The sequence below is a fragment of the Watersipora subatra genome, chromosome 3 (assembly GCF_963576615.1).
Source record: "Watersipora subatra chromosome 3, tzWatSuba1.1, whole genome shotgun sequence".
Taxonomy (NCBI): Eukaryota; Metazoa; Bryozoa; class Gymnolaemata; order Cheilostomatida; family Watersiporidae; genus Watersipora; species Watersipora subatra.
In genome coordinates, this window is record NC_088710.1 from 29476418 (window position 1) to 29548506 (window position 72089).

The 72089-nt window shown below is 36.1% G+C and overlaps 1 protein-coding gene across 1 annotated transcript; it reads right to left on the bottom strand.

Annotated features, from left to right (window-relative positions):
* Positions 1-26192: 26192 nt before the first annotated feature.
* Positions 26193-39734, bottom strand: LOC137390492 (uncharacterized). The gene is made up of 4 exons (XM_068076821.1): positions 39572-39734; positions 38592-39374; positions 26682-26831; positions 26193-26344 (listed from the first exon to the last, which is right to left on the bottom strand). Exons 1-4 carry the CDS (start codon positions 39732-39734, stop codon positions 26193-26195), a joined length of 1248 nt encoding a protein of 415 aa, XP_067932922.1.
* Positions 39735-72089: the final 32355 nt, after the last annotated feature.

The window sequence follows — 72089 nt, forward strand, 5'->3', positions numbered from 1 at the left end:
GGGGTGGTCCTTGGTGTCTTGGGTAGAAGGGGGATTTAGTAGTAAACGTCTTACGTTTCTGGTTACGTCCTTGCCGTTCACTCAGAGGGGCGTAAACGGCATCTGGAGTCGCCTCACTCAAGGACTGATAATAATTTCGTGTCTCCACAGGCTCTTTGTGTGCATGAGGTTTTCTCGGTTTAGTCCTTGCTGGTTAAGACCATCTGTCAGTGTTGACCAAATCCTGTGCGGCTTAGGTGCGTCTCCGTGGTTGTTTGGCCTTGGCACAGTCAGTAGCCAGAGCTACTGTTGTGGCCTCCCCTCGTTTCCCGAAGCCGGTTTTTAGTAGCAGAGTTCATTCTTCAAACGTGCCCTGGCTGGCCACAGCCCCAGCAAAGGGTAGCTGACTGGCTTCTTCTCTCAGCCTGTGTGTGAACTTTCATGGAGTCATTCCACTTTCTCCGTGAGAGATTGGACTAGCTGGGCTAATCAACCAATGACATCGGTTCCAGCCGAATACATTCCGGCCCATACAGCATCAGCTAGTGTGGGTGTGTGTACGACCAACAAATGTCTTTGCAGGGCAGAGTCTCTTAGTGAGCTACAGAACGTTTCCATGGCTATGTTATTCCGGTGACGGTTCGGCAGGTTTCCATACGGAATACGTACCAGTCTTTCGACCTCCATAAGCATGCTCCTGAAGTGACGTTCCTTCCTCTCGTCTGAGGGTATTCAGCTGGCTTAGTGCCGGTCTGGCGGATAGCCCGAATCTTGCCCGGAGGGCATTAAAGATGGCCTCCTGGACCTCAGCCCATCAACAGTCCTCAGCCTGTTTGCCCAGTGCTTTTCGGAGGTGCAAACGTGTTGCTCCTTCCATTCACTGGTTGGCGTTGGCTACCTTCAGAAAGCAGGCAATGATATATTCTACATAACACTTTTATGTGTACTGGGAGTACTGAAGTGTAGTGCCGGTTCCTGAGCCCTTGGCATCAATAGCACCCATTTTAATGATGCCACTGCCATGTTTAGGTCTTTCAGTAGGTTTGTGCTCCTTTCCAAGAGCAGTATATCTACTGATTTTGAGGCCGTTGGCTCTTTTTTGGGTTTTTTTCTGTTGCCAGGAAGATCTCCCAGTAGGAGCACTGTTGCCTTCTCATGGAAGTCCTGTCTGGAACCTTCAGTAGGTTTCTGCTCCTTTCCTAGAGCGGGGCATCTACTGAGTCCGCTCCTGTCTATAGGGTTTTACACAGCTCACTCTGGGTTTCTTCCTGTTGTCAAGAAGTTCCTCCAGTAGGGCAGCGCTGCCGTTTTTTAGGCAGGCCCTTGACCCGTGTATTTTGGGTTTCTTCCTGCAGCCGCTTTTAAGGCAGTAGAAAGTTCATGCAGAAATTCAACGATCCAGTACGAGTCTCGTAGTGGAGTATTTTTTAAAATCATAGTTATCCCACTGCTGCCACCAGTGTAAAGGTTTTGTGCCACCCTTACTTTCCTCCACTAGTACAAGACTCGGTGCATAAGTTTATACATATACGCTTGCTTAGTTCATAAGAGTACAAGAATAATCAAGCACAGGCATTGAACAGGCCAAGAACAGCTCTGCTCTATAGCGCAAATGTACAGGCTTATATAGCGGGTAGGCTCAGCTCTCAATGGATCACATTGTACAACAATATATATATATATATATATATATATATATATATATATATATATATATATATATATATATACATGTATACCCTTACCAAGATAAGTACTTAAAATATGTAAATATGTATATATATTGTACACATATTTATATATATCATATGTATGTATTTACCTATACATGTATATATCTTTGTATATATATCATTCTGAACAAAGTTCTATATATTCAGCTAAGTATACGTAATATATTTATGAATTAATAATGCACGTGAATATAATACAAAATATATTTGGTTCAAAAATAGATACTGAATAATATATACACAAAATACATTTTATATATTAGCCTAGCTTAGCCTAGGGCTGAGCTAAGCCAAGCCAGGCTGTGCTCAGTCAGGCAGAATGACAAAGTCTGAGTTTAGCCAAGCCAAGCCAAAGCCGAGCCAAGCCAAGCCAATTCAAGACCGAGCCGAGCCGTGCCGTGCCGGGTCCAGCCAAGTAGAACGGAGGCGGAGCTGACTAGCTACATAAGCTCGATCATTTGTGTAGAAGAGCAGAGCTGTTCTAGGCCTGTTCATTGCCTGTTATTTGAGCATTATTGTACAGATTACGAACTAAGCAGAAAATATATGTATAAACTCATGCACCGAGTCTTGTACTAGTGGAGGAAAGTGAAGGTCGCACAAAACCCTTACACTGGTAGCAGCAGTGGGATCACTGACGATCCCAAGAACTCCACCACAGGACTCACATCAGGATCACTGGACACTAGGAGAATTACTGAACTCTGGATGAACTGGTCTGCCTGAAAAATGGCGACACTGCTCCTACTGGAAGAACTTCCTGACAACAGGAAGAAGCCCAGAGAGAGCTGTGGAAAGCCCTGCAGTATCCGACCCAGTAGATGCACTGCTCCGGGAGCACAACCCTGCTAAAGGCTCCGAAAGGAATTACCTGAAGAGGCAGCGTGCTCCTTCGAAGAGAACCTCCTACAAGAAGAAACCCAGAGAGAGCTGTGGAAAGCCCTGCGGTATCGGACCCAGTGGATGTACTGCTCTGGGAACAGAAACCTACTAAGGGCTCTGTCAGGACTTGCCTGAGGAGACAGCGAGCTCCTACCGAAAGAACTTCCTACAGAAAGAAACTCGGAAAGGAGCCGACAGCCATGGAAACATCAGAGGCACTGCTCTTGGGAAAGGGCAGAAAGCTACTAAAAGACGGATATGGCCAATAGGGAAGCAATAAATGCTGACCCGGGACCTGATCGACTAGTCGAAGCACTAGAACGGGTACTACTGCTGCCAAGGGCTTAGGAACCGGCACCACATTGTAGGACTCTCCAGTACACTGGAAAGGAAGATGTGGAGTACATCATTGCTCGCTTTACAGAGGTAGCCGACACCAACCAGTGGACAGAAAGAACAACCCTCTTCGACCTTTGGGAAGCACTGGGCGAACAGGCTGAAAACTGCGGATGGGCCGAGGACCAGGAGGCTATTTTAATTGCTCTCTGAGCCAGATTCGGGCTATCCTCCAGGCAGGTGCTAAGCCAGCTCAATGCCCTTAGGCTACAGAAAAAGACGACACTTCAAGAGCATGCTATCGAGGTCGAAAGATCAGTACACATTGCATATGGGGACCTGCTGAATCGACACCAAAATAGTATGGCAATGGAGACCTTCTGCAGCTCACTAGGGACCTTGCCCTGCAGCGACGTCTGTTGGCTGTACATATGCCTACGCTGGCAGACGTTGTACGGACTGAGAACGACTACCTCCAGATCCAAGGAGGCGAGTGTAAATCAACCAGATATTCGGTACGAACCCTGGAGGGAGAAACCTCCGACCAGGTGAACTCGGCCAAAAACGATGTTATAGGCACCTCTCACAGACAAGGTGGAATGACTCCAGGAGCAAGTTCACAATCCAACTGAGAGGAGGAGCCAGCCAGTTACCCTTTGCTGAAGATGTGGGCAACCGAGGCACATACGGAAGAATTGCCTTTGCTACACCAAACTGGCTCTGGTAAACGAAGAGCTGCGACAGCAGTAGCTTATACCACTGGCTGTACCAAAGCCAAACAATCTTGGAAACACAATAGTAATACACAGGATACAGTGACAGCCGCCAGTTGGTCTCAACTAGCAAGGACTGGGCTGAGGAGAATTCGTGCACAGGAAAGGCCTGTGGAGACACGAAACTACTACTAGTCTTTGAATGAGGCAACTCTGGACATTCCCACTGTTCCGGATACCGCTTACGCCCCTCCGTGCAAACAACAGGGCTGTAGCCCAAAACGAAGGAGGGTGACCCACAAGTCCCCTCCACCCCAGACACCGAGAACCACCCCAACTGGACCGGATGGTCAGAAGCCTGCCTTACAGGCGGCAGGGCATACCCCTTCTCCCCCTTGAGGATGGCAATCACAGGAGCTGCGGGTCTACCCTAGATGTGGGTTGGCCCAAAGGACTGACCCCGCCCCACCGCAGAAAGGAAGGCTCTCAGGCCTCCCGAAAGATGTATTGGAAGACACCACTAAGATGCAAGCCCTCAGCTGACCTCACTCCACCAGCTATTTCCTCCCAGGAAAAGTGCAGCGGTGGCCCATCCAGTTTCTTTTAGACACAGGATGCACCACAAACCTGATCAATAAGCAGGTCTTTGACCAATTGCCTGGAGCCGCACGAAACCAACTCAAGGAGAGTGACAGCCATGGACTATTGGCTGACGGAACACAGCTCCCTTTCTATGGGATAATCCGTCTGGCCATCCGCCTGAGGGATGTAAGGGCAGAAGAATTCTTTGTGGTTAGCCGCCTGAGCGAGGATGCCATACTCAAAATTACATTCTTCATGGCCCATAAGTGCTCTCTCAAATTTGAGCAATCGGTGGTCTGAGTGGATGGCGGACAGCTAGTCTGCACAGATCGACATGGGCGGCTGCTACAGAGCAAGTTACAGGTGATAAGGGGGGTAGTGGTTGCCACCCGGACAGAGATGGCAATACACTGTCGCATCACCACGTGAAATTACTGCGCCATGGGACTGATCAAAGGATTTCCCGACGGACTTCCGGTAACAAGTAGCCTGAATCAGCTGGGACCCAAGTGACAGGTCATCACCTGCTGCATAAATGCTACAGAGCAGCCATTGACTTTCCGGTCTGAAGCCGCTATCGGCACTTACACGAAAGTAGAGACCCTGCAGGTAGAAGAGGACGATCCCTTACTGTGTGACGCCGGTCCGACTTCAATCAATGGAGTGCTGGCTCACCTTGAGGAATTGTTTCAGGTGGCCCGGCTGAACTGTAAGGGGATGGGTCAGACGGCGAGGATGGCTTCCTTGATGAGTCGATATGCCACCGTGTTCAGTATGGGTGACGACGACGTAGGAAGGACCACTGAGGGAAACATTTCATTCTACTTAAGAAGGGAAACCGGCCAATGCGGCGAGCCCCCACAGACTCGGACCAGAGAAGAAGGCCGAGGCTGAAAGGCAGGTCCAAAATCCGCTCAACCGGGAGCTTATCGAGCCAGCCGGAGGAGCTTGGAGCTTCCCCGTGGTGTTGGTCCAAAGGAAGGACAAAAAGTGACGCTTCTGCATTGACTACCGGCGTCTAAACGCTGTCATCAATCAGGACGCCTGCCCTCTACCCAGGATCGACGACAGCCTAGATGCCCTGTCCGGCAGCCGCTATTTCAGCACGCTCGACCTGGTGAGCGGGTACTGGCAGGTACCCCTGGATGCAGAGGCGCAGGAGAAGTTGGCCTTCTCGACACGGTCCAGATTTTGGAAATAGAAAGTGTTGCCTTTCAGGCTGATGTCCATCCTGCCACCTTCCAAAAACTTATGGAATGTGTGCCACACGGCCTCCACTGAAGAACGCTGCTACTATATCTGGATGATATTATAGTCATCGCCCCGAACTTTGATACGCACCTGCATCAGCTTGAGGAGGTTTTCCAGAGAATCTACAAAGCATGACTGAAGTCAAAGTCATCCAAGTTCAAACTATTGCAACCCCAGGTCCGCTACCTAGGCCACATGGTAAGCCAGAACGGAGTCTCTACAGACCCCCACAAAGTGAAGGCTGTCACGGAATGGCCAAGCCCGCGCAGAGTGAAAGAACTCCAAGGATCCCTCAGGACGGTCGGCTACTACCGACAATATGCCGGAGTTTGCCACTATAGCGCATCCCTTGCACCGACTGACTGCGAAACAGAGCCCTGGAAATGGACAGAAGGGGAACAGATCGCCTTCAACGCACTGAAAGATAGTATCAGCACCGCCCCAATCTTGGGCTACCCAGATCCCCAGGGGCAGTACATCCTGGACACAGGTGCCAGTGGATGTGGAGTGGGGTCGTACAGTCCCAAGTACAGGAGGGCTGTGAGAGAGTCATTGCCTACTACAGCAAGACCCTCACCCCTTCGGAACGCAATTACTGCATCACTCGACGGGAGCTTCTTGCGGTAGTAAAGGCAGTGAAGCAATTTTGGCCGTATTTGCATAGCCAGGAGTTCCTCCTACGGACGGACCACTCGTCACTCCGGTGGCTATGCAGGAAAAGACAACCCTCGAACCAGGTAGCATCGGTCAGGGACTTGCCATGGAAACGCAGATGGGTTGAGCAGGCAAACCTGTGAGGACTGCCAGCAATGCGCGAGCATTGAACGGAGGAAGGGGCCCCTCACAGAAGGAGTTGGCAAGGAACAAGGGCCGTTAGCCATGTGGGTACTGACCAGTTGCCTGGATGGCACTCCCGCTCTTGACAGGGCGGGATTGACCCTGGACAATGTTGCATACCTTGGAGGGCCGGCCGGCAACTCGCATGGGACTCCCGCCCCAACAATGGCGGGGTTGAACCAGGGTGCCTGAGGTTCTTCCGAGGAGCTACTGGCCACACCAGGGATGGCAGTTCCAAAGGGCGAGCTGGCAAAAACACAGGCCACTGGACAGGGACCTGTGGCCATCATGTATTGTGCCATCGCCACAGGGGAAGAAGTGCCAGCGAAACACCTGGAAGTCGGGTGCAGAGAGCTGAATACCCTGCATCATATTCGAGGCTCTCTGCGCATACGACAGGACGGCGTGCTGAAAACACGCGTGGCCTCGCAAGGCCACACCAGATGGTGCACCATCTGTCCCCCGGCCATGTGGGAGACCATGGTGTGGCAAACGCACGCCCTAGCTCACTTTGGGGTGGGAAGAATGATAAGCTGCCTCTAGCTGACTTGGTACTGGGTTGTGAGGTGTGCCAGGCTGCAAAGCACGAGAGACAAAGGTGGCCAGAAGAAAAATAAGACTTAACGCCAGATGACTCTGGCAGAAAGTGGCCGTGGACCAGGTGGGGCCATTTCTGGTCACGCCTAGGGGGAACAAGTAGGTGCTGGTTCTCACCGACCACTTCACCCGATGGCAGGACGCACTGGCACTACCTGAGGCCATGCCCCGGTGGTCGCAAATGCACTCAATGAGCGGGTATTCTGCTACATGGTGTACCCGAGCAGATCCACACGGATCAGGGAGCGCAGTTTAAGAGTCAACGGATGGCCAAACTGTGCCAACTTTGGAACGTGGGGAAAACCTACACGACTCCTTATCACCCACAGGCCAACGGAATCGTTGAACGGAACACTCGGGGACTCGGAGACTCCTTGAGGGCGCTACTCCTGGCCCGGGGACAGGACGAGTGGGACCTGGTGCTTCCCCAGCTGATGAGAGGATACCAAGGCACCCCCCACTCTGCAACCGGAGAGCCAGCCAACATGTTGATGTTGGGATGAGAGTTAAGGTTGCCGGACCAGCTGGAAAACCTTCCACCACCAACCAAGTTCTTCCCTGCCTATGAGCACGCCCTTAAGGTGCATCAGAGGCTGCAGACGGCGCAAGAGGCACTATGACAGAGTCAGATGGGGAGACAGGAGAACTGGGAGGAGCCACCGCTGTACGCCCCAGACGACCGGGTATGGCTCACGACTAAACGCCGGAAACAGGGACAAAATCCCAAGCTACAAGCAAAGTTTGTGAGACCATACCAGGTCCTAAAGGCTTAGAAGAACCACACATATCTGGTGGAACGACAGGGCCAGTCTTCCATTCAGAGCAAAGGAAGGCTGAAACATTATCATGCTTGCCCAGAAAGGTTGGGGCAAGCCGCAGCCACCCTGGAGCCAAGGAGAGGTCCTAACATGAGAGGAGCTCGACCCAGCAGGCCGGAAAGGAAGCAGGAGGAGGTCGGAATAAACCCTGTACCAATAATGCCGCCCCCAGCTGAGAAAAGTTGCTGCTAAAGGCTGCAGAAAAAACGAGGACAGGAGATAACTCTGAGAGAAAATCCGGCAGGACCAGAAGAAGGAGAAAGCCTAAGATGCCCTTCGAGTTTCGAGGGATTCAATCCGGCCACATGGGAAAAAAGTTATGGGAGAACCCTAAGCAAACCCGGTGGAGACCGAAAAAATCACAACACCAGATCCTATCAACACCACAATCCAATCAATTCCGGTCCGGCACAATCTGTGGTCGGCCCAGACCACCAGGAAGCTGGAACAGTACAGAGATAGGGTACCCTACTCCATGGAATTGTCAGAAAACGGCTCGGAGGTCGAAGAGGAAGGCAGCAAAACGGTCCTCACAGATGCAACCAAAGCTTTCCTTTTAAAACACTCGTTTTCTCTTGACGACCTTAGAGCACTTGAGAAGATGGACTTTGAAAGGTAACACTTCGCCGCAGGATTTATTGACTTTTTCACAACTAGCTTGATGAAGCTGAAAAAGCACTGGGTGCACCGAAGACGGTAGGTGTGGCAGCACCGAAGGGAAATCAGAAGTGGGAGGAGGTGACTGCCGAGGCCAGCACAAGCTGCCCCAGAGAAGCGGTCTCCGAAGCAGATGACGAGGACCTGGACAGAACCCTGACCAGAGAGGCGGAGGTCTGCTGAGTGGCTACTGTAAGCTCTCTCCCAAGGTCTAGATTGGAGACCGTGGTCACCAATGGAGAGGAGAGTGTTGTGGAATGTGATCCACAGAGAGCTGAGCCTAGGGCTGAGCTAAGCCCAGCTGGGCTGTGCTCAGTCATGCAGAATAACGAGGTCAGAGTTTAGCCAAGCAAGCCAAAGCCGAGCCAAGCCAAGACTGAGCCAAGCTGGGCCAAGCCGTGCCGGGTCCAGCCAAGTAGAACGACGGCGGAGCTTACTAACTATATAAGCTCGAACATTTATGAAGAAGAGCATAGCTGTTCTGGGCCTGTTTATTGCCTGTTGCATGAGCATTCTTGCACAACTTATGAACTAAGCAGAAAATATATGTATAAACTCATGCACCGAGTGTTGTACTAGTGGAGGAATGTGAAGGTCACACCAAAACTTTACAGTATATAAACTAAATATATACATCATTGTTGCAATGCCTGAAATTGCATGGTACTAAAAATGAGCTTATAAGAACGAGGTGATATAGTTGTTGGCCACTTTTGTCATGAGCCTAGCACATTGCCAATTGCCAATTTGAGTAAGATCACTAACAAAAGCTAACTACTTGCTCTCATAGGAGAGCAAACATATTCCGTTGCACTAAATCAGAGAGCGGTAGAGTATTTTCACCCACATAGTGACATAGCCTATATCGTCCAATAAAACAATAGATCTCACGTAGCTAAATTGCTTAGGCATTTACCTGGTGAATGGGAAGTTCTGCTATCTAATCTTCTGTAGTACGAATTCCTCATTCTAATTTTTTGTCAGTTATAGCTAGAACAACTGAACTACACACATACTTTGAGAAATATATATATCTATATATATATGAATAAATATATGGGAATAAATATATATATCTATATATATATGAATAAATATATGGGAATAAATATATATATATATATATGTATATATATATATATACCCATATTTCCGAGTTAGGAGTTGAATAAATATATACCAGTTAGGAGGTTGCGGAATATAAGGGATTAGGAGTTAACGCAAATATATATGGGTAAGCCTCCTATATGGTCTAATTTATCTACATTGTAGATATATATATATATTTATTCACCTCCTAATTATTATATATTTTTATGGAAATTTTAGGAGAATATGGTATCATACAATATATATTCATCGCCTTATCATACTTTGTATATATGCATACTAGAAAAACTGTCAAAACTTGGAGAATGTCTAGATGGTTGTTGTAAATTACATATCAATTTGAAGGTAAAATAATTCATACCTCAATGAGTAAGCAAAAATAATGATTACCAGTTAGCAGATTGCTACAAATTACACATAAATTAGAATGTTACCATTGTAACTTATGTAATAGTTACAATGGAAACATTACATAGCATGGCATAGCTTACATACCCTTTAGTAAGATGCCGTAACTTATATCATTTAGGAGTTTGCTATAACTTGTTTCTTTTAGAAGCTGCTCTGATTTACATATAATAAAGTATGTTGCTATAACTTATAGATCATTTGAGAAATTGATATAATTTGAATTTCACATAGTTGGTAGCAATTATCTATATATCAGTTAGGAGGCTGCTATGGATTATATATTAATTAGGAGGCAGCTGATATTTATATATCATTTAGGAGGTTGCTATAACTTACATATCATTGCAGAGGCTGCTATGAGTTACATATAATTTAGGATGTTGCTATCACTTATAGATCACCTAAGACCTTGCTATAATTTGAATTTTCCATAGTTGATAGCTATTATTTATATATCAGTTAGGAGGCTGCTATGGATTATATATTAATTAGGAGGCTGCTGATATTTATATATCATTTAGGAGGTTGCTATAACTTACATATCATTGCAGAGGCTGCTATAAGTTACATATAATTTAGGATGATGCTATCACTTATAGATCACCTAAGACCTTGCTATATTTTGAATTTTCCATAGTTGATAGCTATTATTTATATATCAGTTAGGAGGCTGCTATGGATTATATATTAATTAGGAGGCTGCTGATATTTATATATCATTTAGGAGGTTGCTATAACTTACATATCATTGCAGAGGCTGCGATGAGTTACATATAATTTAGGATGATGCTATCACTTATAGATCACCTAAGACCTTGCTATAATTTGAATTTTCCACAGTTGATAGCTATTATTTATATATCAGTTAGGAGGGTGCAATGGATTATATATTAATTAGGAGGCTGCTGATATTTATATATCATTTAGGAGGTTGCTATAACTTACATATCATTGCAGAGGCTGCTATGAGTTTCATATAATTTAGGATTATGCTATCACTTATAGATCACCTAAGACCTTGCTATATTTTGAATTTTCCATCGTTGATAGCTATTATTTCTATATCAGTTAGGAGACTGCTATGAATTACATATTAATTAGGAGGCTGCTGATATTTATATATCATTTAGGAGGTTGCTATAACTTACATATCATTGCAGAGGCTGCTATAAGTTACATATAATTTAGGATGATGCTATCACTTATAGATCACATAAGACCTTGCTATAATTTGAATTTTCATAGTTTATAGCTATTATTTATATATCAGTTAGGAGGCTGCTATGAATTATATATTAATTAGGAGGCTGCTGATATTTATATATTGTTTAGGAGGTTGCTAGAACTTACATATCATTGCAGATGCTGCTATGAGTTACATATAATTTAGGATGTTGCTATCACTTATAGATCACCTAAGACCTTGCTATAATTTGAATTTTCCATAGTTGATAGCAATTATTTATATATCAGTTAGTAGGCTGCTATGAATTATATATTAATTAGGAGGCTGCTGCTATTTATATATCATTTAGGAGGTTGCTATAACTTACATATCATTGCAGAGGCTGGTATGAGTTACATATGATTTAGGATGATGCTGTCACTTATAGATCACCTAAGACCTTGCTATAATTTGAATTTTCCATAGTTGATAGCTATTATTTATATATCAGTTAGGAGGCTGCTATGGATTATATATTAATTAGGAGGCTGCTGATATTTATATATCATTTAGGAGGTTGCTATATCTTACATATCATTGCAGAGGTTGCTATGAGTTACATAGAATTTAGGATGTTGCTATGACTTATAGATCACATAAGAGTTTACTACAATTTGAATTTCATATAGTTGGTAGCTACTATTTATATATCAGTTAGGAGGCTGCAATGAATTATATATTACTTAGAAAGCTGGTGCTATTTGTATATCATTTAAGAGGTTGCTATAACTCACATATCATTGCAGAGGTGCCATGTGTTACACATAATTTGGGATGTTGCTATCACTTATAGATCAACTAAGAGTCTGCTATAATTTGAATTTCATATAGTTGGTAGCTACAGTACTATTTATATATCAGTTAAGAGGCTGCTATGAATTATATATTAATTAGGAGGCTGCTGATATTTATATATCATTTAGGAGGTTGCTATAACTTACATATCATTGCAGTGGTTGCTATGGGTTACATAGAATTTAGGATGTTGCTATGACTTATAGATCACAAAAGAGTTTACCATAATTTGAATTTTATATAGTTGGTAGCTACTATTTATATATCAGTTAGGAGGCTGCAATGAATTATATAGTAATTAGGAAGCTGCTGTTATTTATATATAATTTAGGAGGTTGCTATAACTTACATATCAATGCAGAGGTGCCATGGCTTACATATAATTTGGGATGTTGCTATCACTTATAGATCAACTAAGAGTCTGCTATAATCTGTACAATAAAACAACAATCTGTATAAAACAACAATAATTGTTGTTAGAACCTACATATTGTATAGTATGTTAAACTTTAACGTAGGAATCAATAAATTTGTATTTAAAACAACAACAGCCACCATGCTTGATACTAAAAAATTCAACTAGTCAAGTACCATAGAATGGTCGTTGCTTAGTCACCAAACGGAGTAAATTTATTCAGACGTCAAGTTTAATGCGATATTACAAAAGCCTCATCAACAAGAAGACCCTGCTGCCAGTTTAATTTTGCAGCTTCTTGAGTAAGTTGTGGGCTCGGGCATAAGTCATCATTATAATTTTCAAACACCAATTTCTTTTAACAGTATACAGCTCTGGCATTTTTGGTAGTTTGCCTCAATCTTCCGATCATGGCTTTTTGAACTCTCAATTTTCTTTTAGGCTGCATAACTTTCTGCTCACTAATATAAACGAATAATGTAACTCAATATTTGTAAATATGGTCTATGTTATAGTTTCTTATTCAGTCACATATCGCTGCTGCACTGCATACAAAAACTTAAAAAAAATTAGTTGGTAACAATGCATGGACGCAACTCAGTTACTGTGATTGCTAAAATGAAACACACACATTTTTGCTTGCTGTGCATATTATCTACAGTAATAATATGAATTACTTGCACAACATACTTAGTTACTCAATCTAACATACAATAACAGCAATGTCTTTCTATTCATCTTAAGCCACTCTTAGAACGTTAAGTAAAAACATTTCCCCACTCGGGAATGGAGTGTCCGGTTGCAAAACCTGCGCAATACCACAGCACCATAAATTGGGTAGATTCCAAACAAGCCCATTGTGCCTATGTAGAACCCAGGGAAAAACTTAATGTCACATAGAGAGCCAATAAAAATACAATAACATTCTATCTTGAGGGCATTTTCGCTTTTCAAAACTTCTTTCTTACTGCAATTTATTGTTAGCAATGATCAGTCGGGCTGGACCCAGCACAGTACCAAATTTTTTCTAACTTTAGATCTCTTGACTTTGGGTGGTTTTATTGATCAATAGTAATACTGAGTGCTATTATTCACATTTTACTAGTAATAATAATGCCCTGAACTGTCAAGAAATTGATAGAACATTCTACTCAGACACATTCACTTAAATTTGGAAAATGACCCAAAAAGATATATTTCTCATTGTGTAGTGAATTTCTGATTGTTTTTAGTCAAGCACAGCGTTCTAAGTAATTTTTTGGGCTTGTCGGTTTGACAGTAAGTTGTCAGTAGACTGGCTGCTGCGGCATATTTCCTTATATTTAGTTTTTCTTTAAAAGAATTATTATAATTTATCTTAGAGCTTGTTTCTTGAATAATACATCATAGTGTACAGTGCAGTACAACAGATAATATCTATTGTCGGTATTGTATTATCTATCATAGTCATTGTTTATGCACATTTTCTGTACATAAAATAATAGCTAAGACTGCTTGATACAAAATAACTATACAAGTGCATTACTGCGGAGTTGGTCTCTTTTAGTCTTCAAAAAGAGCACATTTATTGACAAATACAACGCAATGATAATAAGAAGGTTCAACAACATAAAAAATTCAGCTGGCATTTTTTCTCGCAGCCTTCTTTAGCAAGTTGTTGGCTCGAGCCCGAATCACTGTAACACTTCTGTTAGGCAGCGTTGAGTGTTTAGCATCCAACACTGATCTTGTTGGCAGTTTGCCTGATTTTTCAGTCCAGTACTTGTCAAATTCTGTTATTTCCTCTGCACTTTACCGTTTTCTGCTGACTGAAATAGTAAATAATGTGAATTATCATTTATAAAAATCTGATAAGCTATGGCTTTGATGAATCACATATCATTGCTCAGCTCCATTCAAAAGTTAAATAAGCTGGTTTACGTGCTGCAAGTCAAAACAGAATTGATGGTTTCTAAGATACAAGTGAACAATAAGGACATTAATGCTCGTTAGTGTCATTTCTCATTTAGTAATATAATACTTAACCAATGTATTGTTATTCAAAACACACATATACTGTAGAAGGTACTTTGATGACCACTTCTATATACTACTTTAGCAGCTAATTATGAAACTAAATGGTGTGCCACTTGCATGCATGCGATAGAGCAGTTTGGATTTCTATTTGCTTCAAATTATTAGAGAAATGATCAGGATTAACATTTATTGAGCAGTCTCAATGGCCAGTGTTCAGAACGATTGCTGCTAAGCTTAGTGTGACCTGACTGGGTAGCTATTTATTGAGTCATTAATTAGGCTAATACTTGACCTATGGGGTCAAGCAATGTGGTTAAACACCATTGTTCAGGTGTTCATTGAAACCACTAATGCCTAGATTGCTCTAGATACCTAAATGCCTCTGACTAGGAGAGCTATGTTTTGTAACCTGACAGCAGCAGAACACAAAGACTAGTGTCAGCATTTATGTAGGCAACGAATTTGACTGAAATACTTGAAAAGTTAGACACCTTTATTTTTTCTACTGCATTTGAGCTACAGCAAAATAATCACGCTTGGTTCCCTAGTACATTGTGTTAGTTTAAAGCCACTTATCATAGCATCACCCACATTTAATCTGATGTCTGAAAATCACTCTTCGGTGTTGATAATCCATGTATGTCACTCTGCACTTATTTAAAATCAATGCATTTTTGATTAGATGCTACTACACAAAGAGAAATATACCCTTGGGTTCTTTTTTTAAATTCATGCATTAGTGATTTGCAAATATATGAAAGCAGAGCCTTATTTAAAACTAAAATCTTGTTGCGTCAATATTTGCAAAGTTATGCTTGCTATTTTAACCTTGACCCAAAACTCCAATATTATAACATTCTGAAATACAGCTAAATTGACATAAGGTAGAATCTTAATTTGAAGGCCATGTTCATTCGAGTGCTATTCTAGAAGTGTTGAAAACTAGAGTGTCACCCTTTAATTGACAACCACATCCAGCTGACTGCGACTTCAACATTCTTTGATCTTTGGATCCGATTTTGGACAGGATGGATAGAAAAATGTTGACAAATTTTTTCTAACAATGACTCAGTTACAACAATAGCAATTAATACTTTTGTCAATGCATATTGAAGCGAGTTTTCTAACTTCTAAGCTTTACAGTGTTTTCGTTAAAGCTTTGAAAGCAGCACCGTGGAAATAATTAATAACTCTATCAGGCTGATAATAATTTTATTGTTTAAGCGGCCTTGATAGTTCGGCATATATGAAAAAACGGTTTAGCAAATATGATGAAATCTGTACTACTATTTGAGGCTAAAATTTCTTGCACATGCTACAGCATTAGAATAAGCAGTTAACGATGGCATTTTGCAAGCTCAACGCCCAGTGTATATGTTATCACTGAATCACAGCTTAGTTTGTGTGTTATATAGTTTTTATGTGTTTTTTTCAAAAGAAGTAACGTTCACTTGAACGGCGGCGTTCTATCTTTAACCGTCATCTATTATAGTACAGGTCTAGTAGAGGGGCGTTTAAATGAATGGGGATTCAATTAGAGATTACATAATATTTTATTAACCCTTTCACCGCTGCATGCGCATTTAGGCGAAATCAATGGACGACCGGCAAATGTGCATGTTGCGAATTTCCTGGCAATTGCGTAGTAACTTAATTTTATTATTCGTTGACAACTTAACTAACAGTCTTTAAGACTTTTTATGGTATTGACAGTGTTGTCCAAAAGTTTCCCTGTAAAATTACCCTAAACTCACGAAGCAATTTTAAATTTTTGTTTAGGACTTTTCAACATAAAAAGAAACATTTGTTCTTTCTGATTTTCGAAATATTTAGTGCTATTATAGCTTTCGCAAGTACATCCAGAATTGAAAACAGATAATTACTTATGTTGATAACATTATTGATGATTGTTGATGACTGACGGATTAAGATTTTAGTGATTACACATATAATTAAAGTAGCAGCTCCAATAGTGACTCCAATGGTGGTCAAAGTAATAGTTTTTGTAAGAGTAAGGAACATGGTAGAGCATTGTTTTTTGAGATTCGAAGGGATCGTAGCTTCACATAGCATTAGCAATGCACAAAGTAGGAATGCATTAAGTTTTTTGAATAGTACTATTTTTTAACGTGTTGGAAAAATAAAATCTATAACAAAAAGGTTTCAGATAGAGTTGAAGCTAATAAAGATTGAACATATATTATGAAGCACAATCGACAATTTTTGCCACTATAATTGGAAGGGTTAAAAAATGCAGTGCCATGGCATTCAAACATAGATTTTATAGTAATATTATTTCTTATAAATTTTTTGAAATAAAACTTTTATTAATGTGGCACGCTCTTGTGGAAACTAACCGTTAATCAGCAACATACCCCCTTCAAGAAAGCGTCCAGCTGTGCTTCGTACCATTTTCCATCTGGTGGATATAGTGCTTGGATGCGGTGACCAGGTTTCTACCAAAATAAGCAAAACAATTTTAATAGCCCAAACAGATGTTATGCAGATTAAAAAGTGATGCAAAAGATGCCTGTTGTTTTTAGGTTTTTCAGCAAACCCTTGTCCCTACCTCCCATTACTAAAATTCTACGAAGCTGTAATATTTTATCTCATGCGATATTCTTCTACAAAATTGAAACATAGGTTTTAAAGCTTCAACAATTTAAAGGATTTCATTTACTCCAGTCACTTACTTATGACTCAGCCTCTAGTTTAAATCCGTATCAAATTACGACTAAAATGCATCAACTTGTTAATTACAATGAAAATAATACATTATCATAACTTTATACTGCCCTAAGCAAGCAAAACGCCCTATCTGAAAAGTTTTTCAAAATTCACTTTTTTGTGCTTATATGTAATTTAGGTTGAGATCTAACATGTCTCGAAATTTCATATATCTGAGACCACCAGAAATAGCACTTTTCACAATGTGCAAAACGCCCTATCCACATTTACCACACATAAAGTGGCAATCAAAGCGCTCTATCTGCAGATACAGCGTTTTGATTGGCCTGAACATACACAAAGTTGGACATTACGAGCAGCATTATGTAATCAAAGAGTATATAAACAAAGGGAAGCGAAACTGAGGCATATATATTTGGTTGTTTCAAGGCAGCTCATACAAGCTAGTGCACTTCTAAGTGCTCAATCTTATTGCTATATTTTTTATCATAATATATTTATTATGACAAGACGATATCTAAGTGACAAAAGTCTCGATTTAAAGATCCGACTCATTTGATTGAAAAATTTGTTTTAATTACATGTCCATTGGAAGGTTTTGCTTTTTTAAAATACTGACATTATTGCACTCAGTTGTTTGCTTTAAATTATTTTTAATAAAAGCGTTTGATCTTTTTTAAACTACTATTTTACTTATTCCTTTCATTTCATGACATCTGGTTTGAAGGATACCTAGATCTTTGATCATCTCTTAACTTTTGAGCTAAATATGGCTATTACAGGGTTTTAATCCATGTGTTGACTGGATGAGTAATAGGAATTGCAACATATATCATTTTGTTGACTAATTGCGGGTTAATATCAGAATTTAAACTTGTAATCCTTTGATAATCCAGTCATGGCAAATGGTCTTGTGGCAAACTAACAATGAGAAACCGGTCCAATTAAGCAATCAAAAGGCCCTATCTGCAGTGATAGGGCGTTTTGATTGCCTAGTGCCAGCTTAGTAAATTGTCAATTTAAGCAAACAAAATGCCCTAAGTGAAATAACTCCTTTGATTTTAAAGTTTCACGAAAAAAAAATTCAGTAAAGATTGTTGGATATCTCACCATAATAAATAAAAAAAAAACTAAAATACTGCTAATACTGATGCCAGGCTTGACCAAAACGCGTTTGTGCTTGTGCTGAACAATTTACAAATATCAAGATACAGCGTTTTGCTTGCTCAGGGCAGTATAGTATAGGCTACTAATAATTCTGCCTGTTTGGTGCTATCAATCAGCTAACACTACTAATCAGAATAAAAAGCATCCATAATTATTTTAATGCTTTTTAAAAAGTTACAAAAGTTAGGAGCATCGACAGAGTCACAGATATTCATCAATTGCTGGCTACTGTGCTATATGTTACCATAACTATTTTAATGTGTGTCGGTTAATCTCACAAAGCTACCCTTGTGTATAATTACAAAGTTATCATTTTATGAAAATTAGTAATCATTTCATTCTTTTAGCATTATAAAGTTGGGGTTTCTTGACCTTTTTAACTTGACAATATTACGATCTTGCAATTAAGGCAGTAAAATCCAAATCCAAATTAGCTGCGAAAACCTATGCATTGTTGTTTGCCGTCGCAATTTGATGACATGAGTAAGTTGCTTAGATATAGTATTTAAAGTGGCTCGCCCTAAAGGTCAAAAATGGCCACTACCGGTCTAACCTTTTGCATTGGTATTGAGGCGAAGTAAAATACTTTTTCATGATGCCTTTTCACCATAATATGGTACAATTAATTCAATGACAAAATTGGCAAAAGTAATATAAAACAATTGTGACAAACAAATATACCAATTGTGACATGATTAGTCTGTTCTTCTGCTGCTGCAAAACCCTAAATGGCTAGACGCGTGAAAAAAGCAAAATGTTTAGCGGCTACAATCTCGCTAGAAGGTTGAACTTATGTGATAAGTCTTTAGGTTGTGTAGGAATGAGAGGTTGGCTTGTTTCTTACAATCTATTTAATCAATTGACTAGCATGCAAGAAGATAGCAAGCCATGCCACATTAGGAGAATGAGTCACTTTAAGCACAAACCACAATTGCATAAGTACATAGGTCATTTCTGCTAGTGAGAAGACCTTGGAGAATAAGACCACATTATGCAATTCTGTGAAGATTTTCTTACTGCAGTTATACTTGTGCTGCAATATTTCTAATAGAGTGAAAAGCAAATGAGCTGCCCAACCACAACCTCCTTCATTATAAAGTTACAAAGAATAGGAATAACAACAATAGCTTTCATTCGGAGGCTGAGGCTATTGAGAAGTAGAAAGTGAATTAGCTAAGCAGGCAATAGTAGAACACACATAATAAGAGCATAGGCATCATGATTGATGTGTATGCAGGCAATGAATTTATGTACAATTTCACTACCAAATATTTTAGTAAAGCTAGACACCTTTGGCTAAAGAGTGCTAGATATAGGTCAAAACAAGCCAGTGACAAATCTCATGTTATGCATCCTTGTTTGGACACTTTATTTCTAAAGTGTTTAATGCATTGGAAGTTTAACATAAAAGTGTGCCAAGAATGCACAAAGAACATTGACAGCAATAACTGCATAGTACTGACAGCAATAACTGAATAGAACATGATGTTTAATTAAAATGTAACATAAAAATAAACGTTTTATTTTGTTTTGGTAAGCTTGCAGCAAAAATGTTTGCTGTGCACATAAAATATTGTTTTGCTCCAAATACTTTACAAACAAGTAATAATAACTTTATTGATGCAAATTGTACTGAAATTATATTTGCTACGAGCACCAATGGAAGTCAAAATAAGTAATACAATTCTTACAGACATTTTAAAAACAATGGCCTTTGCTGCTACAGAAAAGTGAGTAGACCCATAGGAAGAGAAGTACAGGTTCTTATACTGCTAAAACTACCTTTGGTTCAGAAATCAGATTTGAAAATAGCAATGAATTATTATAAGCATTGGCAAAATGTTTGGGATGGATAGGAAACAAAGCTGGGTATTGCACATGCTGGTAATTTAGCTAATGTAAATAGATTTCCTACACTACCTAATTGAAAGCATCAATGCAAAATCTAAATACATGTAAATACTTACTAGCCATAGTACAGAGTGACCTTTTAATGTTTGTCAACATAACATCCGTACCGCTTTGAGCATCTTGAAATTATATTAAATTTGCTTTAATTATGAGCTCCCTTTGACATTTTAAAGTATTAAAATGGCCAAATACAAGTTGCATTTTCAGAGAACTTTTAAATTCAAGTCATATGCCACAAAATGTTCCTCTGCGTTGTTTGTATTATATTCTAAAAGTGCTAACACTACATTTGTTTTAAATTTTAAAGTTGACACAAATAATTGAGCAAATTATGTAGCTTATTAGTAAAACTTTTGTTAACATCAGCAAACAAACTGCATACATGCTGCCCGATACCGAAGGCCAAAAATAATAATATATATTGCTATTTATATTTTAACCAATAGTTTTGCAGTTTTGTTATTGTACAGCAATTTGTATAAAACCTATTGTATTTCAGGTTTGAGTAACTATGAGTTTTAGTAGTGTTCTGGCCCTTCCTATCGCGTGTTTTCAACATTTTGAGGTAATAATTAAAAGCCATGAGTTGAATTGCGCAACTTCAGCAGCATCTTATATATATATATATCATTCGCCAAACTCATTGTCTTGAATCATCAAAGTTCACTAAATCATTCAAAAGGAAATACATACACTTGTATCTCTAATTCTTTTATAGCTTTACCCTTTTACTGCCACCCATGTACAAACTAAGCTACCGGCCTACCGCCAGCCATTTCACCGAAAATTGCCAATTTAGCTTCATGATATGTACATGAAGCATGTATACTATTTTGTTTCAACTTCAAAGTTTATCTATAAACTTTTTGTAATATATTTTATTTTGCTAAAATGTTAACATATAGTGCTATGCAAAAATCAATGTACCTTCACTTTGTGCATTGCTAAAGCTATGTGAAGCTACAATCGCTACGAAGCTAAAACGATGCTCTACAATGTCCCTTACACTTAAAAAAACTATTATTTTCACTATCATCAGAGTCACTGCTGCTAATTTAATTATCTGTGTAATCACAAAAATCTGAATTTGAATTGACTATAGTGTCATCAACATACATGTAAGTAATTATATGTTTTCTGACTTGCGCGATACTTAACAAAACTTACACAAAAAATGTCCATTTTTATTTTGGAAATTCTCAAAAAAAAATTTGAAACTGCTTGGTTATCTTAGACTAAACTATTAGAGAAATATTCGAACCACACTGACAATACCATCAAAGTTTTAAAATCATCCGTTATGTTTTTAATGGATAATAAAATTAGGTGACCACGCAATTGTTGGAAAATTCGCAAAAATGTGCATACGGCAGTTGCTGATAGATTTAGCATAAATTCGCATACGGTAGGGTAAGAGTAAAAACCAACAAAATATTTGTCAATCTCCTGCCTCTAAACATGATATCTCAAATCTGATAATTATTCTCAGTGTTGACTGAGTAACTAAAAGTGGTAATGAGTAACCATGGAAAACTATTCATTTTATATAATTATGCAATTGCTCAGCAATTGCAACCATGACTCATAAGGACTAAGAAGAGCAATACTAAATCTCTTTGCTATGCTACATTCCTTTGATTGGTTTGCGCTATTTATATTATGTAATCTGCCAATAATAGATGAATAGAACACAAAAGTGGCATAATGGTTTATGTAAGCGTTTAAATAATACAATGCCTGTAAAAATTAACAACTTTTCTTACTGAAGCTATGGCTATATCAAATTATTACACTAATTTTTGGCTCGCATGTATAATGTGCTATTTTACAGCAACTTATTGCAATATCGCATACCTTTAATTTGATGTCTGCAAATCAGTCTTTGGTGTGGGCCATCAATGCTTCTCATCCAGCAGTTATCTATAACTAAAGCGTCATTGATTATTTGCAACTATACAAAGAAAAACTACTTTTGGGCATGCTGTTACATTCTTACGTCAGGTATACATTTGCTAGTTACAGTAAAACTTTGTACAGTATATTTTGTGTTGGTGAATTTAAAGTTTTGCTTATCATAGTGACTTTGCCAAAACGTCAAACTTTACTACATTTCAAAATACAACCTTACTGATATAATGTTTTATAGTTTGTAATCTATAATTATGTATATGTTAAAAAATATTATAAATTTCGGTAGATGAAACCTTGATTATTTTGACATATTTTTTATGCAAACCAACGTGTAATTAGCAACATACCTTTTCTAGAAAAGAACATCCAACTTTGTCTAATACTCTCTGCCATCTGATAAATATGCCATCTTAGCAATAATGCTTACCAAGTTTCTACAAAAATGAAAAGATAATTCAAGTAGCATAAACAGATATACAAACCAAAATGAATGCAAAATACACATTTTAGTTCACTGGTTAGGTTTTTTTTGGCAAACTTGAATGTCTGCCTCCTACTACTGAAGCTCTATAAAACAGCTAAGCTCTTAATTACTACACAATTACTACACAAGATTCAAACTAAATACTAAAAGTTTCAAAATTCAAAGGCTGCATATACCCACTTACTTGCTTATGCCTATGCATGTACTACTATTACTTACAAAATCATAACTGAAATACGCAAACTCTCACTATTCATGATAACAATAATACAATTACTTTATGATCATGTTATTCTAATAACAGTTTTGACTGTTGGTAGAACCACATTAATAACGTTACTTATCATTATAAAAAACATCAAAAATTATAATAATAATAACTGAAAATAGATTAAAGTTGGAGAATTAACTGATTCACTAAAATAACTATTAATTGTCAGCTGGCGTGTCTGTGTTGATGTTACAAAACTGAACATTCGAGTAACAATAATAAAGTCAAAAATTAGGACTTTACAAAAGTTTTGATTTTTTCCTTTTTGGTAATATAATGCTGACCTTTCTTGACTTTTCTATGCAGAACAATATCAGCAGTTGGATGACATAAACGGATGTAAAAAATATATCAAACCTGTTCTGTGCTACATTCCTTAAAAATTATAATAATTGAAACATACTTTTTTCACGCTAGTCCTATTTCAATATTAAATAAAATTTATACTGCTTTTCTACAACTGTATGTTTCAAGTAAATAAACTGTAAATTGACTAAAATAGCATGAACAACTTACCGAATGTGACTTGCTCCCTTACATGTAGTCATTCTGCTGCTACCAAGCTCTAGTAGACTACATGGGTGAAGAACTAATAGTCCTAACAGCCACAGCAACATTATAACAGCCACATCTCTCTAGCTGTTATATACTGTGGTTATACTTTTGCCACTTTACTTCAATAAATTTAAAAAATCAATTCTTCGACTGAAAAACCATCTCTCAGGTATTGCGTTTGGATGCAAAGTTTCAAAAAAAGATTTATTTTGTGGCTGGATGCAACGGCATCGAAAATATGAATTGTACTGATTATAGACTTATTTAAACTTTTACTACAGCCATGCTTAAACATCAGTTGAAACCATAATGTGCAATTATTGTGAATTTTCACAAAAAAGAGCAGATCAATGAGAAACCTTGCAAAAAAAGGGAGTGCTTAAATGGCAGTCTTGAAAACTATAAAGAGGGTCAGCAAATAAATTGTAATGTATTGTAGTTTGTTAATATACAACTTTATTTCTCAAATCTAATAAAGCTATCATGAATATTAGCAAAACTGACTGTATCCGACATAGCTGCTAATTCTTTGTATTTGCTGATGCTTAGTCATAAACTTATTGCAATATGTTTTTAAATAGATTGTGCTATTAACTGAAACGATACCAAAACAGTTAAAAGTAAGAATGTTTTAAAATTGATATATGCCTCCTAGTTCCATATATAAGAGCCTCCTAGGGTTTATAATTTATTGATAGAAAATTACACATTTTTGTTGGAGTTGTCTCCTCTTTTCCATATATATGAATATAGATATATAAGGCGATTATGGGAATCATGTTTAAAATACTTCTATAGGGTTGTTAAGCACTATAAACACTGCTAGAATTAGGAGGCTCCCTGGACGCCTCCTAATTTTTCAGAGCCTCCTAACATGGATTATATATTGATAGAAGCCTCCTAGTTGGGAAATATAGTTCTATATATATATATATATATATATATATATATATATATATATATATATATATATATATATATATATATATATATATATATATATGAATAAATATATGGGAATAAATATATATATATATGAATAAATATATGGGAATAAATATATATATATATATGAATAAATATATGGGAATAAATATATATATATATATATATCTATATATATATATATATAGACAAATACCTTTTTAGGTACATACATGTATACTCATATACGCATTATATATACTGATGTATAACATTTCTACGATGACAAAACAAAGCAGCTGTCTGCGATGTTGGGTGATGCAAGATGTATCAATTATTTTGTAAAACGACATAAAAAATATAATACTCAATATATATTAGCTTCAACTGTAGTCTGCAAATCGGATTGGTAGCCTGATTACTCTTGTAAACTTATTTGGCAATTTAATGCACATTTTATGTAAAGCCAAAATTAATTTCTTAACTCAATTACAAAGCAAATATTTTCTAAGCCAGTTCAATAATTCAATCCATATGTTAGTCCCTACAGAGACTAATTAATGAGCTCAATTAGTTTGCAGGCTAAAAATGAAGCCATGTAAGGAAAACCGTTTTCTGTGTTTACCATTCCATCTCTCACCTGTATGTTTCAGTTCTTTGAAATTTTTGTAATGAAACTTTATTATAATATATATTCAAAACCTTTTGATACAACACTTAAAATGAACATGTGGCTGAGCTGTTGTTTAATACAGCATTCAGATTAATGTTTTTGTCTCCCACCAATATTTTATATCTGTTGACTGACTATTTAACAGTATCGTTTAGATTTTTGACACAGACATCCAAACATATAATTTTTTTGGAAACCCAAACCAGCAACGGCTTGCAAGTACATAACCTATCAAACTTGATTTGAGCTATAAATGAGTTATCTTATCTTAAATTATATTAAAATTACATGTATAATATAATTTGCACTATCTTGTATAGGAATTCATTTTATTCATAAAGGTATATAATACAACAATCACCTGTAGTGACACTGCAGATGGGAGTCTTCTTTTTTGTGAATGTGGTGGCCACTTCGATATAGATTATATAAAAATAGTGGGCATGACCTGTTTGTTTGGAAACTAGTTTGGAAATGTTTAAATATTTTTGCAAATGTTTTAGAATTTAGTTGTTGGGATAATAGTATGCGGCATTTATGCAACAATTCTACAATTAGCAATATTTTTTTGGTACATATGTTAAAAAATATATGAATAGCAATTCATCATGGAAATTATAATTTTTCATCATGTAATTTATATTTTTGTTCATAAAGCTTACAAGCTCTGATATTTTGACGAACAATAAATTTTAAAGGGTTTAATGAAACTTGATTTGGCTTCTACATAAGAACTGTTAAACTACTGTCTCTACTTGAGCTGCAGGGTTTATGACCTTCTCATCTGACTTACCAAAAGATAGCTGACCTAAAGTCCCATCATTAGCATTCTTATCTTCTGCTGACCTTTTTATCAGAGCATGATTCAAACTTGCTGAAGATATCATTGCTTCCTTAAAATGAATCATCAATATTGTAGCATTTTTATCTAAATATAGTATCAAGAGCTCTCAAGGAGTTGGTAACCCAGTTTAGTTTCTATTAGATTTTATACCGACACAACCTCAAACATGAAGATGAAAAGGAAGGCAGATAGTTAAGTAACCTATTAAGTCATGAACAATTATAAAAAGAAACATTTTTTAAAATTTTTGTTATTGAGTAGCACATTTATTAACTCTTTGAGATTGCAACAACATTTATCTATAGAATAATGACTATTAAATTTTCCGAAAGCCACTGAATATATATAAATAGGTGATAGTTATAACTGAGTCTCACCTTATTAGTGGGTTTTTCCATCTGGTCCAGTCAAATGGTCAAATCTTCTACCTTCTTTTCTAATGATTGATTATTTATTTGAGCGCAGACAGATGCTATGGCAGCAAATATCGCAATGAAAATACTCAGTATCTGGAAAAATTCACACTGCCTGAGTCTTTGACATTTTTCCATCACATTCTCTAAAAAATAATTTTTTAAAACGTACTGAGCAAAAAAATATTTAAAATTTTATAGAAAAACAAAACTTGGACTGAAGTATAAAACTTAACTTGATTCAATTTACAGACAATAAATATTGAGTACTAATCAATTATAGAAAATATGATTACAAACTATATTGAAAATTTCATAATAATATGCTTTATAGATCTTTATTAAAAAAGAGCAAGTGAACACTGTTTTTTTAAATTTTATAGCTAGAGCTAAAAATTATTTAACAGGTTTCTTTTATAGATAACAGATTGTTGCATTTGCTGTTAGATGATGTAGCCTTGTATTCAGTGATGTAGTGCTAACCTTTTTTAATCACAACTGTAAAGTTGAGATAAGTGGATGTAGACGACCAAGAGTCGCAACGCATCTCATCCGCCACGTAGTGGCGGTTGGAATAGCTGGGGGCTGTAAGCCCCCTCGTGGAGTCCGGGACGAAGCCGCGGCTGCCAAAACCTACAGGGCTTTAAAATCATGTATATGATATGAGAAATGAGCACATCTGTAGTAATAAATAAGTTGAGAAAATAATAACAATTAATGCCTTTGACCTTTGTCCTTCAGTACAAATGCTGACTGCCATTAGTTTGCTGTAATCTGATCTTAGCCTTTGTTGTAGGCAACCAATTAGGATCATAAACTTGTCATGTTACATGACCATTACATCACTGTATTGTACTGTATACTGCTTTTATATTGAATGGTCATTGAATGTTGACTATAATGACATTCGTATACTTGAATCAATGAAATAGAGCTATAATTAACATTGAGAAATGGCAGTCTAAAATTTTTTAAGCCTAACTATAGTTAAACTTAAAAACACACAAATTTTCTAACCATAACTTAGTTAGGGAGAGTTAGGGTAGCACTACATCACTGCTTGGATTGTTTAGTCTCCACGAAAATATAACATATGCATCTTACTTCTGTAGACAATTATAATGATTCCATTTTTATGTTAACTTTTACCAATAAATTTCATGATGTTTTAGAGAATTTTAGCCAATCTTGTCATTAATTTTTAAATTAAGAATAGGCAAGGAAGCTTAAATTTCTAAAATGATTGATGGCCTTTAACTTTTAATTTTTATTCATGTCTTATTATCTTCAAGATGTCTATGAAAATATTTAGGTATCAGAGTTTACTTATTACAAAGACTTAAATACAGTCATTTTCAGCAAATGATATGTAATTTGTAAAAATTATTTGATAATATATAGCTAGTCAAAATATGTTTATTTATCAGGGTAGGAATATCATCATATCATAAATTGATTGATAAGACATGTTTATTGATGGTTATCATTCAGGTTTAGAGACTTCTTTAAGAACTCTATGGTATATACTGGACTCTTGTAAGCGTTTATTTATATAAAATGACTGTCGCCATTGTTAAATTAACTCATAAAACATAAATTTTATGTGCAATATTATTTTTTCAAGGAAGTAACCTTAAAGTTATACTTACAGGTTTTTTAATATGTTTTATGTAAATCTCATGAACACAACAGCATTTTTATGCAAGAAAGTGTACATTGTTCAGTTAAATGCAAAAGCAACAATGTCCAATACCAATTATAGGTTTCACAATTTTGTAAAACATTTGCCAAAAAATACCCAATCATACAAATTTGAATTTGTTATCTTTAATTTTATGCTAATATGGACTAGCAATATATTTTTATTGCATGTCAACCTAAGGTTACAGTAATAACTCACCCTTACTAGCCGCACTCTTCCATCCTTATCCAGCAATTGAAAATATAAGCTGAATATTCCTTTTTTTGAACAAGTAGCATACCATGGTACATTTTTTAGTTGATAAAATGTGGTAAATAGTTAAAAATAATATATTTGCGTACCAAAACAACAAAATCATGTTATGTTATTTGGCGTTAAAACAACTGTTATTATATGTCATTAATCAACTGTCATGATTTTACGTGTAAAGTCACTCCTGCCATATTGATTTTCCGGTAATCTAAATGTCACATCCTGGTATTGGTTTTTAACATTTCAAATTTAGTGACAGATGATGAATTCTACATAATTTGCTGTCATGTTAGTAAAAATTCATGACACAATGAACAGCTTTTAACATCCCATAAATGACTTTTCATTGTGCCCACGCTTGAGCTGGTCTAGCTGTCTGAAAGTCAGACAAGTTTTTTATAATAAATCAGTCACACCAAAGCTGGCGATAAGGGTATGAAAGTCATCAAATGAAAATAGAAGAACTTATCGCTATTCTATCACCTTGTTCTGTGACTGACAACGATACCAATCTCAATAAAGTATCTTTAGACACCTAAACAATTTTGTATCAAATTTTCTGTAAAGAAAGTATTTCAAAAGATATTTGCAGTTGTAAATTACATCTGGTTAACTGTTATAGCACAAAAGATAATTGAGCTCTCAAATAAAATAAAGTTTTTTTCTTTGGAAGAGTGCAGGATGAATGTATCTATATTTTCTATGAGTAAATAAATAAATCATCTTGTACCAGGGCCTTAGATTTGTCTCAATAATGAAGACATTGTTATCAGTCTGTAGCTGATTAGCAAAAGCTGTCAATACAGTCTATCGCTGCTACTAATAAGTTATCCTCATTAGTTTGTCTGCTATTACTCTTTCACAGACTAGCTATGATTAAAATGTATTTTAAAGTTTTTTCTTAAAGGGAGTGATAGGTCATCTTTAAATTAGGCTTAGTAACTTAAATGTAGTTAATCTTTATAAATAAATAAATTTTTTATCGTTTTATTTTGAGACTGAGTTTGTGCTGTGAAATACGTAGACTAATTTTGACAGTGCTTCTACTTTTTGTGCAAGTTATAGAAGGGCATGTCATTGCTGCAGTCATAGAAATACAGATATAACATCAACTAGATGTTCAATCAATAAACGTCTAATTCGTCACTATTGCTAATTAAACCTTTTTAAATAAATGTATTTGATACCTACACACAAACTAGAATAAAATTTATAATTGGGAACTATTTTGTCCATGTACGTATAGCATAAATTAGGGAATCAGTAGTTAAACCTCAGTCAAAGTATTTGTTAGATATGTGGTTAGTTTAGCTGAATAAAAAGTACAACTTATATTCTATTGAGTAATGTCATACTTTTCTGACAACATCTACACTAGTGTCAATATACACACTAGTGTCACTACAGGTAAGTAAAGAGAGTAAAACAGTAAATAACATTTTACTTGTTACTTGCTGATTACCTAAATTTGCAGTTAACTGCAAAGTGATTTACTTCTTAACAGAGTTTTATGCTATTCTATATTTGAAATTTTTGCGATGTCAGTTTTTATTATTTTAATTAACCATTAACTTTACTCAATTGGTACAATGCTGCAGTCTTTGTATTCTAAATCTTTGCAGACTCATGGCACATTTTGTTCAATACTTTACATCTAGCTTGGCACATCACACCATTAATGTGAAAATATTAGCCCAATCTCTGAATTAAACCTGGTTAGGAGTAGCAGGCAGTTGGCTGCCTTAACTTTTTTCAAGACAAAAAATTGACAACTGTTTGTATAGTATAGATCTCACGTTACTCAGTTGGCTTTACCATTTTTTAGGACAAGGCTAGGTAACTTTAACTACTCACAGAAGGCTGTATAGAGCAAATTTCTGGTAATAAAACACTTGCTTTAACTTTAGTAGTATTTTTGCTGTGAGCAAGTAACTCTTGAATAAAATGACCTAATACCTGCATCGTAAGCTAATTAGAACCCTATTTGACAGATTAGCCTGTCAAACTTTGATTAATTTTGGTTTTGTGATCAACTTATCTTAACTCAACTCAACATTATCCTACCCCTCCTGCTAATCAGGTAACAGTCTTCATTCGCTTTCATCGGTTCTAGCAATAGACAATACAGAATTAATGGATGACATGATCAATAAGTATTTTTCTTTAGAATCTGCATCTAGGATAGTATAGTGAGTGTTACCTAACACAAAAGAAGAAGACACTGAGGGCACACATGCTAAAAAGGAAGGAATTTAACTTTCACTAACACTAATGCTTCTATTTACCAACCATTCAGCATGGACACAACACAGATTGTATTATGATGCTTATGCCACTAACTATTGTCATTATTTACTATCTTACACTGCTAAAAATAGATACAGCACAAGCTATCAGAGCCGGGCTCCCACTAGTTTTAATATTCATGTTATAATACTTTAATACCATATATTAACTTCAAAAAATAGAATCAATAAAGTTGATTCTTTCAAAGATTAGCACTAAATGTTTTTGAGAACTAAATAGTTTGCAGAAAATTGCAATAATGAATTATGAATTGTTTTACAACTATTTCTTAATACAACGAACATATTTTTAAATTTATTTATTTCTATTGTTAGGCTTACCGGCTAACATCGCAACATACTTCATAATTAAACTCTGAAGACCTATTGTTAATTGCCACATCGACAGTAATTTGATATGAACATTGAAATAGTGAAAGTTTTTAAGCATTGCCCTATTTCTGTATTGCTCAATCATTTTAAATTTACTAGATTCACAATTGAGTGAAAAATAATATCAAATCCCAAATAGTAATCAAGTCAATAGAAGTATTCAAAAATGCATATTTAACAGATTCATGAGTCAATATTTATTAAAACACAGAAGATGAAAATAGGTAGATTGAATTCAGCCCATTATAAACTTCTAATTGAGATCTTTTTTTAAGGCAGAGTATAAAATATATTGAAAACTCATTTTTAAGAGGAAGTTCTTTGGGTAATGCCACATTTTTTGCTTGTACTTTTTGTTCTGCGACTGATGACAATACTGATTTCAATAAATCTTTAGACTGCTAAAACAATTTTGTGTCAAAATTTGTGTATAGAAAGCATTTCAAAAGATAGTTCCTGTTGGAGGTTACATTTGATTAAATTTTGTACCACAAAAAATAAACGAACTTTAAAATAAAATCCAGCTTTTATTTATGTGAGAGTGCACAATTTATCTACCATTTCCACAAGTAAATAATTCCTGTCGTACCAATCCCTTATACATGTCTCAATAATAAAATCATAGCTTTCAGTCTATGGCTAGTTAGCGCAACCTTTCATTGTAGTCTATTGCTGCTATTAATAAGTTCTCTTCATTAGTTTCTCTGCTAATAATCTTTCACCAGCTAGTTATCTCTAAAATTTATTTGCTAGTTTTTGTTCTAAAGTGAGTAATAGATAATCGGGAAATTAATATCTGTAAAATAATTTAAAGTTATTAATGTTAAATTGTGTGGCTGAGTTTGTGCTGTTGCGTACTTGGACTAGTTTTGGTCCTGACTAGTTTTTTGTGCTAGTCATAGACATTCGGATTTAAAAAGCACATTGTTTTTTAACTTTATTGAATGTGTCCTTGAATACAGTCAAATTTCATTCTCTGATTCTCATTCGAATTTCACTCAAAATTTGCACAAATTAACTTCCTATGTTCTGACAAGATGATGTCAACAGTGTCAAGACATAGCCTTGATGTCTTCTCATCAAGACATAATAAAGGAAAATATTTGTCATATGAGCATCTTAATAATTATCTATAAGTTAATTTTATTGATACATTTATAAAAATTGTGTTCAGAGAATTCCCACACAAAAATTTAAATCATTGTGTATCATGATAAACTTATATGCAGTTTAAAACATACAAATTGTGAACATTATATAAAAATTATTGATAGAAGAGTAAAGACGCACTTGGTTTCAAAATTTTGGCAAAATGATCTACTTCTTTCGGTAACAATTAGCAACTTGTTTTAGAGTTGAAATACACAATAAAATGAATGACTGCTACAAAATCTGACATTAATTGAATAACTTCATAGTTCTTGCTTTTTTAACTGTGTAGCTAGTACGTGCGCTGTGAGCCATGAACACCAATAACAACGGTTTAATTTAGTTGAAAAATAAAGTTGGTATATACTGCATAATTCCTTATGTTAACTAGAGATGCCCCCATTCTAATTTCACCAGCCTATTCAGATACTGATCCGATATACCGATTCTTATTGAAAAACAATCTGATTCAGATATCGATTCAGATCTTTTGTGTTGCATGGAAAATTGTAAATTTTATTATGCAAATGTAAGTATAATGCAAAGAACATAAATTATTATGTATTTATTTGTTTGTATTCAAGGAAAAAAGATATATGTGCATGTATATTCATATACTGACATACCGTGCATCTAGTAAAAAAACAATCCATGTTTCTTGTAATTTGATATTAATAGTGGTAATTACTGCTAGTGGTACAGCTTTCTCTGCGATAATAAAACCTTCTTTTCATTGCTAAACGAACTGCTGCGCCTGTACAAATTTAGAGCAAATCAATGTTTCTTTTAATTACCGTTAGTGATTCAATTATCTCAGCGAGACCTCTCTATCTTGTATCACTATTGATATAGCCAGTCGAACTGAAGAAGGACTCACTTGCTTCAGATGATGAAGGACAGGCTAAATACCGATAAGACACTGAGGTTATTATATGCGACACGAATGACACATCATATCATCAAGATCAAGAGAGAGATAGAAAACTTTATACATCAACTGCTCAAATTACTTTTGTCATGTTAGTAAATATAAATATTACACCACATTCTGGTTTTCCATCATTGTTCTCTTGTTCGTTAAAGCCTAAGCTAAAGCCCAAATACTCCTCAACTGTGTGGATGTTTATCAGGCTATAGACATGAAATAGATTGTGTACCAGACCCGGAATTCATAAGGTAAAAATGAGGAACTTGCAGGTGATGACTTTTTATTAGTATAGCGGGCTAAAATATGGGCTTCTGCTAAATAGCTGATCTGTAAAACGTATCTGAAGTTTCTGATTTTTTAAGAAAAAATCGGTCTGTACCGATGCAGATACTTAACACCCATATCACCACCGATACCAATTCCAATATTAAAATTGTGGTAACTCTAATATTAACGACTAACACTGAGAACAATCACACTTTAAACAATAACCAAATCTAAATGAGAATGTATAATAAACCTGACTTATAAAGATAATGTAACAACTTAAAATGTTAAGAGTGAATAAACAGGATCGCTAGTGTGTTGGTATGAAAACAGTTTAAGTGACGATAAATGATAGCATAATGAGTAAAAAAACGATATAATAAAAATGACATACAATAAAAAAAGACAACAACATGAGTGACGATAAGTGACAGCACAACAAATAAAACAACAGTAAAATAAAAAAGACAACACATACATTAGAATAAAAAATGTAATGTCATGGCCCGGCGTTCACCACATAATCACTTAAAATATTAATGTATAAGAAAACTAATTTGCAACAGGACTGTAGAATGACTCAATACATTCTAAGTATCATCACAGCCGACCACAATGATGAAGAAAATATAATTAATTAAAAGCTCACTAATGACAAAGTAACAGTTCTTAGCAGAGAGGTAAAGGGAGTCTTTAAAATTATTTTAAAAATGTCTAATTTTACTGTGTATAACAGAGTATAGGAAACCAATTATAGGTTAAGGTTTTATTAAAACTGTGTATAGCAGAGTATAGGAAACCAATTATAGGTTAAGGTTTTATTAAAACTGTGTATAGCAGAGTATAGGAAACCAATTATAGGTTAAGGTTTTATTAAAACTGTGTGTAGCAGAGTATAGGAAACCGATTATAGGTTAAGGTTTTATTAAAACTGTGTATAGCAGAGTATAGGAAACCGATTATAGGTTAAGGTTTTATTAAAACTGTGTATAGCAGAGTATTGGAAACCGATTATAGGTTAAGGTTTTATTAAAACTGTGTATAGCAGAGTATAGGAAACCAATTATAGGTTAAGGTTTTATTAAAACTGTGTGTAGCAGAGTATAGGAAACCAATTATATGTTAAGGTTTTATTAAAACTGTGTATAGCAGAGTATAGGAAACCGATTATAGGTTAAGGTTTTATTAAAACTGTGTATAGCAGAGTATAGGAAACCGATTATAGGTTAAGGTTTTATTAAAACTGTGTATAGCAGAGTATAGGAAACCAATTATAGGTTAAGGTTTTATTAAAACTGTGTATAGCAGAGTATAGGAAACCGATTATAGGTTAAGGTTTTATTAAAACTGTGTATAGCAGAGTATAGGAAAGCAATTATAGGTTAAGGTTTTATTAAAACTGTGTATAGCAGAGTATAGGAAAGCAATTATAGGTTAAGGTTTTATTAAAACTGTGTATAGCAGAGTATAGGAAACCAATTATAGGTTAAGGTTTTATTAAAACTGTGTATGTACTTGATGCTATTATGAAAGATAATGACCTTGAAAAAGTTCTGCAAAATATCTCTAGTGTTTTGGTACCTAACTGATGCATTTACAGATAATCCATCTCTTTTAAAGTACTAAATGTGATTAGTACATGTATAAACATAATATTGTCAAAATGCGTTTTAACAGGATTCATACTGAAATTATAATAAATTAAACTATGTGTGGTATGTTTCTAGTAACCAGTGCATACAAAAACATTTTTTGTGTTTCACAGGTTACGCTATACTTCTCAATTAAGCCAACTATTGTGAGAAACTTTTTTTAACCAATCACTTTACTTGGATCTCTAACTTTAGGTGGTTTCACATTATTCAGCACTAATCTTCCCCAGTCGTACACTGTAGCTAAGTCTGTGCAAATCTGCAGATTTTCAAATTTTTATTTAATAGCCATGTTTAAGGCTTTTACCACTTGATGTAGCTCCGCTGTGTTTTTATGATCTCCATCATTGATACTTCATTACCGTGTGGCATCTTTTACTAACACATTGTCAATCTCTACACACACTCATATTGCTAAGCTAATGGCATGATCCTAAACGTTGCCACTTTTTCAAGTTCCAGTCACACTTCACTGGCCCACTTGCTTGGATCATGTTTCTGAAATATTTCGACACTTCAGTTAACATGGCTTGAATAGTTTAAGGTATACATCTGTCTCACTTACAGGTACATGTATTTTCTTCTCGCTTCGTGTAACTGCATGCTATCAATGATATAAAACACCAGGATAGGCGACGGCTATCATATGGGTGGGGTTTAGTGATCGAGCTCTGTTCAGGTTGTGCTAGCCTGAGTTTCGGGCTAACAAGGTTCTCGTGGGGCGGTCACGGTGCCTTATTAGGTTTTGGAAAACATGACTCGCTGTTATTGTGTCATTAGCTCATTCGTTCAGTAGACCCTGCAGTTTACATTAGCAAACTTTTAATTTCTACAATGTAGGTGTAACAACTAGCCAAAAAATAGATTCATGGAAAATAAAACATTTTAAATTACCAAATATAATTTACCCAAAAATCACTCAAACAACGGCCTATTTTCCCTAGTTTTTAATTAATATTTTGCCACCCCTAATATAAAATGACAGTCTCTTATCGTTTTCACATTGTTTTACCTGGCCAATAATATAGACAGCAGGCAAAGCAGTGCAGTGTAGTTTTCATACTCAAAATCTGACTATAAAACCGAACTTGGGTAATTTTACAATTGCGACTTTTAATATCACAAATGCTTGTGAATGGCAACTGACTGATCATAACGATAACAATGTTGGGTAACTAATAGTTTGACAACAAAATAATACTAAAATATCATTAAAATAACCATTATTGCTCAAAATATTTGTAAATTTACCAGGGCCTTTATTTAGCATATTTGTTTGGCTGGGTGCCGTGTTCGGGTTAATCCCAAAAGAGCTGGATCATTAGGCCACTCCCACTTGATGCCCGTCGCTTATCCTGTGAGGGTTAAATATCATTGATGCTACTTTGAGCCATCTAGCTACCAGATAGTGACCTATTAACTCCCACATATTGAGTACAGCTGCTTTTCAGTTACTTGAGGTTGCTCACCTGGCAACTCAGAATCTCTGCTGCGTATAGGAACAATTTCTTCATTAAAAAAATATTAACAATATAGTGCTTGCAACTGCTTTGCATAGTTTTATCAAGAAATAACACTTTGGCTATTATACAAAATGGGGACTTACCTGCAAGCTTAGACCAAACTCTTTACGAGTCAACACATACAGTCTGACATTAAAATGCACTGCTTGAAACTGATGCATGGACACACCTACATGAACTTGTAACTATGCCTTCTGAAATTTAAGTATGCATGTTTGATCATCACACATGTGCTATTATTATAGTTTTTCTTGACATACTGTTACATTATTTCCTGGATTACTAGTTACATACATATTCAACTAAAGACTATAGTCATTGGAATGTCTAACTTTGCCATTATCGTTACTTTGCAAAATGGTGATAAGTTGAAAGATGTCACTTACCTCTCCATGCATGCTTTTGTTATGTGATTTTAACCATCCTTCATTATTCCTCTGCTGAACTTCAATGCTGTATTTTTCTCTGCATGGGTTATTTATATCATATTCTCCATATTGATTTTGATAACTGGTTGTCTATCTATCCATTTCCAATTTACTGGCCACCTACTGCCATTGAACACGGCTGTAAGTATGTATCTTCAATGTGTAAATAATTTTTGGATGGCATTTCTTCTGCAGCCGCTAGCGCTGGACTATCCAAGTAACCAAATTTTACATTTTCACATGAATCAACTGTCATAACATCTAGTTTATATATTTTATCTACTCCTAGAACAAGTCTGCATTCAGCAATTAGCTCTGGTGCAACTAGACAGCTAAACGTTCGCTTTTGCCACCTGTTATAGCTTTCAGTTACACTTCACAGCTGCATTGTGTATTACTTCCATTAGGCTTTCTCACAGTTTTACCTCAACTCATAGTTCTTAACTGCAATTTATTGTCAAAATTGTCAGAAAAAACAGATTTTCACAACCACTATCAATGAGAGTTGTCACTGGCATGCTGTAAATGTTTGCAGTTACAATTTGAATCACCATGTTTACTGAATATAGTTTGAGAAAACATCTGATGCAGGTGATTCCCCAATCTAATTCTTTTGAAGTTTTTGTGAGCCATTGGTTTATTTCATAGTCCACCACAGTGCGATGAAAACATCGACATTGTTCTTTTGCTTACATTTTTATTATCCTGTAGTGCATTGTCAAGAAACATGATCATTACCATGTGTTACAACATTCAGTCTTGTTATTTTTTACTGATTGTACAACAGCGCTGCATATATAGGTTGAGCTAAAGCAAAAAGTAGTAGATAGCACTGATCTAGCCTGAGACACAAATTCATTCAAAGCTATTTCTTTCTGAAGCGACCGTTGCCTTCAACTTATTGGCTACCCCATCTGGTAACCCTGCTACAAAAACACACTTAAGCATCAGCTCAGGAATTTTCTGACTCATGGAATCAACCAGTCGCTGTAAATCTGCTAAATACACATCTACAGTTTTTTTAATGTTGTAAAACTTTCTCACACAGTTGAGAGTACCCAAAGTACCACTTAATACTAAATGCAGTTGCCAACTCCATCTTCGGCTTTGTGTAGTCATTCTTGATAGCATCATAAACTTATTGGAATAATGAAAATGCCAGTTCATTCAGACACAATAGTAAAAAGGATTCCAATTCATCCACTTTTTGTAGTTTTGCTACTAATCTCTGCTTGCTAATCATCATAATACACTTCACTAGTAAAACCATCTTCTTAGATTTGATGATTTGATGAGTCTCAGAAGTTTTAAGGATGTGATAATATCAATATAGCCTTGATGGTTTGTGTAATAAGTACTTTTATCCTTGTATAGTGCACCAGCTAACACGACACCAAGACTGCTTGTATTCAAATGACACAAGAATAGGTATGACATAACAAATGACGTAACAAATGACATAAACACTAGGTAATAAACACAGAGACAACAATCTATGGGACAGCAATACTTGTACACAGAAATGAGTAATAGTGTCACACACAGTACACAAGATTAAATGATATATGCTTATAAAATAATACATGAGCGCATAGGTTACTATATATACATAGAATACACTTCCCCCTGATCTCCAAAATCATTTAAAACCAGCTACATAAATATCTGGGGGTTTCCTAGCCCTAGCTGGTCTAGTGGCATTGTTAGCTGCAGATGAATAATTCTTATGATTGTCTTTAGTTGCAGGTGAGGTTTCAACGTTTACTAAACCTCAGTTGACTCGTTAGTATTAGTATTAGCTATGTCTAACTCACAGTCTAAAGTAGCTGACTGTTTATCAACTCTCCAGCAAAATCTTATGTCTCCTATATAGTGATTCATGTCATCCACTTTAACTGCTGTGTTGGAGACCAAGGAAGTTACCTTGCCAGTTTTCCACACTGATGTGCACTTGGCGTTACCTGGTTTTACATATACCTGGTCACCCACTTTGTAAAGGTTTAAACTAATGTCCCGTTTAGCCGATATTCTAGTAGTTTCTTGTTTCTGAGGATTGTCATAAAACAATCTTCTAAATGGCACAACACCATCGGCATTAATAGAATTGTTGTACCAATATAGCTTGTCATTGAGAGTGCCACCGGATCGAGCAAGCATGCGCTTAATAGTACGATGATTCCGTTCTATCACTCCATTGCCAGAAGCTCTATAAGCACAGCTGTATATATGATTTACAACCCATTTGTCAAGAAGAGGCTTGAACGATCTATAGCAAGATCCATTATCTGAAAATATTTTCACTGGAGACCCGCGCTGACAAAATATGTGGTCTAACTGTTCCATGACCACGGAATAAGTTTCGTTTCTTAACTTTCTCCAAGCCGCAAACCTGCTCGGTCCACAGTCAATAACAGTCAAGTATGGGATTCCCTGGTAGTGTGTTATGTCAGTTGCCAAATGATACCAATCGCTTTCCACGTCTACTTGACCAGTTTTCCAATGAGCTGGTGCAGGATCGATTCGTTTGCACACATGAAAATGCTTCACTACTTCTTCAATGTCTTTCTTTTTTACAGTAGGCCTCCACCTTTCTGTGGCTAGATATCATGTACGATCAACGCCTAGGTGATGAACTTTATGTAGATCACGCAGTTTCCCTTTTATACTGCCAGAAGTTGTTAAATTAACAGCACATATTCGTTTCTCTAACCATTTGCAAGGAACTCTAGTCAGTTCATCAGCTTTATTGTCTGCAGACTTTATTATTTGTATTGTAAGACCAACTGATACTCACTGATTAGATTATTTAGTAGATTGAGACGTCCTTTCACCGGCATTTCACTGAGGCCACTCACCTTTGGTCTTTTACAGTCCTGTAATACAGATTTCACCCATCCAAATACTGTGGCAGAGTCTGTCAAAATTGTCACATTTTTGAGATTCCATTTCATAGCCATATTGATTGCTTTGATAACTCCTTCTTACTCTGCCATATTGATATGGGCCCCATCATTTACACCTCTCAACCAACTTGCATCTTCTACTATCTGATTGTCATTCTCGACAGATGATCCTATTGCCAAGCTGCTACATAGCATCACACCACACTTTACTACTCTCAGATGCAGGTACTTTCCATTGGCCAGTTACAGGGTCATGGCGGTGTATGCTGTTATGAATATCATCTAATTTTTTCTTGACATTACTGGGTACTTCATCGTCCCACCCATAGGTGTTAATTTCTCTTTTGAGATAGCTACACGCTACTCGCAACCACCTTGCTACTGGATAGTGACCAAAATACTTTCCACATATTGAGTACAGTTCTTGTTTGGTCACAGTGGATTGCACTTCTGGCAGCTCAGAGTCTCTACTCCACTTGAGAGTACCGCTATTGGAAGCCTCTACGCTCAAACCCAGTACTCGTGCTCTTGACAGACTTTCTGGTTCTTTTGACAGTAAGCCATACTTCTGCAGATGATCCTTCACTTTGAACGCTGACACAACATCCTCATTTACCACAATATCATATATGTAATGATCTGTGCCTTTGGCTATCTCCTCATCCATTGACAGAACTTTGCCAAGATACGAGACATTATCTTAGGTGCCACATTCAAGCCAAACCCTAATATTGTCATCACATACAACTGACCATTAAATCGAACAGCTTGAAACCGTTGTAGTGAACTGTCCACACGAATTCGTAGGTATGCCTTTTCAGATCCAACAAACATACATTGTCCCCCTAATGTTCTCCACTGCCTCAGTTTTTCTTGACATATACATGTAGCTACGTCATTTCAGGATTGCTGTTCACATGCTTGTTTAACTCCGTGCTATAGTCCATCACTGGTCTCACCTTTCCACCTTTGTATGACTGAAAGACTGCCATCAGTAAAATTATGCCACTTACGTTGTCATTAATCTACTTTTTGTAGTTTAGCCACCAGTTCTAGTTTGCTGATCCAAGGGCCGAACTCTCCACTGATATTATTGTCCTCGTAAGATTTGATTAAATCAGATAGTTTTACTGCCATAGTTTCTTATAGCCGAAATAGCTTGTAATAAGTACTTTTATCTTTGTATAGTGCACCAGCTAATTCGACACCAAGATTGCTTGTGTTCGAATGACACAATAATAGCTACGACATAACGAATGACGTAACGAATGACATAACTACTAGGTAATAAACACAGAGACAGCAATTCATGGGACAGCAATATATGTACACAGAAAGGAATAATAGTATTACATGCGGTACACAAGAGTAAATGACATAGGCTTATAAAATAATACATGCATGTATAGGTTACTATATGTACATAGACTATAGTTTGCAATGGGCAATAACTGGTTACAAAGATTACAACCAGCTTTACCATAATAGGATGTAAATTCAACTGAGCCAACACTATTCATTGCATAACAGTGCAGTGTCAAATAGTCAAGCAAGAGCTGTACATAATGTTTAAATCAATGAAGATCATGAAAGAACAATATCTAATGTAAAAATTACTTTTGTGATTACTATGCAATAACCATTTCTATGCTAGACCGTAAACTTATGGAAGATAACGCTTTACTACACTGACCTTAAAACTAGCCCGGAACTATAATCTAGGCAGCATCTTCAACCCAAATCTGATCAGAGAATCTAATTTAAAAAGGCTATGACTCATAATATAATTAGAAAGTTGAACCAGAATCTTGATCGCAATATCAATCGTATTCCATATTGAATTCAGCATAACATTTAACTTAGAATGGTGAGTTTCAATTTGAATTGAAACCGAAGACTGATTTCAAATTCAAATAAAACAAGTTTCCATTAAAATAAAAATTGAAATTGTGTATTAGAACCAACATCTAAAATGAACCAATATTGCCATTCAATTTTGAATTGAATTGAGAAACGGAATTGAAACAAGAATTTCAACATGAGTCAAATTCTAAACTGAAAAATGAAACAAGTGCAGAAAGAAAATTTCCATCCAAATAAGTCTGCAAATGAAAATATATTTGAAAATTTTCCCACCACCAAACGAGCGGAGCGAAGTTTGAGAATTTTTATGATAAATGCATGTGCACACAACTTACGAAAAATATTCATCAACAATAAGGCGAACCCTTGTCTCAAAATCTCACCAACAAATTTAACCATCGTTTTGTAGTCGTTAAAGTATAATAACGATACAAAACACATGTAAGCCTATTTAAATATGTGACCAAGTCTTTGTAAATTGTTGATATTCTCTTAAAACTTACCCATCTGAACGGATTATACACAAATAGACAAATTAATTTGGCTGAAAATGTTCACAAAACGCTTGACAAGCTTTGTGTAATAAAAGTTAAGACCGGAAATTGAAACGCCGACCGACAGAGAATAAAACGATTAAGTCGTGCACATTTCATGGAAAAATAACGTGCACATTTCATCAGTCTATAGCATTGTCGAATTGCCGAAGGTTTCTGTAATTAATGTAGGAGTACTGAAATCTGAGTACTTTGGTATTCTAACTGATGTCCAACGCAGTGTAAGTAAAGGAAATGACGATGATTTATTTTCTAACAATCCTCATGAGGTTTTTACGATATTTAATTATAAGTTTGGATGACTACAGAACAATGACTACGTAGTACAGATTTTCTAAAAATCTATATAAATATTACAGCTTCTTGATATTGCTAGCTATGACGTTTGTAAACGTAAACAAAATTGTGCATTGGTTTTATATTATTACTTTATTAATAATATTGGTTATTCTAATAATATCAGTGCATTTTACTTCGAATATCGGCCAATATTGCAGCTCTCCTATTGCCGGGGAGAGATATAAACATATAATCTTTTCTTTTCATTATTGTTATTTGTTGTATATAATAACACCCACACCCAGTACATTACAGCTACCATTGCAGTTATGCTATTGCACTGCTGTGCCATTTGACTGCTAATATTGCATTTCTCAACCATTAGTACCCTTTCTTTTTTCCATTATCACTTTGGTTGTGGGCTGTATGACAGTGGAATTTCTAGTTATAAATATGATGTGGGTTTGAATCGATCTCAGTTTCTGACCAAAAAATCTAGTTAAGATTTGAATCTGACACTACATAAACAAGAAATACTATATTGCATAACATTGAATCAAAATATAAAATGTAAACGGAAATAAAGACTGGGGTTATATTTTTCAACTAACTTATCATAATATTGAAAAGATAAATAAAACCATTTCACAGGTAAATCGAATGCTATCTAAATTTTGATATCTTTTTTAAGTTTTGCGACATTGACCTTTTGATGCAAAATCATCGCTAACCTACCTCAAAATTGTCGTAGACTATGGTAGACTGAAAAATATGCGCAAAGAGCTTATACGTGTATCTACCAGTTGATAGCTAATTAAACTGGTAATTGTAATTGATTGTTAACTGAAGTTAATTGCTCGCAATTATCTTGTAATTATGTTATACCCTGCTTTGCAATTTTTTGGAGCTGTCAAGTTTTTTTTATTTTCTATTTAAATTTAAAAGTACATTTTCATTTCATAACCATTATTGACAAAGTTGTATAAAAGCTCTTTGACCTCATTGACATTTTTGCTCTAGCCAAAACTGGATTTTTATGTGCAATAGACGAGTTACGAGTGTTGATCCAATGTAAGCTAAAACCAGATTCTCTCAAAGATGCTATAACTAATATACTAAAATCAGCAAATTCATTGGCTGTAAATATATAATCAAGAACCAGTGACGTAAACTAACCATATTTACATTACACTAGGTCACACAAAAATTGACATGCTAAAACAAAAATATTAGCACCGTTTGTTCAGCTAGCTGAATTCTGATTGCTGCTTCCGTTTGGAAACCTTTCATGTTTTTTATTCAATATTTTCCAGTGTCTTCTGACCTCAAATTTTTTTTTGTACAGCTGAAATACTCCATATTGGCATTCAAACTGTTTTTAGCAGAACAAACCTTTTATGCGATGCTCCTTACCATACACTTCTCACGCAAATAAAGGAAAACCACTAGTAATCAAACTAGCCTTGAAATTTATTTTCCAAAATATGTTGTAGCACAGTTTCCATTGTAAACAGGAAAAGTTTATTATGTACATCAGAGTATCAGAGCTTCATCAAAAAATAACTACTATTAGCCTGTTAGGGCTATTAATTATTTCTATGGCAAAGCATTCAACATTTTTACGAAAATTTTGTAAATATTTAAAGTTAGAATACAGACTTTAATACAGACAGAAACAACAAATGCAGTAATCGTTATTGATGCAATAAAATCAATATTCATAAAATTTAGCAGACACTTTTTTTACTGATATTTTGCTATTATAGGTTCTTTAAATCCAGAAATGTCAAATATTGGTAGTCGACCATAAGTGGCGGTATATCAATAGGTGACGCTTTATCTTTTAACTGTTTACTTTTAGTGGCGCTCAAATAGAGGTAATATTTACACAAAGGCAGTGTTCAAATAGAGATTTTACAATAAGTTAGATTCAAATGAGCATTCAGACTTAAGAAAACATCAAGTTGGAGTACCAATAAACATTCAAGTGGAATTTGAAATTGTAATCAAAATAATAATCCATTTAGGAGCTTAACAGAATCCAAAAATTAATCAAATTCTGATTTTGACTTTGAGCTGACCAGACTCCTAGTTGTATTAAGATGTAAACTCCAAATGTGAAGATGACTTACAAACAGAACTGAAATCAAAACTTTCATCAGACTCACAATCGGAGACTAATGATTAACAAAACTTTTAAGGCTATTCATGTTATAAGTTATCAACACGCAAGTCAGATTCTGAATTACGATCTAAACCAAAGTTTGCTTTGCACTCTACATCCAAATTGCGTTCTAACTCAGAACTTGATGAGGAAATTATTACTTTGGATCAGAACTTCCTGTGAAATCCTAATCTGAATTCAGACTGTGTGCGAACTTAAAAGCCTAGAGCGCATGTTTAACAGTGTCAGCAATAAATACAATTCAAATCAAATTCTAAACTTGGTTCAAGCTCAAATATGAATTTTGAATTTTAGTAAGTCTTGAAAATCAGGTTGCAGTCTAAAACTAAATCTAAATTTTTGTTGAATTGAAAATCTTGATCAGAACCCAAAAATTATCGAAACCTTTTGATCCAGTAAGAAAATTGGCGGGTAATGCTTTAATGAGAGTCTAAATGGGAACCTTAATCTGAAAATGAGTTGGAATTTGAATAGAGACTTGTACTGAAATCAAAATTGAAACACCTCTGTATATTTAAAGTGTGAACTTCCAATGGAATCTGTAACATAATCTTTACTGAAACCTCAAACAAAGTCGGAATCGGAATTTAAATTGGAGTGCTAATATTATTGGGATGCCAAATATTGGAATTAGAAGATTTGATTTGAAAACAAATTCGAATAGGTGTATAAAATGGAATATGAGTTAAAAACTTAGTCAGAGTTTAATAAAAAATCTCAAAACTAAAATCTAAATTGGAACCCAAATGAAAGTCAGGACCTGTGTCCATATTCTAATTTGAAGAAAGCGTAAGGTTTTGAAACGATTGCTCAAGTAAAACTTTACTCTGAATTGTTGTACAGGTCCGGATACAAAGCAGTATCTAACTTGGTTTACAAGCTACTGTGTTTGTTTAAGAAGCATAATTTAAATACAAATCTGATTATAAATTATTATTAAAATAAAATTTATATCAGACATCCAATATCAATCTAAAATAGATACTGCTATCTGTAAAGATCAAGATTGACTCCAAATTTGAGTCATAAACCAAATTTCAATTTGAGATAGAAGCAGAACAATATTCCGAATTAGATCTTGACAATCTAACATACAACTTACATCCTAATATGGTTTCAACTCGAACATATAATCTAAATCAGATTCCAAATTTGAAAATTCATTACAGTTCTAAATCCAAATTGGAATACGATTCAGCATACAAACTAGAATCAAGTATGACCTAGAATCTCATAAATTAAAAATTTAAATTTAGACTGAATGCGCTTTTCATTTGAACTAAATCAAAGGGTTTATTTTTTATATTTAATTGCTCACAAATGATTTTTTATAAAACCTTAATATATTATTAATAGCTGTAATAATATAATAATATAACTTAATATAATAAACTAGAATAATCTGTTCTTTACTTATATCACTTTTACTTTTCAAGAATAAGCTTACAAGTAAAATTCTCCAAATTTTTTATCAAAGCCGGTGAGTTAGACTAGTTAGCTCTAATGCGTATACTCTTTTCCAATAAAATTTTTATTGTCATATCCAAAAAGTAATCTCTTTTTGTTAGTCAAACCAGAAAACTGCAGTTTTAAAAAAAAGTTATTCAAATTACTTAAACAATACTTTGGTGTAAATGCAACCGCAAATAGAAGCAAATGTTTGTGCAATTAAAAAGCAAAGAATAGCTCATTAGCTGAGCCTCTGGTACTGACTAGTGGAGACTGCTAGAGAACCATTAAAGGTGGTTGAATTTTTTATTTGTACTTACCTAAAGGCAAAAAACTCAAGATGTTCAGCTAGAGCAAATAATCATATGAGTCCATCTCATTTCTAGTCACTGCCGCATTCACACCTTAAGCTCTTCTTAATACATCCAGTGTTCAGCACCAAATATATTATAGTCTGAACACATGAATATCCTATAAGCCACACAAATGTTTATAAAAGGCTGCAGGCTCAGTTGATCATTCTAATTTTAACATCTGAAGCAATAGACAAGCTAAAGAGTGGATTCTGAGAATGTTTGTATAAAAGTCTAACTTTCCTTGGTATGCTCTACAGTATGTGACTAGGACCAGTGTTTAAAATCTCTGTAAGTTTGCCTATGCAAAGCATCAAGACCGGAAATTAGGATGCACATTTTGGTAGTAAATATTGACATGTGTGATAATTTAACACCTTCTCTTGTCTCTGAATCAACACTTAATAAATAGCTCACACAACTTTAAAAGCTTGAGTAAGCTGGTCTGTTGTGGTAATCAGGTACATGAATCAGGCTCTTTCAACCCCTCTCTCTTTCACTCTCTTACACTCTCACACTCACTCTCTCTCACTCTCTCACACTCTCACACCACTCTCTCACTGGTTCACTTCCTCACTGACTCTCTCTCCCCTTCTCACTTTCTTTGCTGACCATTGGCCATTTTGAGAATGATTGTTTTATAGTACTGGCTTTTTCACAGACTTCTGAGCAGCAGCTATGTTTTCTGTTTCTCTTGTCATCGATTGGAGTGCTGTTTCCTCAACTTAATAATTTGCATAACCACATATTCGATTGATTGATATTTGATATATAATATGAACACCCTCTATCACAAAGTTTTCTTACATTTCATTCCGTAACTTACAAAATCATCTTGTTACTCTTCTGTTTGGCTCTAACTGATGTTTCATTGGGTGCAGAAGGGGGAACACTACAATGCACACATTTTTAGAATAAGCGATGTTTTAGCCAGTATTATTATCAATGAGTTGCCTAAAACTGGTTTTAAAAGTTATTTAGGAAAACTCTCTTTTGTGTTACCAGAGTCTTCCTCTTTCTATCAACAGTGCTCGGATGAAATCTAGCAAGCAGCAACAGGTCCTGAAACACTAGAAGTTTTAGTTTGCTGCAGCGGCTAAAAGGAGAATGTTTATCCATTTCAGCGTTTGAGCGCTGCTATGACCCACTTTCTGGGAAGTGTAGTACAAGTATGACTCCACCTTGAGTGTTTTATTTTGCTCTAAAGGGTTGCCCAGGTTCACCCTAAGCGTAAAGTTAGTGTTGTGGGTTAGGTCAACGGCAATCCTACCCATGATCTATGATGGCTAACATGAAAGCTAAGCAAACAAGCATAAAGTTGTTAGTTTTTGCTTGTTACTTTTATGATTTTTTCAGTGCAGTATTATTTAAATTTACTGCATGATTTAGAAACATAACACGCATGTGGTGCGGGTTTTATTCATCAAATATATTCACAATTTAATGGATGTTATATCTGAGATTTTTACAGGTTTGGAACAAATTAGGGTGTTTATGTGATAAAGTCACTTTCTACTTACCATACTTTCTTCTGACAAAATGGCTTCCACACTGAATTACATGTACTTCAGTAAGCAAAGGCTCCACTGTATACGTAATAAAAAGTCCAAATAATGTGCAGTCAATTTGCTTAAAGAGTTTTTTATTCTAGAAAGACCAAATCTACTCATTGTCTTGCAAGAAAATAACCAGCACTATAATTCATTGCCCACAAGTTAAAGGAACAGCTTTAGTCATTGTCCATGAAGAAAAGGACAAACTTCAGAGTCCTTTACTTATAAGCTACAAATATTTAGAGTACTGCAGCAATCTTTCTTCACATAACTCAATATTTCACCTGTGACAACTATGCCTAACTAATCGGTAAATCAGTAAAGTATGTAATTACATTAGGTATTAGTTATCTTACAAAAAAAAACTATTTTATAATCCTTACTGGCTTAAACATTATAAAGTTAGTAAAAATCTTATAAGAAATGGAAATACTTCAAGATTATCATCAATGAGACCTCATCACATTCCACTTTATTTTCATAGATAACACAACACTTTGGTGCTTGTCTACAGTAATATTGAGGCAAACATTTTTGTTCACTAGATGTGCTGCCTCCAAAATATCCTAGCTGTGACCAAAATTTTAATGGAAAGTGTAACAAACGTTTCTAAGAGAAAAAAAAAGTTTAATCAAACACTAAAAATACATTTATAATTTGCTTTGGTCTGATCTACCAAAGCGCTGAGATAAACTGTTTTCCTCTATGAATGTGCTTTTGCACGTGATATTTCAGCCTCGATCAAACCTAGAAAAAAATGAAAAGAAAATATTTTTATTGAAATAAGAATTCCGAGTGGTATATAGAACAAATAACTGAAACAAGAGAACATATTGAGTCATACTACCAGGTAAACTGAGCCACTTTATTCGCAAAAAGACAACCGATAGCTGAGACTGGAAATCAGTAAGACAAATGACAGTATAGTTATTTTTAAATGCAGTGTTGCTTTTGCACATCATTATGAGTGAAATATTTTTTTCCAGCTGCAAGTTTTATGTAGAGTAAATATCTTAACCTACGCTGCTTATAACAAATCTGATACTAAAAATTTGTCCAGGCAGCTATAGCCTAAGTATGTAGTCATACAATCTAGCAATCAGCATAAAATCTAGCCTTCTGGTTCTAACACAGCCCTAACAGCCCAACTAGTTGAACACTTCTGCCATATTTTCCAGATGATTACCCAGTCATCTAGTATCAAGTCACTTAGTCTCTTCAAACTTTTTTCTGAAGTGTCTTATCCATGACTACCAGATCAACAGTATCACCAAGCAAATATGATAGTGCAAGGTGAATCTTAATAATTGACAGCGTTTTACCTTGTTTAGCATAGTACTGTTTTTGGTTACTTTATTTGACGCAACATCATCGACTTCTGGTTCACCAACTATATTTCACTGCCTTGTCTTTCTCTATAGCATTCGACATTGCTCTTTTCATGCCACAATGTTAAACTTTGTTTACTCTATCAGTTATGTATTTCCTGCTGCCACAACTCTGTTTATACATAAAACTTATTAGTTTGACCACCTTCTTTTATTTAACTATTCTCGCAAATTGATTTAAAACAATGACCACATGTTTGTGTAGCTTCAAAGCTATAACAGCTACAAGCTAATCCAAGATAAAAAGCTGGGAGGAATCTAAAAAGATTACATAATATATATACTACTGAAAAATTTGAAATATGCTCCAAAATTAATTTTCACAAATGTTGGTCAGGTAGGGAGTAGTGTAGCAAGCTAACAACTTTAACAGCATCCAATGCTAAACCTAATGCCAGGTTCTCATATATGCCCAAAGCACCGGTGACACCACCGCAGGATAGCAGCAGTGAAATGTGAACCTACGTGATGGGTACCGCTGAGTACCGCCGGTAGTTGCTGGCAGAAACACAAGAGTTTAGCGCTGTTAAAATTTTCTGAGAGCCACAGCCAAAACCTTCCCGAAATGCACTGTCAGATTAGGACCAGCATTATTTAAACGGCAAGTCAAGCAAACATTTTTTATGCCATCATTAGCGATGAGGCTTTATGTAAACATCAGCCGTTGAGCCTAAGGTCGCAAGCGTTGTGCTGCGCAATATTACCATTGGAGTGTCGCAATCGATATGGGGACCAGGCTTTAGTAGCTTTTTTATCTTTAATTTGTTATATTCTAAACGAATTAAACTAAATCATATTATAAGCCAAAAACAGAAACTATTAATTGATATCAGAAAATTTATTCAAAGAAAATCTAAATAACTCAATTTTACAAGTTGATCTGATAGTTTTTATAGAAACAAGTAGTTATGCAGAAAGTATTTTTTTTCTAGATCATTGTTCGGCCATTTTAGACATAGCAAAACATTAAGAAAAAACAGATTTTAATGATATGGTCATCTTCTCCTTTTAGTATTGTTTAAACTGCTTTTTGCAAGTGGCGCTTAAACTTTTATTTCACCACAGACTTTTCTGGTGGAAAAAGTATGAGTTGGTAGCTCCAAAAAAGTTAACACACAGCTGATAAAATTAAAAAACTGCAAAAAGTTGTTTGGAGCGCTTTAATCATTGCTTGCTTTAAAGTCCAAAAACTAAATGCACAGTGCTAATAAACCAAGAAAAAGAAAAACTTTGACATGTTTTAATCAAGGTTTGGCCTGTCAACTTTAATTCTAACCTACACTTTTGACTGACTAAATTGAGAATTTTACTCAAAATATTAAAAAGTAATCACTAATGATTATTCAATTATTTTTTGTATTATAATGGAGTTGTTCTGTTATATCCGTTCTCTATTATGTTTGACCAAAATTTTTTAAAAACAATTAAAAGTTCGAAAGTTTCAGGGTGGCTAAACATCATCAAAGTAAAGTGTTGTAGCTGTTTCTAATGTTAATGTAATCTGTCTAAAATTAAACTCTTGAAAATAACTTTGGAGTAAAATGTTTTGATCTCAATTAAGTTGACAGGGTTTTACACAAAACAAGCAGACTTACATGTTTATGGGACTTTGCAAATGTAACACATTGTTAGTTTGTTTAAACTGCTCCAAACTTGATCTCTCAAAATTGTTACATGCATCACTAAAATCACTGAATTGCTTTAAATAATTCATGCTAGTCAAATAAAACAACGCGAATATGATGAAATGATTTTTTTTCTGCCAAAGGTTCAAATCTATTATACAAATGACAATCGTTGAGTTTGCCCAACTTAAAGAGTGTTCTTTCTTTTTTTTGTCGTACGAGTTTTGGTCTTACGAAGCAAACTGAATTAATATGAGCAGTAAATAAATTATAGAGCGGTCTTTCTTTTTCCATTCGGTCGTATGAAGCCAACTGAATTAATATGAGTAGTAAATACCGTACTTTTGGACTATTAGCTGCTACTATGTTCTGATGATTTGAGCCAAGCGGCTTATATAAGGGTGCGGCTATTCTGTGTTTTTTCTTTCACCGCGAGGGCGGACTAAACAAAATACCCAGTTAGTGCACCTCTGTGAAAGAAAAAATGAAACAATGCCTAACGGTACTGTTCCGTTAGGCGCTAGAATAAAAATTGTAGGTTAATACCGAACAGTGCCCAACAACACTGTTCCGTTTTAAACAGCAAAGTCGCTGTCCTGTTAAAAAGCACGGTCCTGAGTTATGCGGCCTACACAATGGTGCCTATACAGCTATACAAATGTACTACACGTTAAATAAATTCATGAGTAGTAATTCACATGTAATTAATATTTACTGCCAACGAGAAAAGTCACTATGACTGTTTGTTTTTTCCGCCCACCTAGACATATGTTTTGGGGTTTGACCTACTAAATTTCTACTTCAAAAAGGTGAGTACTTATTCAATGTGATATTGTCTATAAATTGCCACACCTACATTACTTAAAAACGTTAGATTTTCTATTGTTCGTGATAGTAAACATGTTCATATCCTTCAGCAGCTGAGTAACTAATTTTTTTTTCCAGCAACAAGTACTGTAACTTACTACTAAAGAACTTGCACGGGTACTCTGAGGGTTGCGATAGGCGATGGTGAAAAGAAAGAAAGCAGATAGTATTGACTGGTTGTCACCAGATTTAGCCATGACCAGCTGCACGTCGCCTGCTCAAAAGTAGGCACAAGCTGAAAACTCTTTGTTCACACATCGACAGAAAAACCAAAATGTTGTCTACCCGTAAGTGTTGCATTGAACTACATCATGTTATTGTTATGTCTTTCTTGCATTTAATTAACATTATGGTATTGTTATGTCATGCTATGTTCTTCCTGTTATGCTAAACTTACATATTATCTGCATGCAGCATTGTCTAACATATTTTGCAGTATATATATGTATATATATTTTCATGCATTCGTTTTTGTTATTGTATCTTACAAAAGGGCTTTCATGTTGGCGTTATGTTTTGTTATTGTGAGATGCTAATAGTGTTTTTGCCTTGACATCATACTTTCTGTGCTGTTATGCATATAATTTTTATTGACACAACCGCATTATTGTTTGTATATACCATGTAAAAACACAGGCTATAGACTTTTAAGTATGTAGAAGTCTTCATTCAATAAATGCTGGCGATAGCAAGATATTTTGTAGAATGTCTTTGAAGATGCAAAAATTTTCAAAATTGCTAGTTTGACAAACTTCAGTTTGCCTAGCAATGTCAAGTTAATTATCAGTTCTCTGTTCACAAATGGGACAACTCCGATTGGAGTGGTTTGAGACTGATGCATTGTAGACTAGCTGTAAAAAATATTGCAGATTTCCATTGTTCTCCCCAACATTATTGACATGCATGACTGCATTTGCGTATGGATAGCCTGATCAGGGCAAAAAATTTCAGTAGGCTGTATATTTGGAGTTGTCTTGCACTATGAAAATACTGTACTCTCAATAAATTTTTTGCTGTACATGAATCTGATCCCGCGGATGGGTAATGCAGCTAGCAGTTCGGGTTTAGGGCCTTAGCGTCACTCCGGGATGCACGTGAAATTTTTTTTGCCCCGACTGCAGCAAAAGTCTCTAGGCATGGCGCTCTGGATGAATGAGTTGGCGAGTACAAAGCGATTGATTGTGAAGCGATTGAGTGCTAAGCGATTGATTGTGAGGTGATGGATTGCGAGGCGATTGGTTTCGAGGCGATTGCGAGGCAATTGATTTCAAGGCAAGTGCGAGGCAATTGATTGCAAAGCGAGAGCGTGCAAAGCAATTGATTGCAAAGGCGAGTGCGAGGCGATTGATCGCGAAGCAATTGTTTTCAAGTTCGTTTCGGTTGATGCAAGGCAAACTCGAGGCGAATGATTGCAAGGTGATTGAATGCGAGTGCGAGGCGGTTGATTGTGAGGTGAGTGCAAGAGTGCGATTTTCAACTGCTCGGCAAGTAAAAACTCGTCGGCCATGTCGGGGACTCGGTGGCAAAAGTGAGCGACCGTCTAGTGCAAATATAGAGGGGTATGAACGGATGCATGAACCTAAATGCATGTATCTAGAACTTTTACTAGATTTTACATGCACCTAGCGGTAAAACACATTGCAGATTTCCATTGTTCTTCCCAACATTATTGACATGTATATGTGTATGCATACTCTGATCAGGGTAAAAATTTCAGTAGACTGCATATTAGGAATTGTTTTACAGTATGAAAGACGACTCTCAATAAACCTTATGCTGTACGTGAATATGTTCCCTTTGGCGGGTAATGCAGCTAGTGGTTTATAAACACAGCAAAAGAGTTTTTTTAGACGAAGGAAAATAGCTGTACAAGTTATGATGTCCAAAATATGAAGATTGTTATTCCATTATCTCTATACATTTATGTCGGATGTAAACTGAGTTTATCTTTTCGATCGATTGGTAACTTAATAATAGAGCATGATGATACTTGATAAGCCTATTATATACTGTGATTATATATACCTCTAGAACCAAATGGTGAGACATGAAAATTAGCAATGATTCTAGAGTGCAAAGAGCAACACTTCATTTCACACAAATAATAGTCTATTTATTTAAATTGGGGAAAAAAATCAAAATAACAAACAAAAATGACAATCAAAACTTTCAAAATACCACATTATTGTTAGTAACTAAACTATACATTAGAGTTAAGTCTCATCAGGTGAGGTAAGTTATTTAGCAATCTACTATCTATTCAATGATAAAAATGATAAGATAATCAGTGAGAATCACAGTCAATACAAAGAGTCTGGTTGAATGAACCTATCGGTTCTCAGCAAAGGTTAAATACTTGATAATGAAGAATGACGCATTTTTCCAGTCCTGCAGTAAGATTTAATTTTATATAAACTAATTGAATAACAAACTTGTCATGACATCTCAAAATAAACAAGAGTCAGCAATTGTTAAAAGTTATGTTTTTTTAAATGTCTAGCAATAACCAGCTTAGAATTTTTCTAAATCAAGTTTTAATAATCAACTTTTTAAGAATGATTGACAAAGGTTTGTGTAGTCTGCTGAAACAGCGTTACATCAGTGATGGGTTAGAGTTTTTTTGTAATCTCCTTAAGCTGTATTGTATTAAGTTTGCATAGAGTCTTAGTTCAATTTAGAGGATAAAACTCCTAAGTTTCCTACAAAAAGTACTATATTGTTTATTGGTGCAACGGAACATTCAGCTTATTAGGTAAAGAATCAAATAGCTTAAAGTATGGTGGCTAACTTCTCCCTAAATGGATCTGTCATGTTCATAGAAGATATACAGAGTTTTTCAGGCAAGCCTACACAGAAGTGGCAAAAGATTTACCGGTTTTGGTAACCTGGGAAAAAGTATAATTTTCTCCCGTGGGTAAAAGTGCATGTCGATGTTGGAACATTTCCACCTTGCGTGTTGTTTTTCTGACTCATGCTGACCTTTCTCACTCTCTTCTGTACCTATAAGTACCATTAAAATTATTATGAACAACTTGTAGTTACAAATTGGTATGGCCTCTTTAAAAATATCATTTTTAAAATTATTAGAAAAACATTTTTTGCTGCAGTAACACAGCATGAACTGTTTTTAAATAAAGTATTATCAATCGTAACATGTTATCATTTCTAAAAAAGGTGAAACTGAGTGAGCACGCTCATAACTAGCCTCATGAGTTTGAATTTATAAAAAGATAGAAATGTGAAACAGCAAAGATGCTCTTTTGTTCTAACAAATTTTTAATAAAAGTTTGGTTGAATTAGCAATTATATACATTTACAAATATATTGACTAAATTTGAGACCCATCAAAACACTATATGTGATGCAAGTTGCGACTTGAGACAATTTTTCCCATTTTTGCAGAAATCAAACGTACCAGTTTAATTGTGAAGCTTTGTAAAACTGTTTTATGTCGCTCCCCTTTTATGTAAAAGAGGCTTGACAACTAAATGTATGGATAGTAAGGTATAAAATGATATTCTGATTTTAGACTTTAGTTACAGTTAAGAGAAACATAGTAAGAGAAGTCTTTGCCTATCTTTGAGCAGTAATTATTGCTTTGAACTGAACTCTAGGAATAATAGTAGTGCTTCATATTAGAAAGTCTACGTATTATTTTGTGGTTACATCATAAAAAATAAAGTTACAATACTCATTGAAATTGTGGTGTATTATAATTGCTTGATTGTAATTATACCACATTTTCACCGTAACAAATTTTAAACGTGAAATGTGGCAACAGGAAACTCTCAGTTACGAACACTACCTAAATTCTAAATAGGCTTTTCTATCTCAAGGTACTGTGATTGACTTGTGTATCTCTTATCTATAGAAATTAAGATTATGAGAAGCAACTTTTGTAGAAAAATTGCATAAAACTATAGAGAGGGAATCTACTATTGAAGTAAAATAACAACTTATTATTAGATTTTAGTGCACTTGAAAAAGGTCGAGGAAAATGGGAGTACAGCTAAAGACTATAGTAGCGTTTTGCCCTAGGCGTATTTACACAACCAGGTAATTAAAATTACGATGTAATTCAACTGATGGCAAATAGTAAAGCTCTTGTGGGAAGAAATACAAAGGTCAATGTATTAACTTTTGCTCATGTATATAAACAGCTGTTTTTGTTGAATGTGTAGTCAGAGTTTTGTTTGCATGATGTGATATTGTGAAATATTATAATACTACAATATATTGATACACGTATGACACATTTTTCTTGGTAATCTTTGAAAGGTTAGATCAGAGACTTGAGCCGGTATATAGACATTATGTTTTTTGCTGTAATATAAGGATATTGTATTATTCACTCTTACTTGAGTCTCGTTAGTTTATACAGTTTGTTTGCCGCTGTAGTATAAAAATATGAACATGTACTGCATGCTGATGTTGAGGCTAGGCTGATACATACATGTGTATACATATATATATATATATATATACATATATATATATATATATATATACATATATATATGTATATATATATACATATATATATATATATAATAGATAAGTTGTCAGGCCTACTGCTAACAGCACTCTACGCTCTAAAAAGTGCGGAGTGTTATAACTAACTAGAGTGTGGAATAGGTTAATGTTACTTATCTTTGTTCCAGATTGATGTTTTATTCTGGGGTCACGACAGGTCTGTTTCGTGCTGGTGCACTCTTCAGGTGACTTGTGTTGAATGGCGGGTGGAGTTGCCTCTCCTGATGTTGTTGGTGGTGTCTGTAGCTCCGCCTCTGCCTGGATCGTATTGGCTGAGTAGGTATTTCTTGGAGTGTCTGCATGTATTGTTTATTTCATTTCTTTTGTTTAAGGTGGCTGTTTCTGGCCTGCAAATGATGTAATATTTTTCACTAAGGCACAGATGACATTTCTTTGTTTGGTTTGAATAAGGTCTAGCTTTCTGCATAATTTTCCATTTAATCCTGTAGCTTGCATTGTCATTCTTAAGTTTCCAGATGTGTTTACTAAGTTCTGTGCTGTTTTGCTTGTCACTGTGTGTGAAAGAGGCTGTGTGGTTTCTAAATCTGGATTTGAAGTCGGTTGTGCATAGTCCTATGTAGGTGCTCTCGGTGCCCGTATCTTCTCTAGTCACTATGGCCTGGTATATTATGTTTGTGGTTAAGCAGTTTCCATCTAGTGGGCAGTTGTTCCTTACTCTACAATTGCAGGCCCTGTTTGTAGTTGTGCTCTGCTGGCTGCTCAGCAGGCGTCTGTTGTGTGAATCTATGTGCTGTTTCATGTTCGGCATGCAAGAGTAGCTGAGTTTTAGTGTGTGTCTGTTAAATACTTTGTGCAGTGAATGGGTAGGCGGGAAACATGTATCTATAATGTTTATAAATTTTCTGCCTATATTTGTCTGTACGTCGGCGTTAAAAGGGGGGTTGTACCATGTTACGGGTCGCTTACGCTGTCTCTTGTTAGTCGCTGGCTGGGTCGGGATGTGTTTATATTTAAGTGTATGGTTATAACCACTGTCATTGAGTGCTTTTTGGTAAGGGGGTGCTGCTTTGCTAAATTCATGCTCATTACTGGACAGTGTAGTTAGTCGCAAATTAATGTTGTGTGGTAGATTTTTTATTACAGTAGGTGGGTGGTTACTGTTTTTGTGGACATAGAGTGTTGTATTGCTAGGTTTGGCATAGGGTGAGTAAGTGTTTGCATTAAGGTTAAAGGTTACGTCAAGGAAATTTACAGACTTTTTATTAGCTTCGATGGTTAATTTCAGTTTGTGCTGGTTAAATATTTTGCATATCAGTTTCTTGAGTCGTTCAATATTTTGTGGGCAGGCGCTACTGATGGCTAGTCCATCGTCTCTGTATAGTCCTATGTTTTCTCGAAGCTGTCTGGGTAGCAGCGACAACATGTATGTGCCAACTAATTCGCATGTTTCCGCTCCATCAAAGCTGCCCATTGTTACGTCAAAGGTTTTGTTGCTAGAAGATTTTTTTACCCAAGTTTGGTCGTTGTGTACTAGTATGGAGTTTTTGGCATGAAGAATTATTTGCTTGTCTTGGTCAGTAATTTTGACATAGTTGCCAGCGAAGTCTAGTGCCTGTTCGAGTAATTCTTGCGTTATAGATGGGTAAAAGTCTATTACGTCGAAAGTTAGGAATGAGCACAAACTACTACAAACTTAAGCCAGACCAGTACACCTCACTAACACACAGTAATGTGACCAAATCCTACAAACTCGCACCAGATAGCCACACTGACAAGATTACTAATATAGATAAAAACATTGCCACTTCGCTAGACTTAGATAGTAGAATTGAGAAATTGGCAGAGAAAACAGCTTTCATTACACTAAAGGACCACAAACCTAACTTCCAAAACAAACCCACTTGCAGACTGATAAATCCCACTAAATCAGAAATAGGCAAAATCAGCAAGAGAATTCTTGAGAAGATCAACAAAACCCTGACAGTAAAAACTAATATTAATCTATGGCGGAAAACAGCCGACGTAATTGATTGGTTTAAATGTATTAAAAATAAACATTCTTGCTCATTCCTAACTTTCGACGTAATAGACTTTTACCCATCTATAACGCAAGAATTACTCGAACAGGCACTAGACTTCGCTGGCAACTATGTCAAAATTACTGACCAAGACAAGCAAATAATTCTTCATGCCAAAAACTCCATACTAGTACACAACGACCAAACTTGGGTAAAAAAATCTTCTAGCAACAAAACCTTTGACGTAACAATGGGCAGCTTTGATGGAGCGGAAACATGCGAATTAGTTGGCACATACATGTTGTCGCTGCTACCCAGACAGCTTCGAGAAAACATAGGACTATACAGAGACGATGGACTAGCCATCAGTACAGCCTGCCCACAAAATATTGAACGACTCAAGAAACTGATATGCAAAATATTTAACCAGCACAAACTGAAATTAACCATCGAAGCTAATAAAAAGTCTGTAAATTTCCTTGACGTAACCTTTAACCTTAATGCAAACACTTACTCACCCTATGCCAAACCTAGCAATACAACACTCTATGTCCACAAAAACAGTAACCACCCACCTACTGTAATAAAAAATCTACCACACAACATTAATTTGCGACTAACTACACTGTCCAGTAATGAGCATGAATTTAGCAAAGCAGCACCCCCTTACCAAAAAGCACTCAATGACAGTGGTTATAACCATACACTTAAATATAAACACATCCCGACCCAGCCAGCGACTAACAAGAGACAGCGTAAGCGACCCGTAACATGGTACAACCCCCCTTTTAACGCCGACGTACAGACAAATATAGGCAGAAAATTTATAAACATTATAGATACATGTTTCCCGCCTACCCATTCACTGCACAAAGTATTTAACAGACACACACTAAAACTCAGCTACTCTTGCATGCCGAACATGAAACAGCACATAGATTCACACAACAGACGCCTGCTGAGCAGCCAGCAGAGCACAACTACAAACAGGGCCTGCAATTGTAGAGTAAGGAACAACTGCCCACTAGATGGAAACTGCTTAACCACAAACATAATATACCAGGCCATAGTGACTAGAGAAGATACGGGCACCGAGAGCACCTACATAGGACTATGCACAACCGACTTCAAATCCAGATTTAGAAACCACACAGCCTCTTTCACACACAGTGACAAGCAAAACAGCACAGAACTTAGTAAACACATCTGGAAACTTAAGAATGACAATGCAAGCTACAGGATTAAATGGAAAATTATGCAGAAAGCTAGACCTTATTCAAACCAAACAAAGAAATGTCATCTGTGCCTTAGTGAAAAATATTACATCATTTGCAGGCCAGAAACAGCCACCTTAAACAAAAGAAATGAAATAAACAATACATGCAGACACTCCAAGAAATACCTACTCAGCCAATACGATCCAGGCAGAGGCGGAGCTACAGACACCACCAACAACATCAGGAGAGGCAACTCCACCCGCCATTCAACACAAGTCACCTGAAGAGTGCACCAGCACGAAACAGACCTGTCGTGACCCCAGAATAAAACATCAATCTGGAACAAAGATAAGTAACATTAACCTATTCCACACTCTAGTTAGTTATATATATATACATATATATATATATATATATACATATATATATATGTATATATATATATATACATATATATATGTATATATATATCGTTATATATAACGTTATATATATCGTTATATCGACATATATAATTGTCGACCAATAACTTGCTTGCCCACCACCTGCAAACTGCTCTCAGGAATAGTTGCAGACAAACTGGAAGAGCACATGAGTCACTATATGACCAGTGCTGAGAAAGGAATTTGGCGCAACACCCGAGGAGCCAAACATCAGTTACTGGTGGATCGGACGGTCTGTCAAAACAGTAGAAGAAGGCATGCCAATCTTGCCATGGCTTGGATTGACTACAAAAAGGCCTATTACTCAATACCCCATAATTGGATACTTGAATGCCTCAATATGTACAATGTTCACCCTGCTCTTGTGGCATTCATCAAGATGTCAATGACCAAATGGAAGACGGAAATGGAGGCTGAAGGCAAAAAGTTGGTGAGTGTAAAAATTAAGCGTGGCATCTATCAAGGTGACTCCTTATTACCGCTGCTCTTCTGCATATGCCTAAACCCTCTAAGCAATAAACTGGAAAAGACTCAATATTGGTACCAATTTAAAAGTGGCACCAAGATAAACCACCTCATTACATGATGACATCAAGCTGTACACTAACAAAAAAGGGACATTGATTCGCTAATACACCTTACTCAGGTATACAGCAAAGACATCAAAATGACTTTCGGTATTGAGAAATGTGAAAGGCTAATTCTTAAGAAAGACCATTCTATGCTTACAGATTGCCTAAAAACGCCAAATAGTACCATCAAGGATATAGAAGAGGGGTACAAGTACTTGGGGATTATGCAAAACAACATCAATCACGAAGCTGAGGTACGTCACAAAGCCATTTCCGAATACAAGAAACGCTTTCAGCAGGTTCTATGGAGCCAGCTCAATGCCAAGAACCAAGTCATGGCAATAAAAACCTACGCACTGCCAGTATTAAGATATCCAGCAGGCATAATAAAGTGGACTGAGGAAGTTATCAATGAAACAGATATAGCAACTCATAAACTGCTGACCATGCATGGAGCACTCCAACCAAAGTCTGATACAACAAGATTGTATCTTGATAGAAAATATGGCGGTGAGAGACTCAAAAGTCTACAGTAGACAGTGAAAGAAGAAGAACAAAGCATCAGAGCCTATGCAGCATTCATAGCCACTTCAGATAAGTTGCTAGCTGAATTTCAATCGGCTGCTCTTACAATGGAACTTCGCCCTGATGATGAGAAAACTGACTGGCACACGAAACCTGACAAGCATGTCCTTGAAAACCAACCAGATATAGTGGTAGTGAACAAGGAGAACCAGAGGGCTACTATAATAAATATAACAGTACCCATTGACTACAATATAGCCAGCAAAGAAAAAGAAAAGGTACATAAATATCTCCCTTTTGGAGATGAGATTGAAAAATGCTGGAATGTAAGAACAACTGTATTCCTAGTAGTCATTGGGGCACTGGGCGCTATCTTGATACATCATTAACAAATATGAAAAAAAAAAATTTGCAGTGTTGGTCACTTGGTTTGTTTAAGTGTTGTGTGTCCAGCGTTAGCAATAAAATATGTCCGCTTGCTGCGCTTGCCCGAGTACAAAACAAACAAACTATGTCACACTAAACATTGAGCTCGGACAGACATTTTGATGAGACTTTTTCAGACAGTCATGTTAACTAACACTCCACGTTTCCATCGTGTCGCACTAATGAATAATTGTGGACAAACTTATTACACCTGCTAATATTCAACACCGCGCTGGAATGCCTGTCGACAAGAAGAAAATATGTTCCAAAAAAATTATTCAAACTTGTAGAACAAATAGAGATAAACAATCATTTCATTTAAAAGTTAGAAAGGTAAATGTTGTAAAGGTTAATTAAAATGAGCAAATGGAGCAAACAAAATATAATAATCATGTAACGCCTGGGGTTCACCTTGTAAGGTATACTTACAATTTTGAACAAACTCTCAATATCTCTGTGACATGAGTGTTTGTAGAAAGTGGCAACTAACAGTCGGATAAACCAAGATCCATGAGACGTGGACCTGATAGATGTGTATGCTGCAATATATAGTAGATTAAATAATTACTATCTGCACTATTCTATAGCGTAACATCATGATCATCCTATGTAATATATGTAGAGCTGTGTTCAATAATTGTTAGGGTAAACTAATTTGCAATAATGTTTTTAGCAAAATTTTATGATAGCGTGCTTCATTAGCAGCTAGATTAGTAGATGCAAATTTAAAAAAGTTTAATAAAACTCCACCACAAATGGCTGCATTATGAATGCGCTACAAAATTCAAGCAAGCCCAAAACAGATGTCTTAGTTTGATAAGTAAACGGGTATAACATTTTCAATTAGTAATCTTGTAAAGGAGTTTGCTGACCTTTACTTAGGTAAAATCTAGAATGCTACATAAAAAAGTGAAAATCAGTTGGTTTTCCCTGCTTTTACTTAGGAAAGAAAAGTATTAGGAGTATACGAATATTGTAGTAAAGGGAGTATACGATTATATCTTAGTAAAGGAGTATACGAATATTGCTCTGCTCTCTGAACGAACACGCTCCCTCTATATACAATAATTTACATGTTCTGAACAACGGAACCAAGTAAATAAAACCAACTAACAATGGGAATAAATAGAATCGCTATATTGTTGGCATAGTTATAAAACATAACAACAGCAATACAACATAACACCGGCACAGCATAATAGCAATTTATTATATAAAACAAATTAATAGTGATGTAATAAAAAGCAAACACAACATGCGAGATGTATACATATAGAAATATTTACAAGAAACAGAAAGTCATTGTTTGGCGTCTACCACACATTCCCCTCTATTACAGACTGTGTCTAAAGAAACAAGAATTGGTGGAGCAACCAAACGGGTCTATGTCTCATGTAGTTCAGCACAACGTTCAAGGAAGGTAACTCTTATACTAAATATCTGTCCTTTGTCGGTAGCTGATGTATCCTAGTTCTAGTACTGTGAGCAACCTCTTTGCACTGTGTTCCTTTCTCCTAAAGTGGTTGCTGCATTATTTGGATACAGGTGACTAACTGGATGCTGTCCTATAAGAGTGATTAGATGGTCTGGACTAGGCTCTCAGGTCATCTGGTCTGTGGCTAGGTCTTCACATTCTCTTGTTATCTGATAGAACTAATCACTGTACCGATGCGGCTTTTGTATAGTACTCGATGGGCAATGTTTGGGCTCTCCTGCATTAGTTTGGGTTTGTCTCAACCTGGGGAAACATCGCTAGGTGTCTAGAGTCTAGGTCTTTATCCAACTCACGGGGGCTTTTTAGAAGATAATCGTTTATTTCCTCTCTTGCTTCGCTTCGGGGTTGTGCTGCAGGAGGTTTAGAATTCCCCCTTTCATGCAAGTCTTTGTGAGAGTCTTCATGCGAGATTTCATGTTTGGTAATGGCCAGTAAAGTTGTCTTTCCCATTTCATCGAGCCTATCAGCTGGAATCATTTGGGAAGGAAATTCTACCAATTCATAATCAGTTTGTGGGTGGTTTCTTCATGAGTGCCGAGCACTCCTTGCCCCTTTCACATTTGGCTCTCTTCGAGGCGAGAGTGTTGCTGAAGCACTTCTAAGGTTTCTTAAGAGAGCATAATATAGTTTTAACCTGGACTCGTGTTTGGTCAAAGTTTGGCCCTTCATTTGAACCACATAGGTGTAGTTGGACCAGGCGGTCTTGACTGGGTAGGGGCCGACTAACTTAGCTTGTAGCTTAGCGCTTCTCTCTTTGCCGCCTCCGGTTCACCAACCACACCCAATCTCCAAGTGCAAACAGTGGTGGCTCTTTTTGATCTGCCTTTCTAGTTTAAATCTGCCCCTGGTTGAGAGTTTTATGCGCTTCTTCCAGCCTGTGCTGTTTCTGCTGCACATATGTGGTGATAGATTGAATATTTGTGGAAGGAGTGGCATTCCGACTGATCAGACAGACGCAACTTTCGGCAATCATCCTGTAGTTGGACGACTTGCCCGTCACGGTGTGGGGGACTTCAATACGCCCACATGAGTTGGGGCAATAGTTCATCCCATTTTTCCTGTTTCCGTGCCAACAACATGGATCTCAAAAAGTCGCCCAGGACTCGATTGTTTCTCTCTACGATCCCAATCGCCTGAGGATGGATAAGAGTAGTTCATGTTTTGCTCACCTTGCCGAGTTGGCAGACCTACTTTATCAGTTGGCTTTCAAATTAAGCGCCTTGTTCTGTAAGAAATTGCTTTGGAAGCCATATATAGCAGAACACTCTTTCATCGAAAGCACTGGCCATACCTGGAGCCGTGGCCTCCGGGATGAAAATGGCATTTTGACATTGGGTAAAATGGTTGGAAAGTATTAAGATCCACTTATGACCCATCGGAAATGTGAGGAGGGGGCCTACCAAGTCAACGGCAACCTTCAGCCAGGGTTGGCCTGCATATAACGGCAGTCGGCTTTCTGCAGGTTTAGTCCCTCCATGCTTGGCGGCCTGGCACACCTCACAGCTGCATTCCATCCTGTGTACAGCAGCTGTCAATCCGGGCCAGGAGGCACTCTGCAGTCTTCTCCACCCCAGAGTGGGTCATGACAGATGTTTCCTATGTAAGCAGCTCCCTTATTATAGCTGGTGGGAACATGACACACCACTAAGTTGGACCATAAGGGACCACTCTGGCTTTCATTACACCATCCTGCCTGATTCTCAGAAATTCCCTCCTGCTATGCAAAGTCCTGAGCTGCTGGCTACCTAATTCCAGTGGTTTCGATTGCACCTTGGTGGGGAACTGAATTGCTCAGCGCATTATGGATTTGGCACTATTGCCCTCACTCTGCAGCCGAGCTAACTAATTGGTTGACTGAGCCAATGCCTCGGGTCCAAGGGTAGCCTTGACCAACCTCAGGCTGGACCGTGCCTCCATGGGAGCATGGTGCTGGCCCATCTGGCTAGCCGTTTTGTGTGCGCTGTTCTGACGACTTCCTCCCAGCTTTTATGTGGTTCCTGGAAGCAACTAGTAGTGTTTCCAGTCATTATCCGTTGAATGGCAGGGAATCCCAAGATGGCCATCAATCAGACTACAACTGGTTGATAGTTTGGGGTCACCAACCAGGCCTCGACCGGTTCCTGGTTGACCTCGGCTGTCTCAGTTGAGACAGGAGATCGCACCTGCGATGGCAAAGCCATCACATGGAGGCATGGTCCGTGCGAAGCCAAAATTTCTGTCCGTACAATACAGGCAGAAATGTTTTACCACTTTGACCACCACCAACTTCTCTCTGTGTGTAACACAGTAATTTCGCTCTGAGGGAATGAGGGTTTTGCTGTAGCAAGCAAGCACTCGTTTTTGGTTGCGCTGCTGCTGTGGCTGCACAGCACCCATACCGCATTTGTGGGCATCCGTGTCCAGGATATAAGCATTCCCTGAATCCGAATACCCCAGCATGGGTGGTGTGATGAGGCTGTGGCAAAGAGTGTCAAACGCTGCCTGCTCCTCGCTCGTCCATCGCCAGGGCTCTTTCTTTTCCATCAACCTGTAGAAAGGTTTCGCAATAGTGGCAAAGTCGGAGGTGTACCGCTGGTAGTACCCAACAGTAATCAGAAAACCATGAAGTTTTTGAACTTCCTGCAGAGTAGGCTACCACTCGGCAACTTTCACTTTGGCTGGGTCTTTTCCCTTCCCTGTCCAACCCTTTTACTACTTACAATGTGGCCCAGGTACCACACTTGAAACTGTAACAGTTCACACTTAGTTGGATTGAGTTTGAGTCTGGCTTGCTACTGGGACACTTCCTTCAGCTGTTGAGGTTAGTCTTAAAGTCAAGTGCAATAACAATTATGCCATCCCGGTAAAACAGTAGCAAATGCCAGTAAAGCAGCACAACAATCTCTATATCAATTGCTTAAATGTGGCTGGGGCGGAAGTCAGTCCGAAAGAAAAGACTCTCTATTTCCACAATTCAGGGCAAGTAATGAAAGCTGATTTTTCCCTGGTATCTTTGACCAGCGGAACCTGCCAGTATCTGTTGACAAGATCAAGGGAACTAAAATCTTGGGTTCTAGCTAAGGCATTCGGACTTTTGTCCATCATTGGAAGGGGATAGGCGTTATATTTTGTTTCACATTGAGCCTCTGGTAATTCACACGAAACCGCCAAATTCTATTCTTCTTCACAAACACAATAGCCGAGCTCCACGCTCCTCTAGCGGGCTCAATAAACCCTCAGGTCAACATGTTCAGTGCATATCTCTTAGCCTCTGCTTCTTTTTTTAGGCCCTAGGCAGTGAGAGGGTTGACGGATAGGTCGGATCCCATCTTTCACGGGTACGTGTTTGCATGGTTATAATACATTACAACAACAATACAACATAATGACGGCACAACATAATATTGATATAGTGTATAGAACAAGTTATAAATAATACTATAAAAAGAGCAAACAACAACATGTAAAATGTATACATATAGAAATATTAACTAGAACTAAAAGGTCATGGCCTGGCGTCCACCGCATTATAATGTTATGTAAATGAATTTCTTTTTTTTAAATTGTAATCATTGTATCTCTGTTAGCTCTGGGATTAGCCAAGTTTTTGGCCAGCAGTTATTACAGTATAATCACAAGGTGATTTGTATTGCATATATGTCTAAGTACTCACATTCACAGCTAGACTTCACTATGAAAAAGTCATCTACGTTAAGTACAACAGGACGAGCTGCAAGAGGAAGCTGATCATAATCAGAACCAGGTAAAAAGGAAGGAAGTTCTGTGGTTCCTTTAACAGCAGACCGTGATGGAGTAAGGGACGATGTCTGCTGTTCACCACGTAACTTCACGCCTTTTGGAATTTGATGGATTTCTGAATCAGGAATTTCTCGCAAGTCGCCAGAATCAAACCGATCTAAAATGCCAAGTAGCAGATTGTAATGTAAATCATAGAAATATATAAGTGATATTGTGTATAGTACCATGAAAATGCTACTCTCAGTTCCAAGTGTAATGGCAGATGTTCAGTTTGCAAACCACACTATCTGCATGCATTCAAAATAACAACTATAATTTGTATGGCTTTAAATATAATGAAAAACGGCAATAATACATGTAGAAAGTCCTCATTTCATAATTCATTATCTGGTTATTTCTTTATCTCAACTTTTTGATGAATGGAATAAACAAATATAAAAACTCAAACATTGGTAGATATATAAAAATGACTTCTGATGACTAGTTGACTTCCTTATAGTCAACAGCTAGTAGTCAGTTGCCCCAAACAAACTAAAGACAAAAAATTTCATAGTTTGTCAAAAGCTTTTTTTGAATGGCTAAAATCTATCTTTGAAGTTGAATTTGTATAGTGGCGCATAAGCTCAAAAGTCAGGCTCTTAAAATAAAACTGAATAAATCCCATGCTATATTTGCTCATAGTCTATAAAAAACTTCTCATAAAATTGCAACAGTTAGTCATAGTCTGCAGACACAACACTTCCTAAGTATGCTATATTCCATTAAAATTAAGTATGTAAAATGCTTGAAAGACCATTTTAGCAAATTTTATTTAAATCAAATATAACTTATTTGCATTTGACTTAAGCCATCATGTTGTCATTTTAAAACCTAAAGTATTAATACAGACCAAACGGTTATCATATTAATTTAAAACCTAAATTATAAGTAGAAACCCAAAAGGTTACCTTCATCTTGCTAAATATTACATTAGTTATCATGTAGTTATGTCTTGGGTGAACAAACACCAATAAAATGTATCTCCGAGTCATTGCATAATTATGTTACTAAGCAATGTATCACAAGTATGAAAAATTGACCAACTATGAAAATGACAATTTTGATGTATTTTTCCACTTTTGTTGAGGTACATATAGAAATTTGTAGTGAAACATGGATCATCAATAACCAGGACAGAAAAAGTGATTATCCAGCAAATTCATGCAATGAAATTTTTGCTAAAAGAGTGTCGTGTATTAATGATGAAGGCAAACACCTAATGTAAGACCAAGTCAAAGAAAGAAGTCAAACTATGGAAAAAGGGTGTTTTACATTCATATAATTGGTTAATAAAAATTATATTACCTGAAAATATCTATAAAAATGATATGAATTTTTTTATAAACTACTGTATACCACATAATACCAATTTTTTATTTGCACAGTATAAGACAGAGTTTCGATATTCATAAAATTATCTCTTTCAGTCAGTTACAAAAAAGTTAGTTCAATGGTTACTGATGCAGATCAGCAAGTTGATTGCATGAGGAAACATGAATAATATTTTATGACGCATCACAAAAACATTGGCTACACAAAGTATGCATTTTTTCTGTGTGTAGCATGGCCTTTTCAATGATATGGTTGTACTACAAAAATAGCTGGTTCTAGTCTGAACCATATTATATTGGTCAAAAAACATACGAATATATGTTTATCTCCTTCTCAACATGATGCAACTGATTACTGAAATGTGGAAACAAAAGCTGGTAGCTTTATCTTAACACCTGAAAATGTTTACGAACATATTAGTAGCTGTAAAGCTGTTCATGAAATCAAAGTTCACCTGGACTGCTAGAGGCTGTTGATGAAGTAATTTTTGAAAACATATTCCTGGTTTGTTCAAAAAATATTAGCTCGTTCAATCAAGTTTTAATTAATAGTACTTTCACAACAAAAATCAAGTTACTAAACTCATGTTGTTATGTTTTGATCAGTAAAAACAGAAACATAAATTTCAGCAAACTACTTTGAAATTTTTCTCGATTAAAAAGTTAAACAACTAAAAAGATAACTTCAAACTTGTGGTAGATGGTTGCAGGAAGCAAAGCCTTCTGAAAATGTTTTAATTGTTAGGTAAATACTGGCATGCTGGCTACTGACGGCTGCACTATGGCACTAAACTTAAATTAAAATATTTTACTCTCGGGCATTCTGAAAGTAAAACATTAATGGGGTTTGGGTTTAAGCTGATGTGTATTCACTGCGCTGTACACAAAGAATCGTTTGCTCTTGCCATAACTAATGAGTCACGAACTGTGCACACAGTACACAGTACACATTACACTTAGTTGATAGCCTTCGGTTGGTACTGAAAATAAACTAAATATAATGCTTGCCAACTCAAGTCTATCAATAAATGTACAACGACTGATGAATAAACAAAAAGTAAATTTTACACCTAGTTAGAGTTTTTAGACTTGAATTAAAATAACACATTACTGAGGGCAATTCACTCAGCATTTACTAACACTTATCAGCTATTGACTCCCCAACTATAGTGGAAAAAGTCTAGCCTTTTCCACTGAGCAGTTTACATTGATAATCCTATTGCTAATTTGAGAGCAGACTATTTTATAAACAACTGATAATCATGTTTAGGAGTTGTCCACTTATAGCTAGATAAGCCTATCAATAACTTGAGTAATTACACACTTAACAAATTTATACTCAAGAAATAATCATTTAATTCAAACTTCCACAATAACATCTCATGATAGTGTATCTAAACATATGATTGTTTCAGTGTTTAGGAATAAATTATGTACTGTCAATACTAAACTACCAATTGAAATTGACACAAGTCACTACAAAAAGTGTTAAATGAAATGAGACCATTTTGTAAAACATTCTATTAAAAGTTGTACTAATTTTACCACAGTAGAATGCAAATATCAATGTTTTTCAGAAAAAGCAAGAAATTTCAAGAATAATAACCCTAAAAGTTGGTAAACCAATTAACTTGTAGTCCATTTTGAAATATTGACAATGTTTTAAGGAATTAAGTGTAGTTTTATATTTGTTGAAAGAGAAACTAAATCTTATTTTCTTACCTCCAGAGCACGCCTGAACAATGATGAGCTTAGGTTTGCCAGCCATCGCAGGAAATCTTCTTGGTGACAAGCTGTCTCTGATAGCAAAAAAAGAGAAATATTTCTCATGGTGGTCTAGCAGCATGTCTGCATCAGATCCATGGCTCATGATGATCAGTACAAACATTCCAAGCCTGTAGTGCTCCTCCCTGCTTGTTTCCTCTTGTATCTCTTTCAGTATTTCCTGCAAAATGTTTTGGATAGAGAAAATTGTAAATGCAAACATTTATTACCACTGTTTTCGTTGATGAAATTAGAAAATTTTTTAATCAAAATTTACTTAAACTGGCACAAAACCACAACTTAAACATTGTAACCGATGTTTATATTTAGAATATGGTAAGCAGTATTAAACTGTTTCTATTGCAGATGATTGAACAAGATAATTGTCTTAAGAAACTCATGGTTGAAACTACTCATTGCTTGTTGTCAATTGCATTTGCAGAAATAGCAGAGACATAGTAATAGATTGATAGGTAAACTGTCCAAATGTGAAATAATTAAAGTATGTATTGCATGTTTAGTACACAGTTGAACTGTTTATATAAACACTTAAGATTCTGTGTGAGACGACAGCTAGTACAGAAACTTATCAAATGATTGACAATAGATGATTGATTAGATATTGATATTTAGTCAGAATTATCTACTACCTCAAAGCTCAAGTCAGTAAGTTCTGCTCGGGTTTTGGCGACATCAAACTTTAGATCTTTGAACAGGCTCTTCAGGTTAGCATAGTCTATATCAGAGCCATGCCTTGTCTTAGCAGGATCTTGGAATGTTTTGATGTTTAAAATGAGTGCCCTTCCTCTTTTCTTACTCATCTGATATACCTAAATACCAAACTAGTGTTAAAGAAGAAATGTAATAAAAAGTTACTATATGGCCATAATGAAGAATTGTATATTGCTTCATGGTGTACAAAAGCTGTAACTAAACTTTAGGAGCTAATAGCTATATTTGTAGTATAAAATCCTAATCACAAGAAGATAAACAACTATGTGTCAAACCAATATTGTTGTTGAATATAGGCGTACTACGGTGCGTTATCTTTTTTTCAATTGAGCCACAAACTAGTTTTCTTATCTTGTTGAGCTGGAAAAGATTTGTAATAGTTCGCATATTTTCTATAGAATTGAGCTCAGTGTTGAAACGTTAAGAATGTGATATAATTCTTTATCAGTCTAACAGCATTGACAGCAACAAAGAACATGAGTTATGATCTTCGGGTGACCCGGGCAAAAATTAACAATAATAAATCTAGGCCATGTCATTTCATGGGAAATTTTATGCCTTTAATAAACCCCACCATGCAGTTGCAAAAATCTCACAATATCTTATTTACTTCAAATAAATACCTCGTCCTTGTTTGTGTAGAGTTCTTTAATTTTTTGCTTTCGAACAGGAGCTAGTCTCATGCTGATCAAGGGAGAAGAAGTCTCATCACAATAACCTTCTTCACTATCGGATACATCACTATCATCAACTCTTGCTGATATTTGCACAGGAGGCACTCCGTCATCATCACTTGGTTGAGCTACAATTGAAAGCCTGCCTAATTAAATATTGTGATGTGTAGCATTTCAAGCAAAATAGAATCAATATCTTGATAATACACTGATGAATTCACAATAAAAATAGTTATGTAATAAATGATTCAGTTTGTTAATTTTTGCCAAAACCTACGATTAGAATTTGTATATTTATACCATGTGTAGATGGAAAAAGTGTTTTAACTACATGTATGTGTTGCCTATGCAAATGATCACCTTCTTCTGAGCTGGCTTGGCAGGATTCCAAGTTGGAAAGATATTCATCAAGCTTTCCTATCTCATTGTCATTGAGTTGAAAGCCTAAAATTTGAAGTTGAAAGTTTACTGATAGTCTGTTTACAGATAGTGTAAATGCAGAACAAAATTTGTTTGTTATTGTTTAGAAACTATATCTAGTGACTCTCATGAGTAATAATATCTGTCAGCAAACAACGGAGTACAAAATACAAAGTAAAAAGAGTGTAATTGTTTATTCAATGTGACTAACCTAAAATAATGGATAATAGTGGTGACAACCCTTTCACTGCCATCCATGTACTAATTTATCTACTGGCTTACACCAGCCATTTTACAAAAAATTGTCGTTTTTGTTTCATGATTGTATAAATACTTTTTCAACTTCAACCTATATATATATATGTATATATATATATATATATATATATATATATATATATATAT

What these genes read in the sequence shown, in the direction of transcription:
- LOC137390492 (XM_068076821.1), bottom strand. Translation starts at nt 39,734, where the DNA reads ATGGCTATGAAATGGAATCTCAAAAATGTGACAATTTTGACAGACTCT. An exon ending in ACAGTCAGCTACTTTAGACT is followed by an intron (nt 26,832 to 38,591) that starts GTGAGTTAGACA and finishes AAAGCCCTGTAG; the next exon opens with GTTTTGGCAGCCGCGGCTTC. An exon ending in TACAGTTGTGATTAAAAAAG is followed by an intron (nt 26,345 to 26,681) that starts GTTAGCACTACA and finishes ATTATTTTTTAG; the next exon opens with AGAATGTGATGGAAAAATGT.